Source organism: Medicago truncatula, chromosome 5, assembly GCF_003473485.1.
Source record: "Medicago truncatula cultivar Jemalong A17 chromosome 5, MtrunA17r5.0-ANR, whole genome shotgun sequence".
Classification (NCBI taxonomy): domain Eukaryota; kingdom Viridiplantae; phylum Streptophyta; class Magnoliopsida; order Fabales; family Fabaceae; genus Medicago; species Medicago truncatula.
The window spans coordinates 15,307,926-15,380,014 of record NC_053046.1 but is presented as its reverse complement, the minus strand read 5'-3'; the positions used below and the strand labels follow the sequence as shown (position 1 = coordinate 15,380,014).

The 72,089-nt window shown below is 33.1% G+C and overlaps 4 protein-coding genes across 5 annotated transcripts; 2 read left to right on the top strand and 2 right to left on the bottom strand.

Annotated features, from left to right (window-relative positions):
• The first annotated feature begins 642 nt into the window (after window positions 1–642).
• On the top strand, window positions 643–3,146 carry LOC11407551 (UDP-glycosyltransferase 74B1). The gene is made up of 2 exons (XM_024783965.2): window positions 643–1,323; window positions 2,197–3,146. Exons 1-2 carry the CDS (start codon window positions 682–684, stop codon window positions 2,947–2,949), a joined length of 1,395 nt encoding a protein of 464 aa, XP_024639733.1. The 5' UTR covers window positions 643–681; the 3' UTR covers window positions 2,950–3,146.
• An 8,700-nt stretch (window positions 3,147–11,846) lies between these two features.
• On the bottom strand, window positions 11,847–23,655 carry LOC11408085 (putative disease resistance protein RGA3). The gene is made up of 6 exons (XM_003613298.4): window positions 23,313–23,655; window positions 12,950–16,074; window positions 12,758–12,858; window positions 12,580–12,653; window positions 12,280–12,424; window positions 11,847–12,145 (listed from the first exon to the last, which is right to left on the bottom strand). The coding sequence occupies exons 1-2, from the start codon at window positions 23,616–23,618 to the stop codon at window positions 13,000–13,002; spliced, it is 3,381 nt and encodes a 1,126-aa protein (XP_003613346.2). The 5' UTR covers window positions 23,619–23,655; the 3' UTR covers window positions 11,847–12,145; window positions 12,280–12,424; window positions 12,580–12,653; window positions 12,758–12,858; window positions 12,950–12,999.
• An 11,612-nt stretch (window positions 23,656–35,267) lies between these two features.
• On the bottom strand, window positions 35,268–40,421 carry LOC11426454 (putative disease resistance protein RGA3). Of its 2 annotated transcripts, none has more exons than XM_024783543.2 (3): window positions 37,179–40,421; window positions 36,898–36,982; window positions 35,268–35,910 (listed from the first exon to the last, which is right to left on the bottom strand). In XM_024783543.2, the coding sequence occupies exons 1-2, from the start codon at window positions 38,881–38,883 to the stop codon at window positions 36,963–36,965; spliced, it is 1,725 nt and encodes a 574-aa protein (XP_024639311.1). In that variant the 5' UTR covers window positions 38,884–40,421; the 3' UTR covers window positions 35,268–35,910; window positions 36,898–36,962. Both variants share the same exon structure in this region, with proteins under 2 accessions (XP_024639311.1, XP_024639312.1).
• Window positions 40,422–60,991: 20,570 nt separating this feature from the next.
• LOC11412153 (uncharacterized) lies at window positions 60,992–62,810 on the top strand. The gene is made up of 3 exons (XM_003613289.4): window positions 60,992–61,471; window positions 61,773–61,909; window positions 62,450–62,810. Exons 1-3 carry the CDS (start codon window positions 61,207–61,209, stop codon window positions 62,567–62,569), a joined length of 522 nt encoding a protein of 173 aa, XP_003613337.1. The 5' UTR covers window positions 60,992–61,206; the 3' UTR covers window positions 62,570–62,810.
• The last annotated feature ends 9,279 nt before the right edge of the window (window positions 62,811–72,089 follow it).

Sequence of the window (72,089 nt, the reverse complement as noted above, 5' to 3'; positions counted from 1 at the left end):
ATATCTATTAGGTATTTGTATTTCAATCGAGGAGAAACTTTTTCGCGGTCTTATAAGACCCGGTGTCTCACTTAAAAGCGTCAATCTTAAGCGGTACCCACACTCTTTTAATATTAAAAAATTGAAATTTAATGATATAAAATTATTGATAAATGATTAGTGGATCCCATTTAAGAAATTTGTGTGAGATGCTGCGTTGGAAAAACGAAGTACTTATTAGATATTACTGTTAAAAATTATCAATGAGTAATGCGTACAAGTGTGACCCATTTAAATGTTCAAAAATAGATGTCTAATTGTAGATGCTCTAAGCCTATTTCTCCATGGACATGATCATGGCTCAAAACATTACACATACCATGATATCAACTCTAATAATGACGTCACTACAATGTCGTCACTTGTCACGTCATTGCTTATGCCATCAACTCTTTTGGTCAAATCTAAAACTATTTTGTGTCCTATTTTGTTCCCTTGCATATTATAACCTATATAATAATATTATTTTGTGTCCTATTTAGTTTATTTGACCTTCATTGATTAAAAAAAACTTATTATATGCATTTGACCAAACTCCTTATCCAACCATTATTTATATATAACCTATATAAATGGGACACTTGAGAATAACTCATTGCAACCAAAAAATAAACACACAAAGAAAACCGAAAAAGAGAAAACATGGTGGAACATAGTGACAACAACAACGTTCATGTGTTAGTGATCCCATATCCAGCACAAGGACACATTAGTCCACTAATCCAATTCTCAAAACGATTGGTTTCAAAAGGCATCAAAACAACATTTGCAACAACACATTACACTGTTCAATCCATAACCGCACCAAACGTATCCGTCGAACCAATCTCTGATGGGTTCGACGAATCCGGTTTTACACAAGCCAACAATGTTGAACTCTTTCTCACTTCATTCAAAACCAATGGTTCCAATTCACTCTCAAACATCATTCAAAAATACCAAAAAACTTCAACACCAATCACATGCATTGTCTATGATTCTTTTCTACCTTGGGCACTTGATGTTGCTAAACAACATGGTATTTATGGTGCTGCTTTTTTCACTAATTCAGCTGCTGTTTGTAACATTTTTTGTCGTATACATCATGGTTTGATTGAAATTCCTGTTGATGAATTGCCTTTGGTTGTACCTGATCTTCCTCCATTGAATTCTAGAGATCTTCCAAGTTTTATAAGGTTTCCTGAAAGTTACCCTGCTTATATGGCAATGAAATTGAGTCAATTCTCAAATTTGGATCAAGCTGATTGGATGTTTGTCAATACATTTGAAGCTTTAGAAGGAGAGGTACAAATTCTTAGCATTTTATTATTCATTTCCTATACATGACTAAAATATTCGCTCGCGTAAAATAGTTGAATCAACTAAAATTAATGTATTTGGGCATCAACTTTTATGGACTTATTTTTCTCTTATAATTTAGAACGATGAGAAAATAAATTAATTTTATTTGGTTTGATTATTTTTTCTCCACAATATTCATGACTATTTATTACTTAGTCTTACGTATATACAAAAGTAAAGTCAAATGTATTTTACCAAAAAAGTGAAATGTGTTTAAAAACAGAACGAGTATTTTATTTTATATATTTCTCTTTCTATATCTACAATAAATAGTTAAAATTTTATTAATTTGAAAACAAAAAATAAATAGAAATATATTTTTTTTGACAAAAAAGGACACTTATAAAAGAAGAGAAAATAATAGTCAACTATTGTTTTCTTGTTCCAAAAAAAAATGAAACTACTGTTTTCTTAGTTTTTTTTTTTGACATCAAGTATTTTTTTGGACATCAATTATTATTTTTTTGGTTGAGTTGTGAGACAATGTTCTTTATTTTTATTTTAGTTTTTATACTACTACAATTATGCAATGAAATCAGATCTTACATGTTTGGGTGTGATTTTTTATTTTTTTTGGTACAAAAAAGAGGGCAGAGCCCAATTTTATTTTTATTTTTTATATATATATATATAGAAAAATACTAATAAGTATCACGACCCTTTATTATAATATTAAAATTTGTGACGTTTATGGATAATGTGATTTTAATTCAATTCCCTCTTTTTTGGAATTTTGTTTTTGTTTTTCTAATTAATAATGAGTTTTAGTGGAGGATGAATTTATGATCATTAACAATTTTCTTTTTGTATTGAAAGGTTGTGAAAGGGCTAACTGAGCTTTTTCCAGCTAAAATGATTGGTCCAATGGTTCCTTCTGCTTACTTAGATGGAAGAATCAAAGGAGACAAAGGGTATGGAGCAAACTTATGGAAGCCATTAAGTGAATATTGCATTAATTGGTTAAATTCAAAGCCATCACAATCAGTGGTGTATATCTCCTTTGGAAGCATGGTTTCTTTAACATCAGAACAAATAGAAGAGCTGGCTTTGGGATTAAAAGAAAGTGAAGTAAATTTCTTATGGGTTTTAAGAGAGTTAGAGCAAGGCAAGTTACCAAAGGGGTACAAAGATTTTATCAAAGAAAAGGGTATAATTGTAACATGGTGTAACCAACTTGAATTATTGGCACATGATGCTGTTGGATGTTTTGTGACACATTGTGGTTGGAATTCAACACTTGAGAGTCTAAGTCTTGGTGTTCCTGTTGTGTGTTTGCCACAATGGGCTGATCAATTGCCAGATGCAAAGTTTTTAGAGGAAATTTGGGAAGTTGGTGTGAGGCCAAAAGAGGATGAAAATGGTGTTGTGAAGAGAGAAGAATTTATGTTGAGTTTGAAGGTTGTGATGGAAAGTGAAAGAAGTGAAGTGATTAGAAGGAATGCTAGTGAATGGAAGAAGTTGGCTAGGGATGCTGTTTCTGAACGAGGTAGCTCTAATAAAAATATTGACGAGTTTGTGGATCATTTGATGAACACAAATAAAAAAGGAAATGATTTGAGTGGTTACTAGAGTGGTCATTTTCTTCCATGAATAATAGTGAATTTGGTTAGATTGAATTATAAAGATTTATGTGGTTGTATGATGTTATTTGTTCCTTTGAATCATCTTAGACATGGTAAAATTCTTCAATAATATTTGTAGCGAAACTGAAATGTGACATTGCCAACCACATAAAATGTTAGAATTTGGAAACCATTTGACCGTAAGTTTAATATATTTCTTTTTTAACTTATATGTTCACGTATTTCTTTCACACTTTTAATTTGAAAATTTGAAGATATATCAATATCTGTTGAGATTTGGCTTCAAATTTGTGGTCTGAAAGAACAGAGAAATCGTGACACGAATTTGGTATCGTGACACGATTTTGTGATGCCGTGAGCTGGTTTGCAGGGTGCCAAATCGTGACACGATTTTCAAACTTGCTGGTTAAGTTTTCAGGATAAGGTTGGTCGTACGTATCAATCGTGACACGATTTGGAAATCGTGGCACGATTTTATCAGTAGAAGACTAGTATTTAAGTGTTCTTGTGCAGATTTTGGAGGAGAGCTTGAAGAGAGAGAAACTTGGATTACAAAGAAGGAAACTTTAGGGTTGAGTGTCTTTGTAGTGAGGATCTCTTGGGTTGGGAAACATCGTAAACACCTTGGGTAGTGAGATTTCACCATTGGAAGGATCAAAAGCTTCCTTTTGTGTCTTCTCTTTTAGGGTTCATTATTGTGAGAGTGGGAAACACAAATGGGTAGAAATTAGGTCTTGTTCTTGTGTAAGCTTGCAAGCTATTTTTCTTGTAACTCTTTGTAACACTTTCATCATAGTGGATTGGAGAGCTGCTCTCTCCCCCAGATTAGATCATATTGGACCGAACTGGGTCAACAATCTTTTGGTGTGTTTGTTTCTTCTTTCATTGCTTATCTTTATTGTTTTGGTTATACTTGTGGTGTTGCTCTACACTAGACTAGGTCTGTTTTTGTTGTTGTTGCTTGGAGACACTTTACACATTGATTACCACTTCCTTTTGCTCCACACATCTTTGTTTACATTGGTGTGAGTTTTATCCGAATTCACAACAATATCGATAAATAATATTTCACTCGTCCCAAAATATCTGACATATTTAACCAATTCACACATATTAAAAAGTAATATTAGTGTTATGATAGATCCATGTCTTCAGGATAAACAAGGAAGGTGGATGCATTCACCCAAAAATCAAGGTTTGTATGATATGCATGTTAATTAGTTAATGTTGGCGGGTGAGAGCGTATGAGATACTAATAAAATTCATCTATTATTAGTTAACGTTGGTGGGAGAGAGCGTATGATATACCAATAAAATTCATCTCTTATTCTCAGAGGAGATTGTGATTGACACTTTGTCTGCTGAACCTTTAACTCAGTGCAAGAAGATAAGTTGATTAGAGATGAGGACCATATAATCTAATCTAACCTATGTCTTGGTGTTCCTGTGGTGTGTTTGCTACAATGGGCTGACCAATTGCTAGATGCAAAGTTTTTAGAGGAAGTTTAGGAAGTTGGTGTGAGGCCAAAAAAGGATGAAAATGGTGTTGTGAAGAGAGAAGAATTCACGTTGAGTTTGAAAGTTGTGATGGAAGGTGAAAGAAGTGAAGTGATTAGAAGGAATACTAGTGAATATTGAAAGAAGTTGGCTAGGGATGTTGTTTCTGAAGGAGGTAGTTCTGATAAGAATATTGACGAGATTGTGGATCATTTGATGAACCCTAATAAGAAGGGAAATGAAATGAGTGGTTACTAGAGTGGTAATTTTCATCCATGAATAATAGTGAATTTTGTTAGATTGAATTATGAAGATTTATGTGATTGTATGATGTAATTTTTTTCCTTTGAATCATGTTAGACATGGTAAAATTCTTCAATAATATTTGTAGTGAAACTGAATGTGACATTGCCAACCACATAAAATGTTAGAATTTGGAAACCATGTGACCTTATGTTTAATATATTTCTTTTTTAATTTATATGTTCACATATTTCTTTCTCACTTTTAATTTGAAAATTTGAAGATAATCAATATCGATAAATAATATTTCACTCGTCCCAAAATATCCGACATATTTGATCAATTCACACATATTAAAAAGTAATATTAGTGTTATGATAGATCCATGTCTTTAGGGTAAACAAGGAAGGTGGATGCATTCACCCAAAAACAAAGGTTTGTATGATATGCATGTTAATTAGTTAATGTTGGTGGGAGAGAGCGTATGATATCCTAATAAAATTCATCAATTATTCTCAGAGGAGACTGCGATTGATACTCTGTGTTCTCCATGCTTAATTTATTGCAAGAAGATAAGTTTATTATGGATGAGGACTAGAATTATTGTTACTCAGTTAAATTTGGGTATAATCTAATCTAACCTAAGTTTTGGTGTTCCTTTGGTGTGTTTGCCACAATGGGATGATCCATTTCCAAATGCAAATTTTTGTGGTTGTTTGGGATGTTGTGTGAGGCCAGAAAAAGGATGAAAATGTTGTTGTGAAGAGAGAAGGATTTATGTTGAGTTTGAAGGTTGTGATGGAAGGTGAAAGAAGTGATGTAACGCCCTAGTTATTTATTTAATTAATTTGAATTATGTGGAGTATATGTATTATTATATATGATGTTTGATGATTTATGCGGAATATATATATGCATATATTTGTATATATGTGATTTTTGGATGTTTTATGTGGTACATTATTTTATTATATGATTTATTTAATAATAATTAAAATAAGTATGAAATAGTAATTATTTTGAGGTTTGGGGAATTAATAGTAGTTAATGGAAATTATGGGGGGGGGGGGGGGGGGGGGGGGGGGGGGTTAAGTATAATTTAAGGGAGTTACATTTTGGTGGGAGGTTAATACAGAGAAGTTAGAATTAGTTTTACGTAGAAGCAGTTTTTGGGAGAAAACAAGAGAGAACCAAGGAGGAACCAAGAGTGGACTTTTGCTGCACATTTCTTCTGCAATTTTAAGGTAAGGGTGAGGTTTACTTCAAGAGTGTAGTTATTAAATTCTGATTTTGTATTTAACAGGTTTTGATGAGGAATTGGGAATTTGGGGTTTTATGATAGAATGATGATTTTGAAGTTGTAAGCATGTTTTTGATGTTAGAATTGGGTTCTGGTTGCATAGAACACTTAATTATGTATCTGTAAACTGATTTGGGGAGTGATTGGAAGGAAAATGGGATTTTTGGGAAAAACCAGTTTTCTGCCCGTACAGAAGTTCATCGCTCGCCTCGCGAGTAGCTGTGCTCGCCATGGCGAGTGAGCAACTTCATAGCTCGCCTCGCGAGCAGTCCAACTCGCCATGGCGAGTAGCCCATAATAAAACTTGATTTTTGAAAAGTTGTTATAAGATGTTTTGGGGATGGTTTAAGGTACCTAGATGATTTTAATGATGAATGGTGAAAGTTTTAGGTTAAAAAGATGAGTAGGGAACTTAGAATTTGGATTTGAGTGAGAAAATGGCATTTTTTCCGAGAGCTCCTGATTTTCACTCGCCTTGAGTTCGCCTTGAACTCGCCACGGCGAGCTACTGTTTTGTGAACTCGCCATGGCGAGCAGATGTGCTCGCGAGGCGAGTTGCACTGTTTCTGAGTGTTAACTTGCTTGCATGATTAGTAGTGGTTGATGTCGTTGTATTTGGGCATGGTTATATATAATTATGCATTATTTTGGTTGTTTGAATTGCTGGATCGATGATTATTGATGATGGTTGAAATGTATGTTATTTATTGAATCATACATATTATTATAGTGGAGTCACATGGAGTTGCATTGCATGGTCAGTTGTATGTAGATATACACAAGTAGGTCCGTTGCATATGCATAAAACAGCGGTGAGGGCTTCGGTCCTGGAGTACTAGTTGCTCAACAGCGGTGAGGGCTTCGGTCCTGATGAATGCTTTAACCATTCAAAAGCGGTGAGGGCTTCGGTCCTGATTGGTACCACATGCATGATGCATTTCATTAAGAAGTCTAAGATGGTGTCTTAGCAGTGGTCATGTCATTTGCATGAGTCTTGGTTGTTGTTTCAGTTATTATCTGATTGATGAGGTTGATGTTGAACATACATTTATATATATGTATTCATTATGATCATGGTGTGTTGTTGATGTTGTTGTGCCTTGTGAATAAATATGGATATTTGCAAGTTGATATATTTGAAGTCATAGGGTGTTAGATTCATTTGATGATTTTAATATCTATATTTATTGTTGTGAATCTCACCCCTTCTGCTTGAAAACGTTGCCCTTCCTATGGGTAACTTGCAGGTGATCCTGAGTAGTAGGTGGTGGCTCAAAGTCGTGTTTAGGGCTCTGATACATGGGATGGGATTTATCATTTTTGTTATTGTTGCTTTTCCTTTCCATGTATCAAATTTTGGAACTTGTGGTGTGGAGCCTTTTTGTTGTCTTTGAACTATGATGTTGAATTATGTTAAGGGCTTTAATGCCATAGACTATTGTTGGATGTTCATGAGATTATGGATTTTGAAAACTATTCCGCTGCTATGTTTTCATAAATAATAAGTTGCTTGATTAAATAGTTTTATTTTCTATTTAAGAAATTTTGAAATGACGTGTAGCATGCCCGTTGTGGAACTACTCTGATGTTTAATTGCTATTTAATTGCTTTTGGGTAACGGGGTGTTACAAGTGAAGTGATAAGAAATAATGCTAGTGAATGGAAGAAGTTGGCTAGGGATGTTGTTTCTGAAAGAGGTAGTTTTGATAAGAATATTGACGAATGTCTACTCCACCTATAACTCAGTGCAAGAAGATAAGTTGATTTGGGATGAAAACCAGAATTATTGTTACTCGGTTAAATTTGAGTATAATCTAATCTAACCTATGTCTTGGTGTTCCTGTGGTGTGTTTGAAACAATGGGCTAATCAATTGCCAGATGCAATGTTTTTAGAGGAAGTTTGGGAAGTTGGTGTGAGGCCAAAAGGATGAAAATGGTGTTGTGAAGAGAGAATAATTTATGTTGAATTTGAAGGTTGTGATGGAAGGTGAAAGAAGTGAAGTGATTAGAAGGAATTCTAGTGAATGAAAGAAGTTGGTTAGGGATGTTGTTTGTGAAACAGATAGTTTTTATAAGAATATTGACGAGTTTGTGGATCATTTGATGAACACAAATAAGAAGGGAAATGATTTGAGTGGTTACTAGAGTGGTCATTTTTTATCCATGAATAATAGTGAATTTGTTTGGATTGAATTATGAAGATTTATGCAATTATATGATGTTATTTGTCTCTTGTTAGACATGGTAGAATACTTCAATATCTTTTGTAGCAAAATTGAAATTTGCCAACCATTAAATATTAGAATTTGGAAACCATTTGACCTTATGTTTAAGTTATTTCTTTTTTGATTTATATGTTTACGTATTTCTTTTAAACTTTTAATTTTGGAAAATTGAAGATATATCAATATCAATAAATAATATTTCACTTGTCCCAAAATAACTAACATATTTTCACACATATTAGAAAGTAAACAGGGATGATGCATGCGTTCGCCCAAAAACTAAGATGAGTTGATGAGGGATGATGACCAAAATTATTGTTACTCGGTTAAAGTTAGGTATAATCTAATCTATCTAATCTAATCTAATCAGGAATGAGTTGTTGTCTAATGACAAATTCTACATTTTGTCATTTAAAAAAAAATCATATTTAATTTTTCTCATTAAAAAAAAATTAAATTGTAGTAAATTTTTTTATAATGTTTTAAATATGTCTAAAAAGACATTTTGACTTTAAAGGGGGATGTTGAACTTACAATTATACGAGTAAGGAATGACAATGCGGACCGTTCCACTCTATTTAAAATGGATGATCAACTTTGAATGCACACTGTGAGTTTCCATTTTTAGGTCCAAAATCAGAATGTTCTTTCATATTACAACTTTTCATTTTTAATGGTTGATGATGCTTTTTGCAGAGAGTCCTCCTCTATCAATGGCTGGAGGACAGCCTGAAATCATGAGAGAAACTATCAGAGAATCCGTATGTACCTAGTTACTGCTGTGCTGCGGATTCATTTAAGTTACTATTATTGAGTGAATAGTCAAATTCGTCCTTGAATTTGCAAGGATCGGACAAAATCGTCCCCCAATTTATCGAAATGGCTATTTTGTTCCTGAATTTAACAGACGTCCATCAAAATGGTCCCTTCGTCCAAATGCTCTGAATTTAACAGACGTCCATCAACAAGAAAGCCATGTGTACAAGGACCATTTTGATGGAAACGCACAAATTTCCTTTTTAACTTTTCACTTTCAATTTTTTTAGTTTTTCCAATTTTACCTCTCTTTTACCCATTCATTTACATCCTACATTTCATTCAGACACTTCAAACAAGTCCCTCTCTCAAACTCACCCCTTCATCTTTTTAAATCCTTCATCTTCTTCAAATCTAGAAAAGTTCTTCTACTCACAAATTTGAATCTAAAAGAATTCTTCGAAACAGAATATTGAAAATCTACACAATTAACAGTTCAAATCAAACGAAAGAGACCAAATTCAAATCAAACACTAGAATTGGAGTTTATTCACACAACAAACCAAACAATTGGAAGAAGATGCATTTTTCAATTCAAATGAAACAGAAGAAGAATTGTATTGTTTTAAAAGATCAATCGAAAGGTTCCAACTTCAAATCAAACCCAGCGACTGAAAGAAGTATTTTTCTTTTGAATTCATCTTGAAAATCAATTTTTGAGAGTTGTTATTGAATTGAGAGTTGATGAGTGGGTTTGATTGAGAGAGATTGAGAATGAGATGAGTTTCAGTGAGAGAGAAAGAGACCGGGTTGGAAAGATGGACAGAGGAATTGTGAGAGATGATTATGAAGATGATTTATGGTTTTTTTTGTTTTTGGTTTTTTTTGTTGTATGAATATTACAGAGGAATTGTGTAATATTTAAGAACATGGAATGTATGACTTATGACTTGTCAATACCCGATAGTTGTCTTGTTAATGCCCCCCAGAAAATGCAGAAAATGTTGTTGTTGAAATGCTGAAAATGTTGTGTTAGGAAATGCAAAAAATGTTGTTGCAAATGAAGTAGTTCCTGGACAAGTATGACTCTTAAATTTTAAGGATCGAGTTGCTAGTAAGTGTAACAAATTACGGACTGATTTGATTGAATATGTTATAATTTAGGGACTGATTTGATTGAAAATGTAATTGCAGGGTGTTACTACAAGGAGGTACGACATTAGAGGACCAATTATTTCAAATGAGAGCCTAAGCAAGCACCAGTGAGGGGTCCTGCATCAGCACATCCAACTGCTCCTGACGTTATTAGAGTACCATATCCAAGTTATAGTCCATCCGGTTCGACTCAACCTAAATTCATGGAGTTTATCCCAACCTCCGGATTTCCAAAAAAGTGATGCTTAATGGAAACATATTTAAAATATGCTTTTGAAAATGTAATATTTAGACTTGTTTGAATTATGTCTCATAGTTGGGTTTCTTTTTGTCTATGTAGTATTTAAGATTTATGACTTATGACTTGTTAATACACCATAATTAAGTTGACTTAAAGACTTATGATTTATTTGATGGTATTTTCAAGGATGAAGTTGCTTATGACTTATATAATAGACATGGAAAAGCTACTTGCGGGGTGATTGATATTCATTTAGGTACGCTCGCTTCTTTTCTGAACTTTCCATTATCATTGCGGCAAAACGGATAGGATTTTCAAAAAGAATTTTTAGTCGATTGTTAACAAATTAATTAATTGTTTTGATCCATTCATTGCCATCTAAATTCAAATCCATGCATTTTATCACCCCTTACATTTTCCTCTTCCCCTCGTTTAAAAAATGGATGCTTCAACGACCATACTTATGGTTACCAATTTGATGGAATTTCATTTAAACATCTTTTTCATTGATTTCATTGTGATATAGTTGGTGGATTCCGTCCTGATATGCTTGATTTTGCAGGGCACAAAAGGTACTGCAAATATGAAGTTGTATACTGAAAATGAGGTGTTTGAATTCCTGTGCTTTCCTTTGCTTGCACCACATGAAAGAAATATCTAATTTCGAGGTACACCACACTCTTGTGATATTGGAAAGGGGTCTCTTGCTAGATTTTTGTGTGCGCAGTTATCCCCGCCTCGTAAGCTAAAGAAGGATTAGCAAGCTAATAGAGATAAAGATGTTGGGTGTTCTAGAGTAAAGGGAATAAAAATGTCTTAGAATTGTGAATAGTAGAAAGGGTGAAGGATTGTAGAGGGTGCTACTTCATATTTTTTTAAGAAGTTAAAATGAAATGAATTAACAAAATTTCCCAGTCAATCTTGCACAAGAAGCTTAGAAAAGCCTAATAGAAAATGTAATGGTTAATAGGTTCAAAAGTTCACAAAATAAAAGTCGGATCACGTGTGATAGGTAAAAGCAAAATTTGGGTGAGTCTTTAACTACCAAAGCGATTAAAGCTTTATTTTTGGATGAAGATGCCGACGAGATTCTTCCTTTTATTTGAAAATTCTAGAATTTCTTTCGTGTCAAATGATCCAAACGCAAAAAAGGTAAATTAAATGAAGAGCGGAACAAATTTTCTTTGGGTAAAGTAACTTTTCTATCCGGTAAGAAATAGTATGTAACATGTAATTTAATATTTTTCATTTTCATCTTTATCTCATTTAAAAAATTGACTTTTTCTATGACCATTTTTTTTTTTACCAATTTGATGGAATATTGGGTGTGTGTATATATTTCATTTTCACCCCTAAGTTCTGACTACATCTTTAAATAAAGTGATATTTACCATGTTTTACTTGAAAATTTTCTTAATATATTTATATTCCTTCAAGGTACTCTTGTGAGCCAACAGTGAATGAATATCTGAAAAGTAATCAACTCACCTGAGAAGAACAGTCTTTCAAAAATACATTCAAAATTCAAAGAAAAATAATACAAACATTTCACAAGTTTACTTCACTCATTTCATAATTATATATATGACAGGATCCTGTATAAAATTTGTAGGGTCATCTCTATCCACAGCAAGAACAATTCTACTTCCTCCCTTCAATGGACTCACAATATAGAAATCTTTCTATTCATTTGTAAAATAAGCTTCCCTGGCTCACTTGTCCGACTTTGTCCTCGGATATATTTTTACAAATTTTGCAGGTGTTCTGTATTCATTAAAATGGAAAATGAGAATGTATAAATGACAAAATATCAATGTTAAAGATATAAAATAAATTACCAGGGAATCTCACATTTTCTCATGAAATCAAAATCCATGTTATTAGAAGAAGAACTTTACCTTCCAAAATCCTCAGGGAAATATTGGATATGAAAATCATTTGGTTTGACAAGCTCAGCATAACAAACCCCAACCAGTCCTGCATTTGAGTTATCATACAAATTTGTGCCTCCAAAATAGGCCAACCTCAATCAAGATCCTCCTTCTGAAAAATCATAATTTTATAGTATGTTAAGCAATCAATGGCTCACATAGTCAGACAATTATATGTCCTTCTCACATGACTTTTATTATAGAAGTTTATAATGATAATTGAAATGCAATCACAGGAGATAAAAAACCATTATGCAGAAAAGTTACCCGTGTATTTTTCTATCATGTTCTCCATATGAATAATTTGATGCAGCAAGAAGCTCTCTCAAGCAAGGAAGTACCTAGATTATAACATAGTTGCATGATCACAGTTTTAAGTATATGTACATTTATTGTTGGAGGGTTCCAAGAGACAATCGCCAAAGTGTATTAAATCAATTATTACCTTCTCCAATGTAGATTTTTATCAGAGGATATATTTAGGCCAATATATTGCAACTTGGCCTTGCATAGCTCTCTATCTCAGAGGGAGAACCGGTTAAAGACCTGGTAACCAAAAACCATACTGAGAAATTGTTTTCCATAAACAAAAAATATCAAATAATTTTTTTTTTTTGAATTGCTTAATATAATATACCTGTTAATATTTAGTGATCTACATGTGCAAAACTTGTAAGATGTTGCAAGTCATAATGAAGACCATAGAAAACCTGCATCGCCATCAAAATACCCACCACCATGTCCACCGTACATTACTTCCTCGTTTTGTATGTCAATATACTCAACATGAGCTATTTTCGGCCAATCCTTGCCTATTTCCTTCTGGCATCGCTTCTCTAACTCAGGGCAACTATATATACTCAATTTTTCCAAACCACTAAGGTGTTGGATGTTTGTTGGAAGAGAAGCCAATTTGGGACACATATAAATCATTAATTCACGAAGCAAGGTAAGATTTTCAAAGCCTTCAGGAAATGATTCTAGGTTCGGAAGATCAGACAAAGTTAATGATCGCAGAGTAGTCATATGTTGTAAAGCCTTGTGAAAACCTTCCACTTCTGAACAACTGCCAATAGCCAATGTCTTAAGACAAGTCAGATACTGAAAACCTAATGACATGTTGAACTTATGGCACCCCAAAATATCTAACACCTTGAGAGAGTGTAGTTCTTGCAGTACTTCATTTGATAATGAATTGATGTTTCTGCAATTATCAATATACAATTCTTCGAGAGCATGAAGGTGAATCAATTGAGCTGGGACTATCTTGAGTTCAGAGTGATGATGAAATCCCAATGTCTTTACAGAAGAAGCCATGTTTTGTAGGACCCCTTCTGAAAAGTAAATCAAATCTTCATTATTTGAGAAATGTAGGGATTCAAGATTACCTAATTTATGAATTGAACTTGGTAATTCTTGATTGTATTTCCCATTTATATACAAACCACTGAGAGATGGAAGCCATGGCAATCCCAATAAATTAGGACATTCAGTGATTTCAAGTGCTTTAAGGCTTGGGAACATATTTTTGGTTTCTTCCCTTGATAGCTTTATCAGGCTTGGCAACTTCTCCAAGAAAAGAGATTTTAGAGCCATTAAACCTTCTCCATCATAAGATACCTCAAATAGGTAGGTAATATGGATCATATTTGATATTCTTAGATACTTTAGAGAAGGTAGTCTCTGCAGCTCAGGAAAGTTTAAACAATTCTTGCAATCCACAAGCTCTAAAGAACTTAAATCTTTGAGAGAAGGGCTAGAAATCCATTGTGGAAAACGTGCCCCTGTATATCCTCCTACACCAAAAGAATGTAGTTGTTGGGTATAAGGTTGAAGCGCTTCTAGAATCTGCTCAATATTTTCTTCAAGTTGAGAGGCTTCATTTCTTTCCCATGACAGCCACAATTGGTTCAATTTCTTCCTTGACATATTGGCTTTTTTGGCATCTGTTACACTTTTTACTCTCTCTAGGTTCTTGATGTGTAACTCACCTTTAAGGTTAAGTTGTCCCAATTCTTCCAATTTAAATCCTTTTTCATTGCCAACAATGTATTTGCTTAAAGTCTTTAGGGAAGTTAACTTCCCTATATGAGGGGGCAAGCTTGTCAGTGAGTCACAATCAATCAAGGACAGCTGTCGCAGAGCTTTTAAGCGTGTCAAACTATCAGGCAGCTTTTGTAGAAAATAACAATGGTCTAGATTCAAGACTTCCAAATTGCAAAGCTTGCAAATTGATTTTGGAAGAGTATCAAAGTGACCTCCAGAAATATCTAAGTATCTTAGATATTTTAGACGGCCAATTGAAGTAGACAAATTGTTTAGTCCATTCATCAAAAGTACCCGTAAAGAATAACACTCCAATACCTGAGGTGAAAGTTGTCCCGCGTCAAACACATCAAAATTCCACTCCATGTAGGTCTTCAATGAATTGACATGGTGTAGATGGAGTGAATCGGTTTCCTCAAATGATTTTGGCTTGTAAACTAAGAGGTGGCGGATGCTCTCAGACATAGTAGGCAAGTCATTGTAATCTGTAATGCAACAGACCTCTCTTGCAACTGACTCAGCAAGATCATGAACAAAATCATGCATCTTGAATACTGCAGATTGACCAAATTCACCTGTCTCGGTATGTTGGAAAAGTGATCTCCAATATAATTCATTACACACCTCATGACCAACATCTTCTGCTTCCAACATTTGATTAGAAGAAATAAAACCATTACAAATCCAAAGCTCAATTATCATCTTCTTGCTTATAGTTTCACCTTTGGGAAATAATGCACAGAAGGAAAAACATTGTCTCAATTTTATTGGCAAATTGAAGTAGCTTAATCTCAAGGCAGGCATGACAGAATTTTCGCCTTGTAAACTCCAAAGTTTGCTTTTCTTGACATAGAGCCACTCTTTTTCTTCTCTTTTAAAACGCAAGAGACTTCCTAGTGCAATTGCTGCCAAAGGAACTCCTCCACACTTATTTACTATCTCCTTGCCTATGACCACAAGCTCTTCCTGTTCTACTTCATTTGGTCCAAAAGCTCGTTGTTTAAACAATTTCCAACAATCTTTGTCAGATAGCCTTGATAAATCATGAAGAGGCATTGTTCCCATGATTTGTCCTACCTTTGCAAGACGGGTAGTGACCAAAACTGAAGAACCCTTTCCTCCACAAACCAATAGAGATTTCAAATCATACCATTTCTCTTGTTTATCATTCCACACATCATCCAAAATTAGCAAATATCTTTTTGTACGAAGTACCTTTTGAAGTTTTATTTGTAGTGTCTCTAGATCCAAATCCTTACAAGACTTCTTAGTTGCTGTTTCTAGGATGGATTTGACGATTCTCTTCAAATTGAACTCTTCGGAAACATACACCCAAATTCTTAGCTCAAAGTGGTTGACTATACTCTCATGATTGAAAATTAGTTTGGCGAGTACTGTTTTACCTAGTCCACCGAGACCTACTATTGGATAAACTGATAAGTTCTCTAGTTTTGCTGCATCACCAATCAAAAAGTCTACAATTTTATCCTTATCCTCGTCTCTTCCATGAACTAAAGTTTGATTAATGATTGAGGTGGTTTGGCGCCATTCTAGGACTCCACCTCTTCTCTCTCTAACCATCTCCGTCAAATGAAATCCACTCTTTTCGAAAGCGATTTGATCTAACCTCTCTCTTATCCTCCTCATTTTTTTAGCAAGTTTGTAACGAAAAGCAACATGCTTGGGATGAAAAGAGGAAAATAAAAAGCTTTGTACCTGTTGAAGTTGTGAGATTTTAGATAAAAAGAAGAGAGAAAATAATAAAAACCTTAATATTATTGATACAGACTAAATAGTAGATTGATATACGGATAACATAGACTCAATCATAAGTCAAGAGCAAATCATAATAAACATAAATAATATAATAAATAATCTTAAACGATACTCTAAAAATTTATATTGATCTTAAAAAATAACTTAAGATACTCTAATATAATATAATATAATATATAAAATATATTATAACATATTTTATAACATTCTAACACTCCTCCTCAAATTAAATCTTACTATGCTTTAAGGATGTTACAGATGTATCCTTTAAAAGAGAAGATCACAGCAAACCAACTAGAATCAAAACCAAAATTAACTTTCTCAAATTGTATGCAAACGAAACTGCATCAATATTGAGTTAGATGTTGTCACTCACATGAAAACACCAACTTAAGTGTGGAACGGGCCACAAAGTTTTTGGAAATTGGTGTCAACCACTAAACATTGACAATGGCCGGGGACAAGTTATGTGGGACTACCCGAGACTACTGACGACGTGCTGAAACCGATGACTAAAGAGCCTTCCATAAAGAAGAAAAAAGCACATTATGACAATCTTGACTTGGACAAATGATCAACAAACAATTTAAAGTTGACTGTGAGACTTTACCACATACCAGACATAACTGATGATGCTAATGAAAAACCTCAAATAAAAAGATGCATGATACTGGACCAGAAAGAAACAGGCTTTAACAAGATATCAATAGAGGACCAAAAAATGTGAACAACAATTGCAAAGTGCTCTGAATGCACAAAAAATAACTAGCAACAGACAAGGATGTGAACGGTTGTCAAAATCGGGAATGACAAAATCGAAAATGATATATTATGAAGTAGAAGAAAAAGTGAATTCTCATTGATTTAATCATTTTTACAATCATATATATAGCTAAATGAAGGCATACAGAAACTATGATAGAATGGCAATAGCATATAGTAACTAATCAGTAAGCTAAACTGACTAACTTGCTCTGCAAGTTATCTCCTTCACTCTTATTATGTAATAGCCCCCCACAAGATGGTGGTTGATAGATATCTATCAAGCCCAGCTTGGATAACAGAATACCAAAGGGTTGAGGGAGGAGAGGTTTAGTGAAGAAATCTGCCAACCAATCTTGAGATGAGACAGGAAGAAGTTTGAGAATGCCAGCATGAAGCTTCTCTCTCACTATGTGACAATCAATGTCCAAGTGCTTGGTTCTTTCATGAAAAACTGGATTAGCAGCTATGTGAAGTGCACTTTGGTTGTCACAAAATAAAACTGGAAGCTTAGGACACTGAATGTGTAAATCTTTGAGTAGGTAAAGAAGCCATTGAAGTTCACATGTAGCTGAAGCCAATTCTCTATACTCTGCCTCAAAAGAAGATCTAGAAACAGTCATCTTCTTCTTGGTTCTCCATGAAATCAGAGAATTGCCAAGAAAGAAGCATTGGCCACTGATTGATCTTCTAGTGTCAATACACCCAGCCCAATTAGCATCAAAGAAGCCTTGCAATTGTAATGAAGAGCTTCTTGGAAAGTGAACACCCTTGCCAGGACATCCCTTGAGATACTTAAGAACTCTCAAAGCAGCTTGATGATGGATTTGAGTTGGTTTAGAGAGGAACTGAGTGAGCTGCTGAGTAATGAATGTGATATCAGGCCTTGTAGTGTTTTAGGTAGAGTAACCTGCCAACTAATCTTCTGTAAGAAGAGATGTCATCATAAAGAGGTGATGAGTCATTATGAAGCTTGATGGATGGGTCAGAAGGTGTGGAAACAGGTTTTGAACTGATTGAGCCTGAATCAGATGATAAATCTAAGCAGTATTTTCTTTGGCAAAATGAGTCCAAGCTTAGAATGAGCAACCTCAATACCAAGGAAGTATTTGAGTTGGCCTAAATCTTTAATCTTGAAGGAAGCATGCAGGATGGATTTGATATGTTCAAATTCAATTAAAGAATTACCATCTAGTATGATATCATCCACATACACCAACAAGATAGTGAATGATGAATCAATTTTCTTGATGAATAATGAATGATTAGAAGTTGCTCGAATATAATGTTGCTGAAGCAATACAAAGGTTAACTTCTCATACCATTTTCTGCTAGCTTGTTTGAGGTCATATAGAGATTTCATCAACTTACAAAATTGATTTGGTTTAGATGATGAAACACCTGGTGGAAGAGTCATGTATACATCCTCTTGCAGATCACCATGAAGGAAAGCATTGTTCACATCAAGTTGATGTAAGTTCCAATGATTAAGAGATGCAAAAGCAAGAACCAATCTCACTGTAGTCATTTTGACCACAGGTGAATATGTATCAAAGAAATCAAGTCCTTCAATCTGGTTGTAACCTTTAGCTACAAGTCCAGCTTTGTATCTTTCAATTGATCCATCTGCATGATGCTTCACTTTGTATATCCATCTACAACCAATAGGTTTCACATGATCTGGCATATCAACTAATTTCCATGAACCAGTTGACTCAAGAGCAGAAAGCTCAGCTTGCATAGCTTGTTTCCAACATTCCAATTTGTTTGCCTCAGTGAAAGATATGGGTTCAGGGTTGGAGTGTAAAGAGAGAACAAAAGAAGAACGTTGGTTAGACAATTTATTATGAGAAACATAGTTTGAAATAGGGTGAGAAGAGGTATGAATATTATTGCATACATAATTTTGAAGATAAGAAGGAGGAATGGAAGATCTAGTTGAATGTCTAATGGGAAAAGATACAATGGGAGAAGGTGAATGATTATTAGGTGGAGACACAGGAGGAGGGTCATCAATGATAGTTGGAGGGACATGAATAATGTCAGAAGAGATGGAATGAGTTGTGTCAGAGGCAGATGAAAAATAATCCCATTGGGAAGTGATAGAATCTGGATTGCGAGGGTAACGGAGAATATGTTCATGAAAAATGACATGTCTAGATACAAAGATATCTCTAGAATGCATATCTAAAAGAGTAAATCCTTTGTATCCTGATTTGTAACCTATAAATATGGCTTTTCTAGCTCTGGAATGCAACTTAGTTCTATGAGCTTGTAAAGATGAAGCATAACACAAGCAACCAAACACTTTGAAGGGGGGAATATCATGTAATTTATTTTAGAAAACCTCAAAGGGGGATTGATTTTGAAGTAAGAGTGGTGATTCTATCAATGAGAAAAACTGCATGAAGAATGGCATAAGACCAATATGAAGATGGTAATTTGGATTGAAAAAGGAGTGCTCTGCCAACATTAAGGATATGTTGATATCTTCTTTCAACTGTAGCATTTTGTTGGGGAGTTTCAACACAATATTTTTTATGTATTATACCATGAGATACATAAAATCAGAAAGCATGAACTCAGGACCATTATCAGATCTGACAAATTTGGGAGTGACATGAAATTAGTTTTGAATCATTTTAATAAAGGATTGAACATGATGAGCAACTTCAGCTTTAGATTTCAGTAAAATGATCCACAAAAATCTACTATGGTCATCAACTATGGTTAAGAAATATTTATGACCATGTATGGAGAAACAGATAAAGGACCCCATATATCAAGATGTATAAGTTCAAAATTGAAAGATGCATGAGATAAATTGGAAGTAAAGGGAATGTGTTTTTGTTTGGCAAAATGACAAATGTCACAAGTTGCTTTATTATCATTGGTAATAGAAGAGTACAAAGATGACATTTTATCCATTCTTTGATGAGATAAATGTCCCTAAAATGCCATAAGGCTTTAACATGAATAGAATGACTTGAATTACAAGTAATAGAAGGAAAAGAAGTACATGGTACATTTATTGTGGTAGAAATAGAATTGATAGAAGTTAAGTTTGAACTATGAAACTTGTATAAGCCATCTTGTTGACTAGCCAAACCAATCATCTTCAATGATGTTTTTTCCTGTATAAGGCATTGATTAGCAGAGAAATGAAAAACACAAGACAAAGCCTGACACAATTTAGCTATTGAAATAAGATTCAATTTGAAAGTTGGTGAATATAACACATTGGTAAGGTAAAACCGAGGACTAAAAGTGACTGTGCCAGCTTGATCAAGAATAACAGATATGAACCATTTGGTAAAGTAACATAAACAAGTTTAATGGGATAAATGGAATCAAAATGAGACAAAGTGGTACAAATATGTTCATTAACACCTGAATCAAGGAGCCAAAGAGAATTAGAAGGTAAATAGCAGGAATTGACACTGAATATACCTGCAGAAGAAGTGGAAGCAGTGTAACCAGAAGTGATTTGCGGGGAAGAACTTATGTGGTTGGTAGTGGGGCCAGAAGAAGGGTTGGGAACTGAGGAAACCAAATTTGCTTGTTTAAGAAATAATACAAGTTGATCAATCTTATCCTGAGCCAAACCAATACCACCAGATACATTGCTTGCATCAGAAGATTCAGCTGAAGTGGCATTAGCTTGTGAATTAGGTTTAATAGCAATACTCAATTATGTGATTGTATCTATTGCAGATGGTGAAAAATCTAGGAGAAGGCTTGTTGAATGAGCCTCTACCACGACCTTGAGGCCTTCTAGCATATGATACATTCACAAGAATAGAACCCTCTTCAAGGGAAGGAAGAGAATGAGCATACACATTTTTGCTCTCTTCCTGAATAACTAATGAGAAAACCTTGTTCAGAGAAGGTAAGAGATCAAGTAGAAGAACTTGATTTTTCACAACTGAAAACTGATCATTAAGGCCAGTGAGGAATTGGATTATTTGATCTTCAACTTTATACTCTTTGTTAGCTCTCATTGGAGCACATCTACATTGAATAGGACAAGTACAATTGGGAAGAGGACGGTGAGAATGAAGTTCTTCCCATAAAGCTTTCAACTCAGTGAAATACTCCAAAACAAATATTGAACCTTGTTTGAGATTGTTAATGGAGGAACGTAAATTTTCAATTCTAATACGATCAACTTTTGAAAAACGCTCCTTAAGATCTTGCCAAACCTCAAACACAATATCATGAAAAACAACGGTTTGTGCAATAGAATCAGAAACAGAGGCTATAAGCCAAGATTGCACAAGATGATTGCACGTCTCCCATGCAGTTTTGTTAAGATCATCATCATCTGGACTGGAACAGGGAGAGATCCATTGATGAAAGGAAGATTTTTCTTAGCACCTAGAGCACGTTGCATTGATCTGCTCCATGCAAGATAATTTGAACTGTTGAATTTGGGGGAAATCAACAAAGAGTGAGGACCTTCACTCGGATGAACATAGAAATGAGATTCTGTGTCTTGACTAGCTTGTTGATTGCGAACCATGATGAACAAGAGAAAAATCCAGAAATTGAAGTAAACGCGGATCAACAAATCACACAATTGGTGATGAAGAAGAAGAATCTCAACAATAAATTGAGAACAAGAAGAATCAAGTGAAACGAAGACGAATCACAAGAAAACAACGAAGAAAACGAAGAAATGAAGAAGCTTGAGCTTCAAGCTTTGATGGCGGAAACGGTTAGAAACGGATCGCAACAAACTCTCCCAAAGAGAGAAACTGATACCATATTATGAAGTAGAAGAAAAAGTGAATTCTCATTGATTTAATCATTGTTTACAATCATATATATAGCTAAATGAAGGCATACAATAACTATGATAGAATGACAATATCATATAGTAACTAATCACTAAGCTAAACTAACTAACTTGTTCTGCAAGTTATCTCCTTCACTCTTATTATGTAATATCATAAAATCACAATCGAAACCGAAGGATTTTAGTCGACTACTTTTGTAGAATCGATATAAGATAGCAAAATCGAAACTCGTAAAATCGCAATCAAAATCGATGGATTCTATCAAAACAAAAATAACGATAAATATATGTTATCAATTGCACACACTCATAAATGACTCAAAGTTTAAAGTCCACAAATTACTTGTACATAAATGACTCAAGATCGAGATGCCAAATATTCTTTCGTAGTCATAATAATGTTAAACAACCTAGCTAGAAAAAATGCTTAAAGACAAATCCTAGATATCTACAAAATACTTGATCATAAGTGACTATTAAGTTTCAATGCAAAAGACAATATGTCTAAAAAATACTTAAAAGCAAAGCCTAGATAAAATCATAAATCACGAAGAATTCTTCAATTATATGGATTATCCCCCGTCATATCAACACGTTCGTCTTCATCAATCTCTTACGGTGAATAGAACATGTGGTGTGAAAGAATAAAAAGAACTTGGTCTTCTATGTATTTATAGAACCAAGTCACGGGTAAGAATCAGGTTAAAATTGACCCGTATCATAAAAATGGAGAGAATCTTTCAAAATCTTTTTAAATCCTGAAATTTTACATGAATTTCATGATTTTGTGCGATTTTGATGCTATTTTACTATAATATTTTGACTTTTTTTTGTAATCATACTATGAATTTGAATCATTAAAGATGAGTAGGTCACAAAATTCTAGATATTAAATTTAACTCTGGGATTTTAACAACCATGTGTGAAACAATGATTATATTTCTAATGTTTTGGAAACTCTTTAAACTTTTAATAAGTTCTTATCTTTATTCGATGTAAGACTCAATTATAAATAAAAAAACAAATCATATATAAGAATAAATAATATAAAATATAATCATAAGAGATACTCTAAAATTTTAAATTGATACTATATTTTTTGTTTTGTTTTGGAAAGACCAATTTGTTAAAACAACAAACTAGGGTAGAGATTTCTCTAAGCGGGAGACACTAGGGTTGAGATTGTTTTGATATTTCACCTTGAACAAAACACTGTTAGGATTGAGTCTCTTGGCGGCCACATGAAGAGATTGAGACTTTGAGTAGAATTAGGTTTGAAGAATGATTCTTGTAACCCTTTGATATCTCTTTTGTAAAGTTACTCATCATTATAGTGGAACGAAGGGCTGCTCTCTTCCCAGACTAGGTCAGTATTGGACTGAACTGGGTAAACAAATTTCGTGTGTTTTCTCTTTCTTTCTCTCGATGTTTTCTATCTTTTGCTTGTGTTTATAATTTTCATCCACGTTGTTTTGATTGCTTGATTATTTTGCTCCACACATCAAGTATTTTATTGGTGTGTTTTTAACGAATTCACAACACAATTGATACTCAAAAATAGCTAAATCTAATACAATATAACATAAAAGATATTTCATAATATCTGAGTACCAGATACCTTGTGTGATAGTCCAAACTTGGATGCTTTGTACTCCATTTCCAATGCTTCAGTAGCACACTCGTCCAAGATGTCATCAAGGATGTAAGCAGCATCTTTGAGATTTAGCAGCCAAACCTTAATAGCACTACCACGTTCATTGTTAGTGAATTGTTGCTCTTCAGCATCTTCAAGTGTAGCCTTGATTGTTTTCAGAGAGCTGTCCAGCCTCTTCAGGTCTTGATCGAAACCAAGAAACAGGCCAAGCTCCTTTCGAATGAGTATGCTCAAATTATCAAGCACAACTTCAACGACAGCCTCAGCCATTTCTTAAGCTCTGAATTGTATAATGAGTATGTTTGTGAAGTTGTACTGTATTGTATGATGCGAGATAATTCACAAGGACAAGTTCTATGTATCCTTTTATATTTTGAACAAAAGTTGGCAATCAATATAATATAAGCAAATACTATTCGAACAATTTGTGAAGCAAGCCATGGTTTCTCAACTATTAAGGAAGGGATCACTAGTGCAACATTAATATTCTAGTTGGGTATATATGCTAAAGATGGTTTCCACACATTAAGGGTTTCGATTTAACAATTAGTTAGCGGAAAGGAAGCACTATAATCATATTCTCCCACTTTTCTTTTCATTATAATAAGGGTTCCCACTTCTTTAAGAAATAGTTACCGTAAGGAAGCACCACAATGATATTCTCCCGCTTTATTTTGTATATCTTTTCTTTTTAATATAGTATATCTCTTCACATTTTCCACTTCTTTTTCTAATATTATTATTAAAGGATCACCAATTATGGTTCTGTTTGGTAAAAATAGCGGATAGCTGATAAGCTAGCTGATAGCTTTTAGCTGATAAGCTAACTGAAGTGTTTGGTAAAAATAGCGGTTCAACTAGTTGATAAATATAAAATGACATAAAGGGTATTCTTAATTCATAATAAAAATTATATCATTAATTTAAGTATTTGTAATTTTGTAAACTAATTTTTCTTTAAAAAAATACTTTAAATTTATTAATTTAATACATCCTATGTATTATAAATTAAATTAAATTTTATTCACTAAAATTTTATCTTATATTTATTATCATTTAAGTGTTTCTACTTTATAAAGAAAATAACATTTACCTCAAAAACAAAAAAAAAGGTAGCACTAATAGAGTAATACTAATAACAGAGAATAAAGAAAATAATACTTACCTCAGAAAAATAAAAAATAAAAGTAACACTAATAGAATAATAGTATTTTGTTTCGTAAAAAAAAAAACGAAGGTATATATTTTTTCAAAAAAAAAAAAAAGGCCAGCTGATATATATACAAAAATTGAAATAAAGGGATAATAGTTTTTATTACGTAGCTTATTATAAAAATTATAATGGATAAAAATAAAATTTAAATGAAATAATAAGGGTAAAATTGGAAGAAAAAGTGAGAAGCTATAAGCTATAAGCTCAAACGCTATTTGGAATAGCTTCTGAAAAATAGTTTATAAGCTCGTGAAATAAGCTATAAGCTCATGGTGAAAAAGTGTTACCAACCAAAACTAAACTTGTCAAACGAACTTATAAGCTATAAACTAAAAGTTAAAAACTCTTTTTTTGGGTTTCCCAGACAGACCCATATACCAGGAACGCCAGGAGAGGATTTCGAAAATTGTTTAACAACTCCACTCTTAAAAAAAGATTACTAGTTATGCAGCAAACCTTATGCATAGAAACTATGTAAATGATGATGGACTTATCTATGGAACAGTTGGTATTATGATTTCATCCAGGCCATTAATTTCGCGGTGCTTTAAGAGTTTTACTTCTTTCTTTTCACAATTTGAAGCATGGAAGCTAGACATTGATGGGTAAAACAATTTGCACTACCAGGCTATTAATTCGCTAATGAGAGAAATTAAAATGATGTTGCTCAAGTTTCTTCTTAAACCATTTTTAATAAAAAGAAAATTAGAAATGGAAATCCAAAAATCCAAAGGGAAAGAGACAATTTTAGTTTAGTTTTTGGTTTAAATGTGTCATTGGTCCCTGCACTTTCATCAGATTTTGGCATTGGTCCTTGCACTTTTTTTTGTTTGGCATTGGTCCCTGCACTTTGTAAAAATATTGGTATTGGTCCTTCTGTTAACTTTCTGTTAAAAAAAAAAAAACACAAAACCAACGGAGTGCCGCGTGGTGTAACACCTCGTTTTCCCAATATAAAAATTTCTTAAAACATTTATCAGAGTAAGCATCATAAACAACGGGATATCACATATAACATAATCCAAAACAGTTAAATAATAATTTAACCAAATAACTTAAACATTGCAGTGGAAATTATATCATAATCCATAAAACGTTTCGTCACGCAGGCCCCATCAAAATATTTCAAATCATAATCCATAATATTATAAAAATAACATATTAGTCACGTAAGAGAATGAAGCATGCATAACATAAAACCCCATCCCGTTACGTATCAGAGCGACCTAGACGACACAGTGAGGCAAGGCCACTCACAACAGCAAACTGCACACTAAGCACGATCACCTGCAAGTTACCCATACGAAGGGCAACATTTTCAAGCAAAAGGGGTGAGATTTCATAGCAAAATAATATTAATCAATGTAATTCGAATCATAAATTAACATTAACATCATATTCAATCTTAAACAACTTTGCATATTTGATAAACAATTATCACGTAATCACATGTTCAATCATCATCAACAACATAGCATCTTAGACACGACAATGCGACAATGCTCTTAGACTCCTTATATGCATGTGGTACCAATCGTCATCATAAGTATTAATATACTTTAAACGTGCGGAGGACAAAGCTCCTAATAAATCGTGCGGAGGACAAAGCTCCTAATAATCGTGGTGAGGACTAAGCTCAATGAATGCTAATGCATGGACTCTTATCAACAATTCACTGTAATCATCATATCAATATGCATCCAATAATTTGGAGCTAAACGTCATCTTATTCATCATATATAGACATTATGCACTTAGTTAAATAACAGCAGCAGCATAGTCAAGTCACACAACAACAGGATGATATCATTATATCAATTGCAATTCAATAGCATCATAATATTTCATTCATATCTTACATAATGTATAATACATTAATTCATGCTCAATTAATATCAACATATCTTAAACGGCTTTACAGACTGCATTAAACGTCATCATTAGGTCTCATTACCATAAAGGGATTCACTCTTGATCAAAACGTGCGACACAGATCGCACAAACACTCAATGCACTCTAATCTGGAAGTGCTCGCGAGGCGAGAGTATCTACTCGCCATGGCGAGTTCAAGCCAACTCCCCAACTAATGTTGTTATGGGTTCAATCTTGTCCTACATTCATTCCTAATCATTACTAGGTATGTTCAGGCACTCAAAGGCACTCAAGGTCCAACTAAAAAGTCGAAATTGCAAAATCTTACATGCTCTCTGCCTTAGCTCGCTATGGCGAGTAAGGTTGTTCGCCGTGGCGAGCTGTACCAAAGGACTCGCGAGGCGAAAGGGAAGCGCTCGCGTGGCGAGCGATGAAGTTCATCACTCGCCGTGGCGAGGATCATTGCTCGGGAGGCGAGCGATGAATGTCGCTACGGGCAGAATGCAGTTTCTACACGAAATTCATCATCTAACAAGGTTTTAAGTCTAATTTCACATCCAGAATTCATCCTAAACATATTCTAATGTTATAGGACGGTTTCTACATCAATCTAACATCATTATACCGTTTGATCATCAATTTTTAGGTTTTTGACCTAATTCCAAAACTTTTCTAAATCAATCCTAACATTGTCAATTAATCATCAGAAATACAACAACTAACATTATTGAATTATTAGTCTCACCCTTACCTTAATGTGTAGAAATCGTAGCCCTCCAAGGTCTCTCTTGCTCTTCTCTTGGTTTTCTCCCTTTTTCTCCAAAAACGTACGTACAACAATGTTTTTCTAAAACTAGGTCTATCTCTTTTATATCTCCTCTTAATTACTTATCTTATCTCACTTTCTCCCCCAAAACTATCTAAAATATCAAAACAGCCCTCAACTAAATATTTTTATATTTCTTATCAAATCTTATTTTATTTAACAATAAAATAAGTCTCATAATCTTATCAAATCATCAAAACACGTCAAATCTTTCAAATCAACTTAACTCTTCTAAATTCAACAAAACTCACATATATATTATAAAAATATAATATAATGGCATAAACTTGATTAAATAATTAATTAAACGAAAGTGGGCGTTACACGTGGCCCAATCATTTCACGCCACGTGGCACCAATATCAATATTTTTACAAAGTGCAGGGACCAATACCAATATTTTTACAAAGTGCAGGGACCAATACCAATAGTTTTGTGTTTTTTTTAACAGAAAGTTAATATAGAGACCAATACCAATATTTTTACAAAGTGCAGGAACAAATTTCAAACAAAAAAAAGTGTAGGGACCAATACCAAAATCTGATAAAAGTGCAAGGACTAAATACATATTTAAACCTTAGTTTTTTTTATGTCATCTCTTCTACAGTGATCACCTCATAAATGTTGCCGAACATCGAGGCTATACAATATTTAATATCTAGATTTTAGTACTCCTTTTATATCAAAATAATTTTCTCTTTCTTATTTTTTCTTCGTCTCAAAATCATTCTCACTTTTTTTTTTTTTTTAAGAATAAAAAATGGAATATATTAACATAACCAGAGTCGTCTCCTTAGTATATGGCGTGCAAAAAAGATCACTCAAATGTACAGTCTAACAATCAAATAAATACAAAAATACAGATTAGCCGATACTCAAACATTTCAACTAGTTCGACCACCATCTCTGACAACCATACACAAAAGTATATTTATTAGCCTTCAACCACCGGTAAGAATGATACTTAACTTTAACCATAAGCTCTGAAATGGATGTGTGTGAATTATGAAATAACCTGTTGTTTCTTTCATTCCATATTAACCAGATGCACAAAAGGCAAAGAAGCTGAAGGAAAGATCGACAAGCCTTCAAACCTCCTAAGTAGTGAGAAAACTAAGAAAATGAGCAGAAACACTTTGAGAATCTACTCCAGATACACCTATATGATATCCAAGACCGAACCATATGCCAAAGGGAGCCAAAAGTGTTGCAGTGAAGAAACAAATGGGGGGCTGTTTTGACATGCCCACATGCCATCGCACAAAAGGAAGCATCAGAGGAGAAATCACCAGGCTAGAATAGAAACCTTCAAGGGTACCTGGTTATGCCAAATAAGTTCGTCCGTAATACCCACCGAAGTAGATGCCTGAGATGTGAGAAGCTGATAACCTGTACGCACTGAATAACCCCCGTCAATGTCGGGGTGCATTGCTTTGTGTCTCTCTCTCTCTCTCTCTCTCTCTCTCTACATTATTCGCTGCATTAGACTCTGAACTTTGTTCTTGAATATGAACTTTATCAAACTCTGAACATTGGACTTAATTTAAAAAGAAGAAAAAGAAAACACAATTCAACCCCCATTTCTTGTGTTTTTCTCACCTTCAAATCATTCTCACTTTAAAATTTAAATGCAACATTTATTATTATTTTTAATTATTATACCCTTATTTATTAAATTAATCAAACTTAACTACTACTCTAAATACAATTAATAAAAGTATTTTAGTAAATGATACTAATTTTACCATTGAAATTAATACAATTAATCATTTCCTTAAATATCGTGCACAAAACTTAACCTGTTTTTAGAAATCTTGGTTTGGCCGAACATAACCCCACATCTTGGATTGCCCCCACTTATAAATACATTGTCAAACCATCTCTTATGCAATGTGGGACTCTTTAACATACTCCATAACACTTAGGACTGAGCATCTGGAGCGTGGACATAAATAGTGGATGACTCGATAACGGGAAAATTATAGCAGGTAGTCCAACAGATCTTGCAGGAGGCTCTGGCATCATCTTATAAATCGTGGTTAGGCCTAACACAACCCCATAAAACTGACTTGTGAGGTGATGATTGCCCCCACTTATAGACACATTGTCAGTTAATCTCTTATCGAATTGTGGGACTCTTAAACAATGGTTGAGTCTAACACAACCCTAGAAAATCGGCTTGTGAGGTGAGGATTGCCCCCACTTATAAACACATTATCAGACCATCTCATATCCGATGTGAAACTCTTTAACACACCCCATCACGCTCATGATTGAACATCTGAAGCGTGGACCTAAAAGGTGGGTAGTCTGATAACAGAATCCTGATAGTAGGTGACCGAATGTATCTTGAATGAGGTTCTGATAACATATTAAGAAACAAGGAAAAAAATAGAAAAGTGAATTCTCATTATTAAATCAAGTGTTACAACCAGTGTATATATACATACATTAGGATGTTCACATCAGGTGTCAAACTTTATATTGACATTAAATCCTAACCTTCCACCTTTAACTCGGTGCAAGAAGTTGAGTTGATCAGGATGTGGACTATAATTATTGTTACTCGGTTAAATATAGGTATAATATAATCTAATCTAATCAAATCAGAAATGAGTTGTTGTCTAATGACAAATTCTACATAAACGAGGGTGTAAGAAGTTCGGCGTGTCACTGACTACAAAAATCTATGTGGAGACTACATCGTGGATGTATTCCAACTTGTTACAAAAGCATTTATAGTGGCGTTCCCAGTTTCCCATTGTTTGAAGGTTACACCAAAGATGATCTTCATATTTTTTTTCATCTGCAATCAAACCCACGACAATATAAACAATTAATCCTAAAAAAATATACTCAATCAAAACCACGACATTATATTTTTTTTCATCTTAAGTTTTTTAACAATTTTTTACAAACATGTTTAGAACATTATAAAAAATTAATCCGCAAAAATTAAACTCAATTTAACATCTAAGTCTAGATTTTAGTTATTTTTATTAGACATGGCAACAAAACCCGTCCTCACCAGACCCGACCACCCCACTACGAATTTTACGGGGAAAAGCTGATTTAAGTGGGTGCGGGTGCGGGTGTGGGGGAAATCTGAATTTTTAGTACGGGGGCAGGGGATGCTTACACCCGCCCCGCACCCACCCCCGCTCCGCACCCGATTTTTGAAATTTACTTTATTAAATTTTATAATTTTATTTCCATAAGCATCAACCTATTTTAATATATTATTACTCTTTAGAAACATATTTATTATAATTATTTTGCTATTTTGAAAAGAGTTTATTAGATCTTTAATTATTAATATAATTATTGTTTTTTGTTATGAAAAAGTATGCATTTTTTGAATATTTTATAAAAAATAGAGTTTTCACGGATAGGGATGGGGCCGGGGCCGGGAGACCCGTCCTCATTAGGGGCGAGGTTGGGTGTTCAATTTTTACCTCCAATATGGTTTGGCGATGGGGGCAGGGTCGAGTGCATGGAAACGGGGGCGGGGATGAGGATGCTTAAACCCGCCCCCGATCCACCCCATTGCCATGTCTAATTCTTATGTTGAACTTTTGACGTTTAAACAGGTACATATTTAATTTATCTCATATTAAAAAAATTAAATTTAAATAAATAATTTTTTTATAATATTTTAAATAGAGAAGAGATCCATTAACACCAATAGTAAGTCTAAAGACTTACTCCAATTCATTTTTTTTAAAGAACTTACTCTAAATCTTGACCCTTCATTTTAATAATAATTGATAATCACCCATGAATGAACTCTGTTAGTTTCTAATTTTATGGTAAAAAATCAGAATGTTCTTTCGCATTACAACTTTTCAACTTTATTGGTTGATGATACTTTTTGCAGAGAATTCTCCTCTATCAATGGCTGGAGGACAGCTTGAAATCAGCACAGAAACTATCAGAGGACCTATCTGTACTGAAGTTGGATCCTCAAGTTGAAGGTATCGATGAATATCTAGTGTCATCTAACTGTGTTCAGTTATAGATTATAGATTGGAGAAAATTTAACGTAAATGGCATAGAAGCACATATGATGCATTTATGAAGTGTTGTTTATTTTAAAGCTCATACTCTAATTTGTTAGCCTTGTTGAAACTCATCTATGCATTTATGAAGTGCTATTTCAGTGATTGAGAAGCTGTCATTTCAAATTGAAAGTGCCGACCAGATATAAAAAACCTCCCATCAATTGGAAAATCAATGAATTCTGTGACCGGACATTCTGTCTTGGGATTGAGAAACTGTTTTCTGCTTACACTGCTTCATCTACTAGAAGTTTTGCAGAAAGTTGGGGAGGATGTTTTGCCAGGGGTGAGCACTACAAAATTTTGGCAAAACTGAGTTTTGATATAAGTTTCCTATCTTGCAATGAAAGTTTGTTAAGAATCTGTTATATGAAATATGTGAACATTATTTAGGACACAATAATATAGAAATGATGATGAATGATTCAAGCTTTATTAAGAAATCTCCAATCTCAAATTTCTTCCATTTGTCTTGTTTTGAAATCATACTTCACAATTTTTGCAATTTACTTTATGTTACTCTTTGGGATCTCTAAATTCTAGAATCTCCTGTGTCATATATTTTGCAATTTTTGCAGTTAAATATAAATATATGACTATATTGCTTGAATGATGATGTAATGAGATCTTAACAAAATACCTAGCTTCTCTCTGCAGGTTATGAATATCGATCACTTAAGGGTGGCAGTTCTCCCAAATATGTTCAGAGACCACGATTGTTAATAGAAAACTACTAAGTTGTGTGGTTGGTTTCGTCTTGGCTTTGAAATTCCATGACAGTTTTGCTTATACATCTTCTGTAATTTATATTGCTATCCTTTTGGAATACATTCTACTGGATTATATTTTTTTCATATAAATAAATTCATTTCCTGCGGATTACCTGCTGGGGATCCAACTTTTCTGCGGATTCTAACATCATAACGAAATCACGAAGATATTACATGGGAATCTAAATCCTAGGCAAAATCCGCAGGAAATTGTTTCCTGCGGAATTTTCATTAAAATCCGTAGGCGATTCCACAGGAAAATTGGGAGTTTCTTGTAAACTATGCGACCCTTATAGAGAGTCAATACAACGTTTCAGAAAATTAAATTTTGTTTCGTCGATACTGTTAGTTAAATGATGAAAAAAGTTTTTCCAAAAGTAAAACACATTTAACTATTGATTCAGATTTTAGCGACGGTTAAGATTTTTCGAATCCGCTTTATCTCGTTATTGGGATTAATGCAAACAATTATCAATTATAAAAGGAATGGTCTTATTCTAGTTTGGTGGGATCACAATCTAGATGTCATGTTGCTCTTCATTCACCGTAAAGGTCATACACAGGGGTGGGGTCAGAAATTAAACAACGGAGGACCATGTTTAAAAGGTATACTTTAGTTAAACAAAAATAATAATTTCAAATGTACTACAAATATGATAAATTTAAGCTACATTTAAAGTTAATATTGGGAGAAGAGTGAAAATTTAGATTTACTTCTTGATTTATTTTATGAAAGTTACTCTTTTCAATTTTAAAATTTCTCATTTTCACAACGGTCGTTGGCCAAGCGACATTTAATTATCGTTCGCCTCTCCAACAGTAGTTAAGTGTCGTTCAAAACTTTTTAGATTGAGTGAATCACTTTTTAAATCGATTTAATCAATTTAAAAATTCTCCTAAATAACAGTTAACTACCGCTGCGAGTATTTTGGTATTTTCTGATGGTTGGGAGAAAAAATAAAAGTGAAAAGAGTAGATTTCTTATTTTATTCTATTGTTGCTTTTATAATTGACATAGTTAAAGGGCTCTTTTTGTCATAGAAGACAAATGCCCAATGTTGATATAAATATACGACTCCAACTTAAGTGCTATGATGGGGGATATCACATCGACAATACTAGTGAAATAGCAACATATAATAGCATAATACTAGCAGTATAAATTTTTAAGAAAAACATTGAGAGGTTTGTCACTCCTCTAGAGTTCCGTATATGGTTGGATATAGTTATTAAGACGAGAACTTACACTCTCATAGATAATTGAAACATAAGCAGAGTTGATATTCCTAAATTTTCATCTAAAGGAATCACTTTTGCGTATGAATCTTAGAATTTGACGACATACCCTTGCCTATGAACAAGCTGATATTTCCATATATTATGAACTCCTAATATTTTATTTGATCTCCTGCTTTTGTATTTCTCTTCATAAATGCTACTTTAGCTTAAATTTTCATCTTCCTGCAAAAAATCGGTCAAAACCACTATCCACACCACCATGCAATACTTCGATCTTAACTATTATCTACCATGAACTGAAATTAATCAATATTTATTTTCGAATTAATAACATTGTGAGGACATGAAAAATAACAATATGGACTACGAGAGTCAATTCTCTATCTGGAATTACACACATGTAACTTAGTCATCAAGGAAACTGTTAATAGATGCTGGATTCACTCACTAGATAGACATTGGATTGAGCTGTGTTATTTGTACATCTAAAAGTGGACAATTAATGGAACAACCTTTAACTTTATGAGGAGCACAGAAATCAAAATCAAGCAAAATATCATTAAAAGTAGCAAATAAGTTGTTGGTTGTACAATTTGGTTGTTCACATATCATTCCTCTATTGGATTTGGCATTTCAACCTGTTACAAGTTTCTTTTACAATCATGTCAACTATTTATGGTGGTTGATCAATTTTTCGTCTAGCGATGTTTCGCTACATAACCACAGAAAGCATCCCTGAGCAGAGTATGCATGGTAATGGAAATGGAAAGTATGACAGTACACACAATGCAGCTGCAAAGTATGTTACAACAATCAGAATGACATACAAAAACAAGGAAAACAGCAGAGTCGTGAAAAAAGTAATTAACAAATGTTCATCTCTTATATATTATATTCATCGAATTTTTTTTTTTTATGAAATAGGGAAAATTTTCCTAATTGATATCATACAATACAGTGGCGTATGGATCCACCAGAAAATTTAAAAGTTATAAAATACAAATAGTATAGACAAAATTCACAGTTGGCATTTGGCAAGGATAATCAAAAAACTTCATCCAATTCTAAGATCACCGAGTTCATATAAATACTTTGAACATGAAAAGCATTGTCAATGTGTGGTATATTACATTGAACAGAAGATTGTGAATTAATTTTCCAACTCGGTTTGGTTATTAACAAAATATAGATCAAGGCTAAATAAAGTAGTAATAGTAAGATATGTTAAAATGGTAACGTAAAATTGGATGTAAGTATGAAACTTTATTTATAAAAATTAATGTACCTGTGAAAGATCTAAAATCAATTTGCAGAAGAATATCCTCCTCCTCCTCCTCCTCCTCTGATTATGTGCACTACCCAGTTCTGTATTTCAGTATCCTGCACATGAGCTATTTTTTGCCAATCATCACCTGTTTCTTTTTGACAGCATTTCCCTAACTCAGTGCACCCGTAATTTTTCAAACTTTTAAGACGAGTAAGGCGTTGAATGCTCATTGGAAGACAGCTCAACTTCGTGCAGCAATTATGTTTATTATTTACTTTTTTCTTCTATCAGTTCTTAAAATTTATTTTATGCATTGTAAAGGGAATGACTCTCCAATTTTAATACAAGCATATGAATTTGGTCCTCGATAGGACATTATTCTGGAGCTCTAGTTATGGTGCTAAACTGTTTTACTATCACAGCCATGGAGATGCTGCCATTTAAAATTTGAAGTGCTGAAACGACTAAATAATCTCTGGTCAATTGGAAAATCAGTGAATGGTTCAAGTTGTTAATCCTAGGGATTTTGAAAATTTTCAGTGATTCATCTTTTTGAGAACCTCCAATATGACACTGATCATTCTGTAAATGATCTTTCTAACTATATATTACTTTTTTGATTCATGTATACTGCGCTTAGGTGTCCATATATCTTCACAAATGGGAAAGAAAAAATATAAATAAAGAAATCTTCAATTCACTATCAAAAGGTTTCTCAACTTGGCACCATCATGAGCTTTAATCCGCCAATCTTCGGAAAAAGTCTCTGACTTCTTTTGCTAAGGACTTTCATGTCTTCCTCACATAGAAGCTCCATCAAATCTTATACCAGTGATGGACCCAAAGGAATCATGTTTCTTGATGAAGAAATTAGGAAAATCAAATAGGGTCCTGTATCATCTGTCTGCCACAAATTTTACAATTCACGTTGTGTCAGCTACAGAAACTTTGGAAGAAACGGTCTTCACTTGCTGAAAATTCCATGTTCACTTTCCATGGCTGCTTTTCCTTTCCAGTAGAGTCTGTTATCACATGAGTTATAGCTTTCATATGAATGTTGTTACAGTGGATTTTCTGACCCTTGACAAAGGCGGAATTAATTGATGTAACAGGTTCTGAATGAACCCTCACCACTAGAAACTCTCGATTTCCTGCGGAATCAAGTGATAAATCCGCAGGTTATCGATCACAATATTCCAAGATTCTCATGAATTTTTCCTCGCATAGATTGAATTTGTGGTTTCACGTCTGCAAATCAAGAGGTGGTTGAAGGAATGATGGCCAGTAGAAGTGCTTGCAGAGGTGTACCTTCTCTTTTCTGACAAGAAACAAAAAATAAATATCAGTTAGAACAATGTAAATCAAATATTATACAATAAATCTAAACTAGGCCTATGTAAACACAAAAGTTAGAAAGACAGAAGGAGTGTCTCAGACAGCGAAAGGAAAGAAGAGATTGAACATTTTGCCACCTAAATGTTAGAATCTTTGTGTACTTATTGTCACGAGAAGATTATCAGTAATGGATGAGGATACAAAGAAGGATGCAAATCGCAAGAGTTTCAGTCAAAAAGGACACATTAAACTGCAACACCCTTCGGTAAGAAACTTGTTAGCATATTATATCCTTAAACAAACTATACATTCAAGTACACATTAAACTGCTTGTCAAAAAGGATAATTTGAAGTCAATAAATTTGGTATTCAAAACATATCTTCTAAAGCATCAGTGGGTAATGCAATAGAAGCAGATATTGGAAATTCCATGAGAAGTCCAACCAGAACAGATGAAAGTAAGTCTATCTACAAAATGTTTGACTCTAAAATCCTGCTACACACATGAGGAAAGCAAAATTGCCGAAAACTGTTGAACTCTTGAAAAAAATTCCTGCATATCAGGGAATCCAATTGAACACGAGGATATCAGGGAAAGGCCATTAAGGAAACAACAATTATCAAGCAAATAATAATTTGAAAGGAACTCTGCCAATGCCATTTTCATAAGCATTCATAACAACATGAAGAAAACTATTTTTTTTTTTTCGTGTGTCAACTCTCAGGGGGAAGTAGGCCATCGTAGGTAAGTATGGTCTGACCAAGAATTGTTCCACCCGAATTCGGATTCTCCCAAACGATTCATACTTTGGTGGAACCCATTAACAACGTGAGCCCATTTATTTTGTTGAAGAAAACTAGGTTTGTATCCAACCAAAAGCCCCAATTTGTTCAAGATGTAGGTAGTATTCAACCAAAGAATTTAAAATACCGAATCTCTAAAAAGAATAGAAAACAACAAGCACTTTACCTTGCATTAGATCTGAACAAATAAACTACATACGCAAGGGAAATGAAACTCAAATCTTAATCCCATCAATACGTAAAACAGGAACCTGTAAAAAAAGGATAACACAAAAATGAAACTTAATGGCACCCAGAATCAATAAAATCCTTTACAAAATGCTCAATACAATACGAGAAAAGAAGAAGAAAAGAAGAACGTTAAAAAGAGCCATAATTATAGGTGTACAATATAATAAATCAAAGTGTCAAAATGTATTAAGAAGGGGCGAGAGATCCAAAACATACCTCGAAGATATTGAATGTGAGATATTTTTGGCCAATCCTCACCTGTTTCCCTTTTACACCGTTTCTCCAGCTCATGACAATCACAAATATCCAAACTTTTCAGAGCAGTAAGGCTTTGAATGCTTGCCGGAAGACAAATCAACTTCGGACATTTATAAATTTCTAGTCCTTGCAGCGAACTAAGGTTTCCTAAAGAGTCTGATAAGGATATCAGGTTTGGAAGATTCCCCAATATTAATGATTGAAGCGAACAAAGGTTTCCTAAAGAGTCTGGTAAGGTTGTCAGGTTTGGAAGATTCCCCAATGTTAACCATTGAAGGGCAGTCACATGTTGTAAAGTCTCACCCAAAACTTCTATTTCTGAGCAACAGATAATCATCAATTTCTTAAGAGAAGTGAGGTTTCTTAGAATCCCATCTGGAAAACATTTTAGCTCTTTAATACCTTCAAATTCAAGGGATTCAAGACTACTAAGTTTATGAATTGAACTTAGTAAATCATGGTTGCATTTCCCTTCTATAATCATAACTTTGAGAGATGGAAGGCAAGGCAAGCCCAACAAATTAGGACATCTTCTTATTTCAAGATTAAAAAGTTGCTGGAACATATTTTCACCGTCCTCCCTTGATAACCTTGTCAGCTTTGGTAGATCGAACAATTCTAGAACTTCTAGAGAAGGTAGTTTTCCCAATTGTGGGAGGTGCAAACAGCTTTTGCAATTTTTGAGACGTAACTTTCCTAAGTGTATTAAAGAAGGACTAGACATCCATTCTGGGAAATAGGAACCTGTATATCCGTCCACACACAATCTTTGAAGCTGTTGGGTATATGGTTGAAGCACTTCAAGAATCTGCTCCACATTTTCTTGCAATTGGGATTCTTCATACCACTCCAACCACAAATTATTCACGTGCTTACTCAACATGTTGGCTTCTTTAGCCTCTTCTACACTTTTCACTCTCTCAAGGTGTTTGATGTAAAGCTCTCCTTTAAGATTTAATTGTCCTAATTCTGCCAAAAGGAACCCTCTTTTCCTTCCAACTACATACATGCTCAAAGTCTTCAAGGAAGTCAACTTCCCTATTTGATGAGGTAAACTTGATAGCTCGCGGCAGTTTTTTAAGGATAGATGTTGTAGAGCTTTCAAGTGTATCAAATTATTAGGCAATTTTTGTAAGCTAAAACAATAGTCTAATTTTAAAATTTGTAAATTCCACAACTTACATATGGATTTTGGAAGAGTTTCAAATTGACCATGAGAAAGATCCAAATACCTTAAACTCTTCAAATGACCAATTGAAGATGACACTTTAGGTAAAGTCACCTTGAGCACATGTAAAGAACGAAAATTGGATATATTGGATTGAGCAAAATCAAATGAACTTGTGTAGCAGGTCCTCGGTGATTTGATGTTACGCATGAAAATTGAAACTGCACTTTCAGGAATATTCTCGGCAAATGAGAGATGGCGGATTCTTTCTAATGTACTAGGCATGTCATCGATTTTTGTAAAGAAACACACCTCTTCTGAAATTGACTGAGCGAGATCATGAACAAGATCGTGCATCTTGAAACTTATAATTTCGCCAAATACATCTCTCTCAAAATCTTGAAAAAAGGATCTCCAATATATTTCATTCCACACATCATTCGCGATATCTTCCTCGTCCAACATTTCATTGGAAGAAATAAAGTCATTAGCCATCCAAAGCTGAATTAGTAACTGCTTACTTATTCTTTCATCTTTGGGAAATAATGCACAGAAGGCAAAACATTGTCTCAGTTTAACTGGCAAATTCAAGTAAACTTAATCTCAATGCAGGCATGACATTTTCTTCATCTTGTAAATTCCATATTTTGCTTTCCTTGATATAGCGCCACTCCTTTTCCTCTCTTTTAAAGCGCAAGAGACTTCCTAGTGCTTTTGCTGCAAGAGGTACTCCCCCACATTTCCTTAGTATCTCCTTTCCTATGACCACTAGCTCTTCCCGTTCTACCTCATTTGTTCCAAAAGCATTTTGTTTAAACAATTCCCAACAATCTTCGTCAGATAGCTTCGATATATCATGTGGAGGTATTGTTCGCATGATTTCTGCTACCTTCAAAAGACGAGTAGTGACCAAAATTGAAGAACCCTTTCCTCTACAAGCCAAAACAGATCTCAATTTTTGCCAATTCTCTTGTTTAACGTCCCATACATCGTCCAATACAAGCAAAAATCTTTTTCCTTGAAGCAGGTCTTGAAGTCTTGTTTGTAGTGTCTCTAGATCCAAAATACCACATGACTTCTTAGATGTCGCTTCGATTATCGTTTTAGTCATTCTCTTCAAACTAAAATCTTCTGAAACACAAACCCAAATTCTCGGCTCAAAGTGTTTGACCACCCTCTCGTGATTGAAGATAAGTTGGGCAAGTGTTGTTTTTCCAAGTCCACCTATACCAACAATTGGATAAACACACAAATCCTCAAGACCAGAAGCTTCACCAACCAAAAAATCTACAATTTTATCCATATCTTTATCTCTTCCATAGACTTGAGGTTGAGAAATGATTGAGGTTGTTTGGCGCCAATTAGGGACTCCGCTTCTCTTCTCTCTGACTATCTCGGTCAAATGAAATTTGATTCTTTCTGCAGCTATTTCATCTAACCTCTCTCGTATGTTCTTCATTTTCTTAGCAATTTTGTAACGGAAAGCAACTTGCTTTGGATGAAGAGAACATAAACAAGAGCTATGTAGCTTATGACGTAGTCCACCCTTGGATCCTTTGTACTCCAACTCTAGTGCTTTGGTGGCACACTCTTCCAAGATATCATCGAGGACGTAAGCAGCATCTTTAAGCTTAAGTAGCCAATCCTTGATAGCTTTGCCATGAACAGGATCAGTGAATTGCTTCTCCTCAGCATCTTCAAGCGTAGCCTTGATTGTAGTGAGCAAGCTTGAAAGACTTTTAAAGTCATTTTCGAAACCAAGAAATAGGCCAAGCTCCTTCTGAACGAGTGAGTTGAAATTGTCAAGGAGAAGTTCAAGCACAGCTTCAGCCATCTTCAAAATGATAGTATCAAGAAGAGGTTTGTTTGTATGACTGAGAAATGTAGTATGGTAGTATGAAGCACGAAGATTAACAACAAGGATTGGTATATGGTAGAGAAAGTTTTGGAGTTTCACTTGAGGTTTATACTTTTTTTTTCTTTATGGAAGTTTTGTAGAAAACACTAAATGAAAATGATAATTCAGAAGCACAACCAAGTTTTACGTCCTTTTATATTATGAAAAAAGGTTGACAACCAATATAATTGAAGGGTATATATGCTAAAGATGGAATCCACACATTAAGGGTTTTCTTTTCTATGGAAAAGTTAGATTCCTCCACTTGAATTATAGGCCTTGCCTTATGTTTTCTTTTTGTTATGCTCGATTCCAACTAAGATGGTTAGAAATGTATTGTGTATGGTAGTATAAACCAAGAAGATTAACAATAAAGATTGGTGTATGGTTGAAAAAGTTTAGCGTCAAGTCAACAATGGTCCCACCACTAACAAAACACTTCACTGTAAGATATGAAGCTATCTGACATCTAACATCAATACTCCTTGAATCGTTATTTTTTAATCTTAACTATTAAGGAAGGGATCGCTTGTGAAACAATGTTTTAGTTAAAGATGGATTCCACACATTAAATGATGGACTTCTTGTCAAAAAAAAAAAAAACAAGAAGAAATTGACTTATCTATGGAAATGTTTTGGATTATATTTACATTTAAACAAAGTAACTCTTCCATCCGGTAAAAAATAGTAGCATGTTTCTGATAAGAATATTCACGAGTTTGTGGATCATTTGATGAACACAAATAAGAAAGGGAAATGATTTGAGGGGTTTTAGAGTGGTCATTTTCATCCATGAATAATAGTAAATTTGGTTAGATTGAATTATGAAGATTTATGTAATTTTTTGATGTTATTTGTCCCTTCGAATCTTGTTAGACATGGTAGAATTGTTCAATAATATTTGTAGCGAAATTGAAATGAGACATTGCCAACTCCATAAATTGTTTGAATTTGGAAACCATTTGACCTTATTTTTAATTTTTATGTTCATGTATTTCTTTCAAACTTTTAATTTGAAAAATTGAAGATATATCAATATCGATAAATAATATTTCATTCGTCCCAAAATTGATGTGGAGACTATCTCAAGGGTGTATTCCAACTTGTTGCAAAAGCATGTATAGCGGCGTACCCAGTTTCCCATTGTGTGAAGGTGACACCAAATATGATCATCATTTTTTTTTTCATCTGCAATCAAACCCACGACGTTATAAAAAATTCTGTAAAAATTAAACTCAATCAACCTTGCGACATTATATTATTTTCATAAGTTTTTTAACAATTTTTTACAAACATATTTAGAACATTATGAAAAATTAATCCCAAAAATTAAACTCAATTTAATTTCTAAGTCTAGATTTTAGTCATTTTTATCTTGAACTTTTGACGTTTAAAAAAATCATATTTAATTTATCTCATTAAAAAACTTTAAATTTTAGTATATGATTTTGTTTTTATTGTGTTTTAAATACGTATACAAAGACAACTTTACATGAAGGATGTTGAACCTACGATCTTACGAGTAGGGATGGCAATGCGGACAGCCCCACTCTATTTAGACCCGCCTAGCTATTAGCCTGAAAAAATGGGATGGGTGGACCAACTTGAGGTGGTAGATTCAAAGAAAAATCCCACCCTATCAAGAGGCGGACTGACATGCCGACCATTCTAACATTATGTTTTCACTTTATACTCTCTTAATTGTTATTTTCAATGAGTTTCTATTTTATTTTCTTAATCAATAACCATGGTTAGCAATACCTTGTTTAATAGATATACACTACTAGAAACTCTCGATTTGGCTGCGGATTTTCCTGCGGAGTCAAGTGATAAATCCGCAGAAAACAGGTTTTCTGCCAATTTCGCCAAGTATTTGCACTCCCAGGTAATACCTTCGTGGGTAATTATTTCCTGAGGATTTCTGAAACCGCAAGAAACTGTCCTATGGAAATTTCGTTGGGAAAAGCGAATAATATCCGCAGAAAATGTTTGGTCAGGTAATGCCGCAGCAGAGCTATTTCCGCAGGTAATTCCTCAGGAAACTGAACCAACCCGCAGAAAATCCCCAGGAAATTTAATGGTTCATCAGAGCAGTCTGTTTCATCAGTACAATTATTTGATTATTTTCTATTAATAAATGCCAACAGCCATATTAAAAGTCATTTTTAATTATTTAGCCATATTAAAAGTCATTTTTAATTATTTATTTGATATAGAAGTTTATTAGAAACTATCTCGAGTCAAATTTGGCACATAGCATATGCGTTTTTTTTAAAAACATGTAAAGAGGTAAAAAAAATCCAAAAATAGCATACGCTAAAAAAAATGGCAATAAAAACTTGTTCTTTGTAACAAAAACACTAGTCATAAAATACATCAAGTCTCCATCATTATGAAGCTGCAAAATATGCATAATAAACATTTCAACAAACACTATAATATGACAAAATACTCTTGCAAGATCTAAAAACACTTCATTTGTATTAAAACTGCCACAAAAGGGCATCGGAACTACTTGCGATCTTGAAACAGAATCAACACTCATACAATGGCATTGGCAGCACTTGCAATCCTAGGCCAAATATCATGCTTTGGTTCTTCAATATCCATCATTGATAGGTTGTCTGAAGTTATTAATGCTGTTGATCCTATGGATTTTACAAATTTTGATAGAAGTTATTCAGTAGTTAATGAAAAATTGAAATTAAATTGCGAAACTGAGACTACTGAAACAGAAGTTCTTGCACATGGATTTTACTAGCCCTCAGTGATCTTTTTGACAACCTCCAATATGACACAGATCTTTCTGTATAGGATTTTTGTAAGTATATATTTAAGTATTTTCTGCTAAATAGTCAAAGAAGAAGAAAAGCAGCATGGCTTTTTCAGAAATGGAAAGGAAACAAAAGAAGCTATTGCTTGTTTTGAACTTAAAATATCACTTCATTTTAATTTTTGATTCATGTCTACTGCTTAGGTGTTCATATATATCCACAAATGGAAAACAAATAGTATACATAAAGCAAACTTTAATTCACTTGAAGGATTTTAGTTCTGAAATTTGGTAGAATTCTTGCTGGTCGCAGATTTAACAATTTGCGTTGTGTCATCTACAGAAGCTTGGAGAGAAACAATCTTTCCATGCTACAAATTCAATGTTCACTTTCCTGCATCCAACAACCTTCGCTGCTCTTCCTTACCAACAGAGTCTTTTATCTATCAGGTAGAATTAAATGATACAACAGGATCTGAATGAACCCTTGGCATGTGACTCATTATGACCAGTAGAAGTGCTTGCAGAGGTGTACCTTCTCCTTTCTAACAACAAACAGAAAATAGATATCAGTTTGAACGATCTAAATCAAATATTATACAACAAATATTCGAGATATATGTTAGATACTAGTTAGTTAGTGAAGTAGTAGTATATATAGTTGTAACAACCCCATTAGTGGGATAACTTCCTCATTTTGTAATATCACAAAATCTAAACTAGGAACGCAGAGATTAAACATTCGGCCACTAAATGCTAAAATTTGTACTTATTGTTATGAAAAAAACGATCAGTAATCAACACGATTTAGATCGCAAGAGTTTCAGTCAGTTAGCACATCAACTGTGCACTTTGAAATAATAACATAAATTTAGTTTCTTATGCTAAGGAATGTGCGCAGGAGAATGGCTAGTTATTCATTAAGCATAAACACACAGACTTATATTATGTTTTATAAAACTTGAATGTTTTTAAAAATTATTTACAAGATCATTTTGAATTTGACTTTCTCAAATCCATGTCCTACTAATCAGTTAAAAACATTATCACAGATTTCAAGTTATGAGAGTAAATTTGTTTTTCAACTCCGTATATAAACATCATAAATGAGAACATGTTCCAAGTCATAGTCACACAAAAAGTTTCAGGCCTAACGTAACATTACAAAAGTTTTATCAACTTTGTACATTGGCATTATTAATAGTGAATAGAGAGCAGGAGGTCCTAAAACTGAAGGTCAAGATTATAGCTCAAGTGAAGTATTTTTCGTCTTTAAGCTGAAGCTTTAGTTTTACCTTTCATCTCTCCCTTTCGTCTCTTCTCTAATGTCTTGTTTCGTTCAACTATGACATACAACCTTCAACAAACTGCAGCACCCTGCTGTAAGATACTTGTTAGAATATTATAGCCTTAAACAAACTAAACATTCAAGTACCCATTAAACTATATGTCAAAAAGGACAATTTGATGTCAATAAAATTGGTATTTCAAACATATATATATTCTAAAGTTATCTATTACCTCTATGCTATAGAGGCTAATATTAGGGATTCCATGAGAAATCCAACCAGAACAGATGAAAAGAATTCCATCTCCAAAATGGTTGAACTCATGAAAACTTTCCTCTGCATATTACAATATTTGTATCAGGGAATTGAATACAAGGATATCAGGTAAAAGCCATTAAGGAAGCAACAACAGTTATCTTGCAAATATTAATTTGAAAGGAACATTGCCAATAACATTTCCATGAGAAAATTAGTTTTTTTTTTGTGTCTTAACCTTTAGGTTCCCAGTGAAAGGGTCCCTGGTAATTTGATGTTCGGCCATGATGTAAGTTCTAACGGAAAGGGGCCCTGGTAATTTGAAGATCAACCATGATGTAAGTATAGCTTAGCCCATAAATCGAACTTGAGTTCTCTCAAACAATCCGTTCTTTGGTGGAGCTTATTAATAACTTGGGCCCAATTATTCGATTGAAGAAAACTAGGTTTGTATCCGAGCAAATGCCCCAAATTGTTGGTAGTATTCAGCCGAAGAATTTAAACTACCGAATTTTTAAACCAAATAATGCTTTGAGTAATGAATGAGAAAAATACAAAACAACAAGCACTTAATAAACCTAGTTACATCCTAAAAAACTGATTACACCCTAACAAGAAAAAAATAACCCTGTTTTTACAGTAAATTATTAACACTCACCTTTCTTCCACAATTTCCTCTCGCTGAACCTCTCACCCATGTGATTCTCAATGTATTCTTGATAAGTGATGGCGATGATTTTCTCTGCAACAAGACCTAGCCTACAAAGGGCCTCTATGAATTTTCCTTGGTATCAGGCCACAAAATTGTACCCAAGTTGTTCACCAACTTGAAATAATTAACAAAACAAGTTTAATTAACACAGAATATTTCAATTTCAGCCATGAGAGCACACAAGGATTAATGAATTGCAGGTTTCAGAGATTAACATATGAACTAAGTTCTAACTGAGATTGGTAGGCATTACGCAGTAACGTAGAATTTTAAATAAGGATAATTTTGGTTTATGATTAAATTTTAAACGCATTTGAGTGTAACTAAATATTTTTGGGTGTTGGTAGAAAAAATCTAAAATGAAAGATGTACAATATGATAAGAAAGAGCAAGAGATCAAAAACATACATGTAAGATTTTGAATGTGAGATATTTTTGGCCAATCCTCACATGTTTCCCTTTTACACCATTTCTCCAACTCAGGACAATTATGAATATACAAACTTTTCAGATCGGTAAGGCTTTGAATGCTCGCCGGAAGACAAATCAACTTCGGACAACGCAAAATTCTTAATTCTTGAAGTGAAATAAGGTTTCCTAAAGAGTCTGGTAAGGATGTCAGGTTTGGAAGATCAATCAAACTTAACTCTTGAAGGGCAGTCACATGTTGTAAATCCTCACCCAAACCTTCTATTACTGAGCAATCATCAAATATAGATGCTCAAAGTCCTCAATGAAGTCATCTTCCCTATATTGGGAGGTAAACTTGATAAGCTGAGGCAGCCAAACAAATATAGATGTTGTAGAGCTTTCAAGTGTATCAAATTATTAGGCAATTGTTGGAGGCTCCAGCAGTCATTCAACGATAGATGTTGTAGAGCTTTCAAGCGTATCAAATTATTAGGCAAATTTTGGAGTTTTCTACAATGGTCTAATTTCAAAACTTGTAAATTCCACAACTTACATATGGATTTTGGAAGAGTTTCAAATTTACCATCAGAAAGATCCAAGTACCTTAAACTCTTCAAATGACCAATTGAAGATGACAGTTTAGGTAAGGTCACCTTAAGCACATGTAAAGAACGAAAATTGAATACATTGGATAGAGCAAAATCATAAGCTCTTGTGTAGAAGGTCCTCGATGATTTGATGTTACGCATCCAAATTGAAACTAAACTTGCTGGAATATTCATTTCAATTGAGAGATGGCGTATTCTTTCTAATGTACTAGGCCTGTCATTGATTTTCATAATGCAACACACCTCTTCTGAAATTGACCGAGCGAGATCATGAACAAGATCGTGCATCTTGAAACTTATAATTTCACCAAATACATCTCTCTCAAAATCTTGAAAAAATGATCTCCAATACAGTTCATTCCACACCTCATTACGATATCTTCCACTAGAGCTATCAAAACGGGCGTCCCGGCCCGTTTAGGGCCGGGCTTTAGCGGCCTGGGCCAAAAAGCCCGGTTGAAAAACAGGCTTGAAATATACTATCTGAGCCCGGCCCTACACGGGCTGCGGGCTAAACGGACCGGCCCGTATTAAAAATAAGATTTGAGGTGAAGATAACATTAATTCACGGTATTTGGAGATATATTTTAGTAGAATTTTTTTTTATAAGAAGATGATGAAGATTCATAGGAAGAAGATGAAGATGATGAACACAAAGGACCAAAGTGATATTTAAGAGAGATAAAGGACCTAAACGGGGAAAAATAAAGACAAAGGACCAAAGTGTTACAAATAAATAAGATAAATGACCCATAATGTAATATTGCCTTAATTATATTTAGGTGTTCAATCTTAATTAATTTACACTACAGGACTGGCTTAGAACAATTAAAATTTCACATCAAATTTCTTTCATCTGAATGTCCTTAAATTTATCAGTTATATTCATAAAATTTATTCCTCCCATTTTGATTGTTCAATTTTGTCGTTCCCAACTGCCGCATTTTTCAATTTTCGTAAGAATCGTCATGATTTCAAATATCGTGAGAATTGTCGTTATTTCCAGTACAACATCAGGTATGATGACTTGATTTTTCTTTTTGATTTGATTTTTCTTGGTTGTGAGGTAGTTAATTATAACAATTGAGTAAATCATCCGTTGTACTTTGAGGGCTACTAGCAGCTGTTGCCGCTGTGATGTTGTGGGAGTTTGCTAGCATTTTTTTGGTTGCTGCTGAAATGGTTATGCGATGAGGCTTTTGTTCTTTTATTTGGACTTAAAGATTTTATTAGGTTGGCTGCTTAAATAAAAAAAATAAGTCACGATACCTGACGCGGTTCTAGAAACAACGACAATTCTCACGACAATTGAAAACTGTGGCAATTTGGAACGACAAAATTGAACAATCAAAATGGGAAGAAGAATGAAAAAGAAACAAAAGTTGATCAATATGGAAGAATAAAAAAGAAGAAATTTGAAAGAATGAGATGTTTTTGTTCTCACGTTCGGGTTTCTGAAATGGAAGAAATTTAATTTTATGAATGTAAATGATGAATTTAAGGACATCCAGATGAAAGAAATTTGATGTAAAATTTTATTTGTTATAAGTTTGTAGTGTAAATTAATTAAGATTTAACACCTTAATAAAAAAAAAAAAATTCATTTGTTGTTTCAAAAAAAATAAAATTAAAAGTTACCTTATGATTAAGATTAACTCTCCTTAAAAAAAAAAAAAATTAAGATTAACTCTTTTATTTTTAGAAAAAATCTACTCATTTCACATTATGCTCGTTGTGGAGTTTATGCGCTACAAACTCTTATGTCATGTATATATTTATCAATGACAAATATTTATCTAATATTTTCTCTAAAAAAAATTGTCTCATACTTTCCCTCAAAAAATAAATAATGTTTGTCTCTATTTTTTCCTAATATTTATCAGTGTAAATGATATAAATTCAAATCAAACCCCCTTGAGTCTACATTAATCATACATGACAACGATATATATTATTATATTGATAAAATGCCGAAAATTCTTTCCTAAGAAAATGTTGAAAATTCTTTAATAAGAGTGAAAATATGAAAAAGATACTTAGTAAATAGAGAGTTGAAAATAGAAAAATATAGAGAAATTGAAAGTGAGATATTAGATTAGAAGAGAGATAATTAGAATTTCAAATTGAAAGAAGAGAAAAAAAAAATTGGAAGAGAAAATAAAGTAATAAAAAAAAGTTTAATTGGACACTTATCCCTTAATTAATATCTGTGTTTTATTTTGGTCTCATAACTAAATCGTTCATATTGATCCCTTATTTATACATCCGACAGTCAATTTGGTCTTTTTTGATTAATTTTAACCATAAATTTTTAAGGTGAATCAACGTTGGAAGTGGTCCACTATAGACATTCTTAAAATCGAATTCCCCATAAAGGAATGGACACCACCTGAATCCAGAAGAGTCTGTTATCACATGAGTTATAGCTGGCATATGAATTGTTGTTCGATTTTTTGACACTTGACAAAGGCGGAATTAATTGTTGTAACAGGTTCTTAATGAACCCTCATTAGCATTGGACTCATTATTCCTTGGTTTATCTATCATAGTATTCCAAGATTTCTCATTATTCTTTCTTTCTGTAGATTGAATTTGCGGTACCCAAGATATTATGAGATCAAAAGTAAGATGAAAGTGAGAGAAAACCGAATATATAGAATGACTTGATCTAGTTACAAGTAAGCTATTTTTAGAATTAGCTTTCTACAGGGTTAACTTGTCTAGCAAGTTACCGGTTATAACAAACTATAGCTAACAAGATTTTAGTGTAATAGTGGCTCTATGAAGATGATGAGCTGGGATTTGGTTGAGCTTGTATCCTCTATTACCCCCTCAGAAGATGAAGATTGGTAAATGTTAACCAAATTCAGCTTGGACAAATGAAAAGACTGGAAAATGGCTTAGGTAAGAGAGATCTGGTGAAACAATCCACTCATTGTTCTTGAGAAGTCACATGAAGAAGTCTCAAAACACCAGCTTGGACCTTATCACGCACTATGTGACAATCTATTTCCAAATGTTTGGTACTTTCGTGAAAAACTGAGTTAGCAGCAATGTGAAGGACGCTTGCAAACAGGGCTGGCTAACTAAAGTTTGAGAGAAACACACTGTTTTTTATTTTAAAATTACACTTTTCACTTCTCAAATTCTCTTCTTTTCAACTTCCTTTAACCCAATGGCAGTTAACTATTGTTGCGTTCTGGTTTACACCACAATAGCAACAACACCTCACACACTACTCCAAAACACAAACCAACCTCTTTCCATTTGTTTGACAAGTCATTTTCTTAGATAAGATGGTTGTGATTTTTTATAATGTATTTGTGGCATTTAACTGTTCTTAAAGATATGATGTTTTTCCACTGTATGCAACGACTAAGACATGCAAGTTTAGTCCATGCTACTTGATATATGTATGTAAAATAATAGAAAATCATAGATGATAATTCATAGTTTTATTTCATCTTTGTTCATATCGAAAAATTATAGTATATAAACACAATTAAGGAAGCCTTAAATGACATTCTCTTCGAGGATGTTGTATCATTATAATGTGTAGAATTTATTTAATTCATAGAAGTTTATAAAAATGTTGGCATTGAAATGTCTTATACTTAATGTAATGATTTGTCAGTCTATTTGAAAACTCAAAAGAATGGAGAGAACATAAATATAATCGGTATTATACTTTATGTTACACACAATGTGTCGGATTTTGAGTTACAATTTTTCATTTAAGCAAAACCACAACATAAGATATGCTATGAATAGAAAAATCAGTACTAGTTCAAGACGTATGATACTCTCTTAAGAACATGTATATATATTTAGATGCACCACCTTCCAATGAAACACCACAATTGTGACATTGATACATTTTTTAGCAAGAAAAGTTGATATTGATACATTTTTTTATGAGGATTAATATGTACTACATATTATTCATCAAATCAATTCCCAAGATAAAGAAAGGCGATGAAGAGACAAAAGTGTGTCACCCATGTTTGACATAAATTGACACCCAAACAAGGATTTGTTCTGTTAATGAATATAATTATCCAATTATGAGATTAGAAATGTTCTCAAAATATGTTACAAACCCATATTTGATTTGATTAGAACAAATTGAAGTGGGTGACAATATGACCACCACACCAAATGGTCATGTCTATTTCTCACCTCTCTTTAAACTATTCTTAGCATCACTTTATTTCTGCCTAACCAATAATTCTAATCAATTTTTACTGTCTTGCTCTTGCCTATCTCTTTCTAAGTGAAGCTAACATCCTATGAAGAATTGACACATATACACAATAATTATATATTGACGCCGATAATATAATTTAAAAATAAATAAGTTAATTGTGTGCAATCACATGTATTGGCGTGGTGCTAATATCTAACTCTAACCAGATGTAGTATACCAAACACACATTCGATCAAAAGTTTTAGGACGACAAAAAAATTATTAAAAAAAACCAAAATGAAGGAGCAATTGTCTACAGATACAGTGTAAAGTGTCTCATTTGGTGTTCATATATATATGAAGAAGCAAACAAACGGTTAAAATCATCATCACTAGAGAAAAGTGATAAAAGAAAAGTGATAAATCTTTTGCCACTCGTGCATGAATTTGTGTCGATTAGAAATCAAATGGGAAACACCACTTTATGCTAAAGTGCTTGCATTTTTGTCTTGTTGATGGTTTGAAATGTTGTTCTGATCCATTATTTATGTTAATCATAGCTTCATTTGTATGTAAATATTATTATTATAACGAAACTTTTGAGACCATGCACCAACCAAGTATATCACATCAAACGTGTGGTTGGTTATGGAATATGTATGATGTTTGTTCATGACACCAAACAATGGTTCTTTGCACATGGTCATACGTACAGATTCGATACATCGATCCATGCATTTCCAAAATGATTGAGATTTGAATTAGTTTTTCCAAGTTGCTAAAAACTATTCAGTATAAATAGGAAGCTATATTTACTGAATTCTAACTCTATCATCGATAAAAAGAAATTTACACTTGGTTGCATTTTAAATATTTTATTTCTAAATGAAAAATGTTCGATGGATATCCCATATGGATTTATACATCTTGAGAGAAAAAAGATAATTGAAGAGTAGTGTGATAGGTGTGATCGATAAATCGGTGATGAGAGAGGGAGTGGTTATGATGCATAAGGAAATCCTTATGCACCGTGCATAAATCCCAACATGATTGCTTCCTACACTCCCAAAGTGAGCCAAAACCATTTTTGTTCAAAATAAAAGAAATCTGATGGTTGTGATGTGTTTATGCACGGTGCATAAGGAAATAACTTATGCACCATAACTTTTGCCGATGAGACATGCGATAAAATGGGATATTAAAGAACATTGGGGAATATAGAGTGTCCAAATACTATTATTGATATGCAAGTGTAAGATTTAGGTTGCAAGATAATAATTTTGGGCCAAAACCTAACTTGTCATCCAATAACTATGGAGACGTTGTGCATATATAGACTTTGAGGATGTTGTGTGATGCTTACATATGAGAGAATGTAGTGTAAATTAAAAACCATTCATTCCCTTTTCATTCGAGGGTCCCATAGACATTATAAAAAAATTTGGTGCACATGATAGGAAGACATGATATGATAAAACTATCATATCCTGATGCCTCTCAAAACAAAGAAGAAGGCGGTTAACAATTTTTTAATGTTTTTATTTTTTTAAGAAATGGAATTAGCTCACTCAAATTGACACTGGAGAGAATCGAACATCAGTCCTTGAGGAGGAGCACACTCATAGACTCTACTATTAAGTTTAACTCTCTTGGGGTCCAAAATCCGAACATTGGTCAGACAAACCCTAATTTAAAAATAAGACAAGTTAGGTTGTCTTTTTTTCAAAACTTCACAAGTAGAAATTTTGTTCTTAAATTTGAGTACTCTATTTAGCACATAACAAACAATTAATAAAAGTTTCCTCACCAACGAGATACAGTACTAAAATTAATCATATGATTTAAACAACTAGCTCGGTAAAGGTTCAAAAAAATTTCTTTTCAGTTTCACTGTTCATTTCAGGATAATAAGATGTAGTTGTTTCATGAATAAATTTGTACTCTAGATAAAACTCAATGAAAATGTGAGGATTATGGGCTTCTATCACCCCAAAAATATTGATTTTCTTATTGAAATGATTTTCAATTCCATTAGTGGTATCGTATTTTCCAACATGAATAAATTGTGTACAAGTCTTTCATTAAATTTGAGTGAACTCAGTCTTGTGCACTAAAAAACTTAAGATTCAGATTTTTATTTTATTTTGGAGCATGCATCACGTCCTAGAGAATAATTTTCTTTTCAAACATGAATTACAACTTCATATCTCCAATGTTAACGACTTTAATGGTGTTATAATATTCTGACAATACTTTTTTATTTTTAGTAGTGGCATATGTTTTGAACATAGATTAATCATAACAAACATGACGTGAGTCGCTAATGTTTATCCACCATTCACTTAATTCACCAACTAAATTGATTTAACTAGTCATATTAGTAAATTTATTTTTAGTTAGCTTAGTCAACGGAGCAGCAATTTACTTCTTCATATACTTGTGGGACATATGACTTTTTTTCTCACAATTATATTAAAAATAAATTATGAACCAATGTCATTTCATGATGGTGGATGCTAATTTTCATTTAGAACCATTTTAGGGTTCCTATTATGTTGGCAATTAGAGTTACTTATTTGCAGTGTGGTTCTAATTTTTGAAAATTAATTTCAAACAGATTTAAAGTCGCATATATGTGAGTTTTTTAGTATTGTTGTTATAACAACAAACAGTTCTTCATGTTTAGTATAGAGATGTATTTCTATAGATTTTTTTATCCTTCTTGTATTTAGGGACAATAAAATTCGAGTTAGTAATTTCTTCGGTAGACATGGCAAAACGAAACGTCTTAAAATTGTTGGTTTTGGATTTCCAAATTTTACTTTGAAATAGAATATATACGGAAGTTGTTACTTGGTTGAGTCACGACTAGAACGCTCTCTTTAAGTCGTTTTGTGGCACTGCCCAAAATTGTGTGAGGCAGAATATCAACCACGCCGCCTCCAGGATAATGCAAGTCCACATGTAAATGTGCGGTTAACTACTGCACTATAGAAAACCTTTCGAAATTTACACCTCCAATATGCTACTAAGACCAATCTTTAATACTAGAATCACTCTAATATGGTACCTTGACCACTCTGTTATGGTGTTATGACCACTAAAATATGGTGTTATCACCATTCTAACATTTAAGTTCTTCAAAATATCAATATGGTACTACGACCACTCAAATATGGTGACACCACCCATCTGACTTTAATCTTCTCCAAAGGTAGAAAAATATCAAATGAACATTTATATACTGTTAAGATCATTCTTGATTCCGACGAGACATTATTATTCCAAAAAGGAACTATGATCTTACAAGTACTCTTTATTTTGAAGGGACATAAATTATCAAATGGACCATGCTCCAAAAGGACGTTATACCGAATAGAATCTTAAGAACACTTTTACTTCTGAAGGGACAGAAAAAGGAGATGAGGAGAAGAATAACTTGTTAACACAAGCTGGAGGGAGAAGAGAGAGAGTTCTCGACAACTGAATAGAACTTTTTGATGTAATTTTTTAACTAAGTGGAATCCTCTATTTATATAGAGGTTTGTAACTAGTTTAGCTAAAATTGTGGCTGCAATTACTCTAATGGATAAGTTCAAAATGAAACTTAACCACTAATCAGTTCAACATAAGATAAAAAAGAAACAAACCCACAAAAGTAGATGAAACAAACTCAGGGTATGTTTTGATTGAGCTTAAAAGAGCTTATGCGAATAATTAAGCTTTTATGTTAATTCATAAGATCTTACTAACAAAAATTGTATATTCATAAGTTGTTTTTTAGTAAACTACCTTAACAAACTTATCAATAATACATTAATACTTATTTATTTGCATAAGCTGTTTTGCATAAGCTCTAAAATAAGTCAATCCAAACAGACCCTCATTGTATATAAATGAAGGAAAGATAGGAAATTCACTTGAATTCTTATTCTTATCACAACCAACGTAAGTTAAATTTATGGGAAGTGATATCCATGAATTTAAAAATAAAATAAAATATCATAATTTAAACACTACTAATGTATGTTGAATTTTATGTGAGACCCCCACTCTTTTTCTTTTTTTCAATTCACATCACACTCTCTTAATGATATCGGGAACTTTTTAGATTAATAATATGAACCTTAAACCCACTTGGGTTGACGTGGTAATATTGATTTGGGGCTTGAGAATGTGTTTCTCCTCACGGTTTCATATTCATTCTCTCCGGTGCAATTTGAGTGTGTTAATTTAACTTCTTAAAAAAATAATATGAACATTATTAATTAAAAGATTGTGATGTATGAAGAACATGTGTCCCCCCGAAATTTCATAATTTTTAAACGTTCCCTTTATATTTACATGATCACATGTGTTGATGACCTTATTCTAAAAAAAAAAAACTTGTTCATGATAACATGCCTCGTTTGAGAGTTTCTCTCGAGCTGTTAACCCAAAGTTTGACCCCTTTACTATGACAAAAGATATGAGTCATTTGGTGCTAGCTCCAATCCACAAAGTCTCCAAACTTTGAAACATAGAAAATCTCCATTGTTGGCGCTGAAATTGATTGTCTTCTTTTGGTTTCCCCACTAGATTTGCAAATATCATGGAGATGTGATATAGGTTATGGACCATTAAAGTGTCCTATTAGCCATGAATCCTATCCCCATTCCCATCTCTATTTTGTACATACTATAGGTACTAGACATTTAGGTCATACCCGAACAGCCTAACCACATGCTCTTTTGTTATAATAATGATGATATGATATGATGATAAAAAAGTAAATAAAAAATAAATGTTATCTAAGAAATTTAGATGTTCATATTCATTGAAATAAACAACATAAAAATTTGAAACTATACATATAGGAAACCGTTGAATCTTCAATCTCTTGGTCTCAAGATGAAACTTGGACTTCAGATGCCTCCACTATGCTCTTAAACAATGGCCTCGCGAGCATGTCGTATTTTCGGGCAATACGATGCCCATTGATACAATCTTCAAAAGATTTCGCCGACGAGCTTTGTATTTTTCCAGGGGAGACAAGGAAGTTGGTTCAAGTTGTAAATTCAAGCAATTCCGACAGGCAAGTCAGACGGCGTGTTAATTTCTCCGCTAATATATACATAATAACGTGGATCAGATGTATGACGTGTTTGAATTGACACTAAAATTAACATAATCATTGCGATTTTGATAAAAGCTACATTTTAGAGTTTCATTTAAATCACATTGTATCAAACCCGCCTTAATCCAAACATACGAATAAACAATGTTTAGGAAATTAACCTTGTAAATTAACCTTGCGGTATATCATAGTGTCTTACTCCCTTTTTAAAATTTGAACCAATAAAAAATTAATAAAATAGAAAGAAGCTAAGCATGATTTGGAGACACTCTATGTACAATATATATCTCATATTATTCACAATCATATTCTTTGTAGGTCCCCAAAGCTTTTAATTAAAGACATTAACATAGATGTAGTTTCTATTTTTAAAAATGTACTAGACATATATCAGACAGAGGACTGTAAAATTCATGCACTGTTTGGTACTTGCCTGTATCCAAAACCTCATTGCATTTGCTTTCCCTCCACCTTCCTCCAAATAGTTACCAATTTCACCAAGATATCATATTTTTAGATTCATAGTACTCTTTCTAGGGTATTATAAATTAATTTAGATGTACTTTTTGGATTGAATCGTTTTGTTTTTATCATGGGGGGGGAAGAATGTGAAGAAAGCAATATTAATTACTTCATGTCCTTCAAAGCAACAAAAGAACTAATAGTCCCCACCAATATGAGCCTTTATGTGTCTAATGTTTGGTAAGAGGTTTTAAAGAAGAAGAAAAAAAGAAAAGGAGAATGTTTATAAGGTACAAAAGCCATACAAAACATGAATTTGGTACCCCACAAAGTTGCCAATATGTAACATTATTTGAGATTGTATTTTATCAACTACTATATTTAAAACATGTCTAACATTAGAAAAATTTAAAACCATAACTAATTATAATTAATGGAGGCCCTATTGATGGCCACAAAGGGTTAAGAATCTTACTAAAATATTAATTAAGTGTAGTCCCCTATACGAGTCATGTTTGAACAAAGAAATGGTCTTTTTCTTCATTTAATATTTCAGCCAAAATCAACCAACACTCTCACATGGCTTACATAGACTGACATTATACATAAGAGATTTTTTTACACATGTGAATCAAAAGAAGAAATTTTCAAATCTTGGGGCTCTCATACTCATATTTTAGGGAAATTTCAGATTCACAAGAGTCAGTGATTTTCAGAAATATTACCTCTCTTGTCTTAACTTATAGCAAAATATTGTTCATCCCAAGATATAGACAATTTGTTGAGCAAAAAATAGAAAATTGATTATGTCATATCAAATTGTCATTATTTTATTTTTGCCAAGATGAGATAGGAATTGAAGCTGACAACTTAAGGGTCCCTTCTAAAACATGACCCTATAGGGCATGGTTTACACACATGTATTTTGATTAGTTGAAGTTGATATTAAGCAAAGTGTTGTTACCAAACAAGAAATTTATCTAAATTTCAAATCAAAATGAAACAAAGATAAAAGCAGTTTACATAATATGATTTCAAGAGTTATTTATTCTTAAGTTTGTGTTTTCATCACCAAGTGGCTTGGATCATACGAGGAAGTTCTATTTTTATAGGAAAATTGTGGTCAAAACCATCAATTCTTTGTGGTCAAACTACTCAAGATACTTGAAGATAAACACAAAACTTTTACTCCATAAATCTATGAGGATTCTCAAAATCTATCATTAGTTTGAGTGAACTATGTATTTGCTTGTAATTAGCTCCAAACTAATTAATTAAAGATGTTAAAGTTTGCTCCCAATTGCATTTTGATAATGACTCATGCAGCCGTCTGAAAATATTTCTTTAATATCAAAGCTAATACTATTGAGTATTGATAATTACAATATGGTTAACAATGATTTAGTCCAAACCACTTTCAAAAGTACTTAAAGTGAATAAAGCTTAAAGGGCTTAACATCCAAACAAACTTCACTAGCAATAGTTGCACACATATTTTTTTATATTCTATACAATACAAATCACTAATCATATTGATCAATAACATTATCAATAATTTTCCATGGAATAATAGGTCACTTTAAAGCTACTTAAATTGCATTGGACATTGAAGCATTCAAAAGAAGTTGTGCAATGTGGACATTGCTTCTTTATAATATTCCCACGGAAGATAATGGTGCCATTTATGTGATGACCTATGAAACACGGATACGGACGTGGACATCAGACACGACACGGACACTGACACGCCGACACCGCTAATAATTTAAGAAAATTATATGATTCAGTGTAATCATATGTGTTGGTGTTGTGTCGATGTTCGATACGACAAGTGTCCAACACCGGGACACGTCTAAGCCGAGGAGTGTTCGTGCTTAATAGGTCATGACACTAGTCATTCACTGATCTTGCAAAACTTCAACCAAGGAATTAAAGGTTCCATAAAGCTGGAAGTGAAAGTTAATTAGCAAATATCCTAATCCTAATTACTAGAAGTGCCTAATTTCTTGATTTCTAACTTAATTTATAATGCATTTTCTAGGCAACCAAACAAACAAGACATGCAGGTTTCTGTATAGCGGATAAGATGGTGCCATGTCCTTGTCCATTGTCCACTCCAAAGATTCTTATACATTCAAACGCACGCTTTGATTAGAAAAATTATTTTATTAACAATGTTGTATTTATTTGATAAAATTGTAGCCATCTTTGCTAAGGCATGTTTGAATGATATATTAGGAGCGGTGTAAGGTTGATAAAGTCTAATTCACATAGTCGTCTTTTATATAGTTCACTAATTTTGTAGTCTCACTAGTATTTTGATATCTAACAAATATACATATAAGGCCTTTTTCATTGTTTGTTCACCGTGGTGCGTTTGATTTGATGGGACAATACATAATATACGTAAGATTAGAGTTTGAACTTAGACACTCTATATTAAATGTGTAAGCTTTGGCTACTAAATTATTTAAAAACAAAAAAGACATGGGACATCATTTTACCTTATAACCTCGTGCTTGGACATATTCACCCTCTCTTTTGTAAGAGTTATGATACATAGACATCCTTAGGTGACAATACATTCTTTGACACCCACACAAAAATCTGACACGTAGCCACATGGACCCCGCACAAGCACACTCTCTCTTTTCTCTCCTCTTCTCTCTTCCTAATGTATGGGGTGTACAAGGGTGTATGCGAATAAAGGGTGTTTATGTAACATTTTCCCTTTTATAAATGACATAAAATGCATATGTGGAGTTGAAATAATGAAGTGGTTTAGCTCAAATGATCAATGAACCTCTTATCTAAATTTTACATAACTTTACATCAAACTTCAAATTATCATAACCTATTATCTTATGCTTTATTTATGAGTTTGGAGAGAAATGAAGAGTTTTGTTGAAAAGGAATGAGCAAGTAAAAAGAACAGGGAGTTATGGGAGGAGAGAGCTTCGTAAGGCTTAGTTTTTTTTTTTTTTTGTCAAGTAGTCTAGTGGCTAAATTCACACACATTATGTGTAAAGAAGTGGGGAATCTGGGATTCAAACCCCGGCCCTACACAAATTATCCCTTAATAGCTACCAACTGAGCTACACTTACAGAACATGCTTAGTATTCTTTATAATACAAAAACTATATAGTATGGGGAACTCAGAAATTATACGGAAGGAGGATTTTGAGGTTTATATATATATATATATATATATATATATATATATATATATATATATATATATATATATATTTGGTGGCGTGGATTTTGAGGATTTATATGAATTCATCAAATTTGTTATAATTAAAATAAAAAGAAATATTAAATATAAGTATTAATTTATAATTGCTTGAAAAATAATCTTTTAAAAAATGTGCAATATTTTTTAAATTTTTTCTTATTTTCTCACACCCAACCTCTCCATCCCCTCCAAACATGCAAACAAAGCCTTAGAATCTTGATGATGAACAACAAAAATGGGAGACAATGATAATTTTAAAGAATAATGATATTTCTACAATCACTTTAAAATGTTTTTTTGATCAAATATCTATTTTGGTCATTTAAGTTTGGCAAAAATACTGGATCAGTCTTTTAAGTTTTAAATAGGTATTTTAAGTTGTTAATTTAATGCATCTATTTGAAGTTTTTTAGGTTTCTAAAGTTTCAAATAAGTCCTAAAAAGGATAACAATGCATTAAATTCATAACTTAAAGAACATATTTAAAACTTAAAGAATAAACGTATTTTTGTCAAACTTAAAGGACCGTCTTCGTGAACTTGTGCATAATATATGCAAAGTTCATAACTCCCCGGCCATCACCAAAAAATCTTAAAAGACTATAAGAGTTATTTAACCTATTTTTTTAAATAACTTTTTGAACAACATACTTACCTCTTTTTCTAGACAAAAAACAATATAAAATGAAAGTAAAAAACACAAGTACAAGAGAAGGTTTGTTCCAAAAATTATCTCAAAATTTCATTTTTTTTTTTTTTTTCTTTCTTCATTTTAGATCAATTTAGTAGTACTTTTTAACTTAGCTAGTAGCATACGTAAGACCCATTTTGTCTTACCTTTAAATGAATATATAAATGCAATTAAATGCAATGCTTGACTCCGACGACAACTCCGAACACATTCGTCCAATTGTCATCACACCCCAAATTCCTCCACGTGGCAGTTACACCACTTCTAGAGGCCGGTGGTGTCCAACACTGCCTGCCCAATATTAAAATCCTATTAATAACCATAAATAGACCCAATAAATGAAAATGTTAATTTTATACTAAATAATTATTTTTTTAAGGAATTTTATACTAAATAAAATAAAATGTTTTTTTTTGCAAGTCAATGCTCAATTTGTAAAATATTGAAATTGTTCGTCCTCCTGTTAGTTAGTATGGATAATGTATAATATATGTAATGTCTGCGGTTCAAACCCCGAATATCACAAAAAAAATCGAAATTGTTATGATAGACATTCTGATCGGAGTTCGAACTCCGACTATTCAAGTATTATGTGAGTTTCAATTATTATTCATCATCTGATCTATCTATAGAAAAAGATGTTTAATTCAAGTTTTAACATTAGTCTTATTAAATTTAACTGACGGTGTTGAAATGGTTAACAAATTTTGAGTCAAATTATTTTATTTCGTCAATGAGAATCAAAGAGTTAAATAAAGATCGGAGTTCGAACTTCAACTCCTCCATTTATTTGTAATATTTTAATAACTATAGTAATTATCAAAAAAAATCAAAGAGTTGCAAAAACAAATTGAAAAAAGAAAAAGAAGCTTCACAATATTTTTGTCACACCCTTCCCTATGCAATTCTTAAGTTTCATAAATTGACTTGCCAAGCACATATATAATGAATGATATCAAGTTGTTGTGAAGACAAGGTCTAATAATTATTGTTAGAGAACAAAAACAAAGACAACCTCTTTAGAACCTGATTTTACTATATTTGTGGGGTGCTAGTAGGAGCTGTATAGATAGAGACTTTTGCTTACTTCATTTCATCTCCATCTCCTCTCATCTCATCACACACATTCATTCATCTTCCCTTATCTCCCTCTCTCCAATTTTCTTCATCTTTCTTTTCTATGGGAAATTGTCAAGCTGTTGATGCTGCAGTTCTTGTGATCCAACATCCATGTGGGAAGATAGATAGATTGTATTGGCCAGTAACTGCTAGTGAAGTTATGAAAACCAATCCTGGTCACTATGTTTCATTGATTATGCCATTACCTCCTCAACCTCAAGAACAGAATCAAGAACAAAAGACAGTTAGGTTTACTCGTGTTAAGTTGCTTAGGCCTAATGAAACTCTTAATCTTGGTCATGCTTATAGGCTCATCACTAATCAAGGTATATATCTTCCTTTGCATAGTTCTAAATTGTAGTATGCAACAGTAGTTCGGTTTTGCAAGAATGAGTTAGGCCAAATTTCAACGGTTTTAGAAGTCTTTATAATTTGTCCACATTTTATTTTTAATATAAGGTTCACAGCGTAACTGCAACTGCAATTTTAATCGAAATAACTTTGTATTGAATTTTTTTTCTTTTCAGAAGTCAAATTAGTCCGTCGAAATTGTGTATTGAAAAGGGTCATTGGCTATTTTGTTGCTTCATGTTGTTAATTTTTTTTGTGTTATATTTGTGATTTTAGAGGTTATGAAGGTATTGAAAGCAAAGAAGCATGCAAAGAGTATGAAGACAGAGGGAGAAGCAGTGAAGGTAGAAAAGGAAGGTTCAGGTTGTGAGACAAAGAAAGGAGAAGAATCTGACCAAGGAAAGACATATCAGGTATATCTCATATTCTAATATATCTATAGTCCTTTTCTTTCTTTCTTTTTTCAACCCTTCCATGATTAATATTATAGTATGAAGTGATTTTTTAATCTTTCTTAGTAGTGAATCTATTAAAGACTTTTATCTATCTACCAAATCTCACATCACATGGCACATGTTCTATAAGGGCTGAATCTTAGTGGATTTATTTCATATTGATACCAATATGACATGAAATTTCAATTATTGTTTTCCTTGTCAAAGCATTGGCACTTGGTCATAAATTTCAAAGAACATGAAATGATCATAGCCAAATGAATTATATTCCTAAATTTTGAACAATTTTTTTAACATATAAGTACTTATTTATTAGCTATTTTCACTTAACAAAAAGTAATAAAGTCAAACTATTTGAAAATAAATTGAAAACAGCTTATGAACATGTCATAAGCTGTTTTGGTAAGTTCTTCTGAACCGTCTCAAAAGTGTTTATATCAATAGATAAGTTTAACCATGATTTTCAACAATGATGCTAAAGTGCATAATGAATTCCAGGGAGGCAGAGCAGAGAGAAACAAGCAAAGGTCAGGAGGGTCCACAAATCCTGCTGCTGTACAGAGGTCAAAATCCTGGCGCCCCTCTTTACAAAGCATTTCAGAGTCACCAAAAGTGTAATCATGCAAATTTGTGTATGAATAGTGGTTCATAGAACATAGTTTGACTGCCTCTAAAATGTTCGATGTTCCTGTTAAATGGGAATAATGAAAATTTAACTGAGGTTTGAACCAAGATTTCTCTTCAACAACCATGATTCAGTTGGTAACATGTTTGTATAGCACCAACATGAAGAGAAAAGAGAAGTAATGAATGTAAAAATCTTTTAGAAATGAGTTTTGTTATTGATATAGTTACAACATCCACAATTTGACATCTTTCGGATCGAATTTGGATCCTCTCCATTGAAAATTTTCTCATTTTTAATCTCCACCATTAAAACCCACTAACCACTTTTCATTGTAATTTAATACTCATTTTCTCTAATTTAATACTCATTTTCTCTCTCATATTTGATGGTTGAGATTTCATGAAAATTTTCAATGGAGAGAATCCAAATCCTTCCGAATCATGGTTTTAAATTGCAGTTCGCAATCACAATTGTGACTCAACATTAAAAATTTAGAGGTTTCCGTGATAGAATTAATTGCGACCGCATCAGCCCCATTTGTCCGTATTCTACGCAATAAGGTTCACAGTGTAACTACAGTTGCGTAGACACATTCACAATTTAGAACCATGGTTATGAAGCATGGATACGAACATGGACACGACACGGACACTAACACTGACACAACTAATAATTTGAAAAAATCATATAATTCAATGTAATTACAAGTGTCCAACATCAGGACATGCTTAATCCGAGGAGTGTCTGTGTTCCATACATATTACCAAATGAGCAATTCCAACATATAACTATGAAAGTGTGAAAGGAGTGACTTTAATTATAAATAGTCTGCAACTGTAATACGCGTCATATTAAATAAAATGACTATGATTCTTAACCACATCAAGAACTATATTAAAAATGCAACTGCAATTTAAATTTTTTGGTGAGTTTCAAAATTCTCAGTCCTTGTTGTCAACATAATTGAGCCCACAACAGTGACACAATTGTAGCCAGTATATCCTTGAAAGGCTCCATCAAGAATGGCCACACCAGGACCATACTTCAATTGCAAACAATAAAGAAATACTCCCTTCGATCTCAAATATAAAAAAATATTCTTTTTTCCGATTCATTGAATAATCGATAATTTATTTAATAAATCTAAAAAATAAAAAGAATCTTTGTTTATATTTGAGACAAAATATATAAGTCAAAGCTGGTATACTAGATAGATGGATAGATATTCAACTATTTGCTTCTAAGCTCAAGAATCTAACAACAGGTAGCACGTCAAAACAATGTCAGCTTTGGACCAAACATGTCAGAAAAATTGAAATACTTTTATATAGAGATTGTCTAAAAAACTGTGCTGAGTTTGCAGTAATTTGAAAGAAAATAAGTTTTCACAGGGTCAATTATTGCCTCCTGATTGGAAAGAATATAAAAGAGCTTCCCTTTACTGCACAAGGAAATAGTACCTTATCAGACTATAGTGTATCTTCAGCTAAAATTAAGAAAGATTTATTTTAATTAATTCATGTAATATAAAAACCAGTTGATGAACATATACCAAACTGATCAATCATAATAATAAATTATAAGTTGATGTTCTAACTGCAGATTCTTGACCCTCAAACCATGATTATGTAGAATATTTGGGCAGGGTCCATGACTGTATAAGTAGCAAATAAGGACCATGATGGGCCAGTTAAGTCAAAAAACCAACCAGCATGCACATCCTAATATGAACCAGCATGCAAACTGAACTCTAACCAAATTCAAGGGGTCTCTCTGCATAGGGCCCCCCAAATTGTTCAACCTATCGGAACGTAACTTCCGATCGGTGTTTTTAAGATACCAGCAATATATGTAACACCTACATTTCAAGTTGAACGTTGTATGATATCAAACGTTGCCTAACACTCACGACACCGATACGTTGGTGTTTACTCATACAACTTGATTTGAGCCCTACTCAAGGCATACAAAATTGATTTCTAAGGACAAATGGAGCATAGCCAATTGCAGACGATCTAATAGATTTTGGATAGACTCTGATATCTCAATAGATACCGGATAAGAAAATGTAACCACACAATTTATTTCACAGTGCTTCAATAATCTCACACATCCAAAGAACTGTATATCACCACATGACTAGACCTAGACCTATATCATAGAGGCTCTACTAATTGAGACACAAAACAGACAAACCTGGTAAGCCTAACTAGGATATTTTTTGCAATCATTAAGGAAATTTGGTATTAAATTGCATTCTTTCAACTAAGGGCCACAAGTCAAATTTGTAATAAATCCTTGAAAGGCAAAAGGAAGGTCCAATTATAAAATAATGGCACATGCAATAGGGACCGTATTGTGACTTATCAATAAACATTTATGATATTCTTCTTAATTATTTATGTTACTTGATTTCTTTTATGAAAATAATGTAGGCCACAAACATTACTAAACAGAAGTTCCTTTGGTTGTAAGAATATTGGCCACAAAATTATGATATAAGTATATGAGAATGTTCTTAGTTTAATATCTGTGAATTAAATGCTTGGCCTTCAAGTTTCAACTTTAGATTCACACATTGCTCATAGTATTCAACATGATTAAATTCTATCCCCCTCGTCCCACCCACCTTCTTTGACAAAACCATGTTGAACCTTCAGCATTTTGAATTTTCTGAGTTAGATGAAGAAAAGTTTACCTTTTCTGAATAATATGTTGAAGATCACACAGAAACTTGGTCAAACTCAAACCTAAAGCAAAATTCAACAAGAGTTATCCTTGTTTGGATAAACACTTATAACATAACATATGTATTATGTTTAAGTTATTTCATTAACAAAAGATAAAATAGAGTCGAAATGTTTTCAAAAAAGCTATAAGTTGTTTTCATAACCTATTTTAGAGAACGTATAGAAATTAGCTGAAAACAACTTATGAACATATCATAATTTGTTTTCGTAAGTTCTCATATATACAATCTTGCAAGTATCTTTGCAGATAGATAAGCTCAAATAACTCAATTCACACATACCATTGGTAAATTAAAGCATGTTTTCTGTTTACATTGCAATCAGGAAATATCAGTAGAGCTATAAGCATATCTTTTTAAGGACAAGATATTCTTTTATAACTCACGCTATCAAATGGATCCGACAACAACTACAACAATCACGCCTTATCTCACAAACTGAGGCTGGTTTGTAGTCAGGATCGAGTGCTGGTTCGTAGGATTGTACGGTCCTATGTCCCATGGCATCTCAATCGTACTTCGACTTTACTCAGGTTCGTTTTTGCTTTGATTCTCCTTTGTTTCATCTGTTCTTACTCTATTTTCTCTGTTTTGTTTGCTTGTTTCCTCTGCTTTTCCTCTCAACTCTATCAACAACCTACGTGTTACGACCCTCGTGTATACGATCCTACTTAAAAATCCAAACCTGAGTACATCTGCATGGATCAAACGACGTCATAATATTCCATCATTTATCATATCTATCCAATTTATTAATCTCTAGACCTTTCTTATATAGTTTTCTAAGTCTTCCTGTACCTCGAGCGATTTGACTACTAACCTCCGTCTGATCTCCACTCCAAAATCAAATAGTCCTAGAGTTTAGAGTAAATTACTAAAAAACAATAACAAAGTAAATTGTATTAATAAAGGTGTCAGACCAGGTTTTGATAAAAGAGAATTCATTGCAAATTGCAATGTGAATACGATTGAGTCTGCGTCAGCTGCATTTGATCGTGATTCTCCTCAATGTCAAGAACCGTCACATGACTTCCACCAATTTAAAACCTTGGTGCTAAGTGTTCATTATTCATAAAACTTGCGTGTTACATTTTCTTGGAAGGCGCCTCAACACCATCATGAAGATTTGAATAACTAACTTCAAAGAGGGGAATGCAAGACAAGGAAAATTTACATTTACTGATTTGCAGTATATTCATATGCTCATTCAAGTGTTTTCATAATCCGATACCTAGTGCTGCTACATAGTATATTCATTTGGTTTTCATAGGTCTTTTCGCGGGAGAGACTAAAGGGGAATTGCAAAGTGTCATGGATCATTTGGTTTGGTTTTGAGTAAGATCTTGATTTGGATATCTCCCACAAAAAATTTCCACCTCTCCCAATATAATATTTTCTTTTGAACAAACCACTGTTTCATTTCAAAACTACAAAGGGAAGTAGATTAAATAAAAGTACAAGGAACAAGGAGTGTCAAAACTACACATTATGTCACATTGGTCTTATTTTTATTAAGAAAGGATATCTCATTTCATTTCATCCATAATAAGATAGTGAATACAATAAGGTGTATGGTAGAAAATATTGGGACTAGCGTGTAATATAGACGCTCTAGCAAGATTATGAGCGACTCTATTAGATTGTCTCCTAATAAAAGCTAGAGCATGACTAGTATTAGATGAAAGCACAGCCCTACAATTAGCCAATAAACTGTTGTTGAGAACTGCATTCGCAACTACCTGATTGGTTTCGAAAACTACCTGATTGAGGCTTAGGTTAAGAGCAACTTGAATGGCTTCTTGTAGAGCGGTAGTTTCACGTTCGACTGTGGTTTCAATAGAGGGAAAAATCATGGATTGTGCTTGGATAAGATATCCAAGGCTATGAAAGACTCTAACATAGCGATGACGACTAATGCATATGATGACATTGAAATGAATATCACGGCTTTGGTTTACTAAAAAACAATAATCGGTACTTGATATGGTCTTACAGAAGAAAGATTCTTTTACAACTCATGTTATCACAATCATACCTTATCTCACAAACTGAGGTTGGCTTGTAATCAGAATCGAGTGCTGGTTCGTAGGACCGTACGATCCTACGTCCCGCGGCACCTCAATCGTACTTCGACTTTACTCAGGTTTGTTATTGTTCTGTTTTCCTCTGCTCCACTGTTTCATATATTTTTCCTCTATTTTCTGTTTTTTTGCTTGTTTCCTCTGTTATCCCAATATTTTTTTTTTTTTTTTTTACTTCGTTCCTCTGTTTTTCCTCTATCTTCTTTGTTTTTTTTCTCAACTTTGTCTACAACCTATTGATCCTACTTACGAAACATGTTACGACCCTCATTTATACTATCTTTCACCAACCTACCGACCCAACTTAAACACTCGAACTTGACTACATTTGTATGGATCAAACGACGTCATAATATCCTATCATATATCACATCTATCAAATTTATTAATCTCTAAACCCTTTTTATAGTTTTTTAAGTCTTCATCTACCTCGAGCGATTTGACTGCTAACCTCCATCTAATCTCCGCTCGAAAATCACATACTCTTTATAGTAAATTACTAAAGAAAACAATAACAAAGTAAATTTTATTACTCCCTCCGTTTTAAAATGAGTGTCGTTTTAGGTGTTGGCACACAGATTAAAAAATTGAATGAAATAATTATTAGATATAACACTTTTACTAAAATTCCCTTTACTTTATAAGAAAAAGGAAAACTTAAAGTTTCATTGGAAATTGTATGAGAGAAAAGTTTGAGTATTTATTGAGGATAAAGTTGGAAGAAGAAAATTAAAGTTGTATTGGAAATGTAAAGTGACATTCATTTTAAAGCAAACCAGGTTTTAATAAGAGATATTTCATTGCAAATTGCAATGTGAATAGGATATTATGATCGTGATTCTCCTCAATATCAAAAATTGTCACATGACCTTGGTTTAAGACTTTGTTTGGGAATTTGGAGGAGAGGAAAAGTGATGGTTTTGGGGATGGAAAATTGAGATATGTTTCACATTTTTCGAAAGAGCAATTTTTTAGAGAATGCTAGATTAATTTTTATGATTAATATATTTTTAATTTTAAAAATATTATAACAACAAAGATTAAATTTAAAGAATTCATATAAACCTCTAAAACCACGAAAGCTCTCCGCCAACATAATTTTTGGCTTCCCAAAATGAGATGAGAGTTTTGTATTATGAAGATAAGGGGGGTAAATCGAAATTATCTCAAATTACAAGGGGCGAAAGTACCTTAAATTTTGTAATTTGATGTTATGAAGGTCCAAAATAAAAAAAAATCTTCAAATTACAGGGTTGGGATCTAAACAAATTTTTTTACATGGAGGTAAACCAGAAATCGCTAATATTACAGGAGAGTAAACATATATTAACCCTTTTTTTAAAGCTAAAGGGAAGTAGATTAAATAAAAGTACAAGGAAAGAAAATAAGGTCACACAAAAGTTTAATAAATAACTCATAAGGACATTACAAAATAACTCAAAAGGACATTACAGTCAGTGTCAAACTGCAAATAATGTCACCTTGCTCTATGACAAAACCAATGCACAATTTGATCTCAGGTTAAATGAATTTTTGCTTTTTATAAATATCTCAAATTTCGTTTTTAATCATCTTGAAAATTGCAACAAATTTTTCTCATATTTTTCTATCACAATATATTTTTAAGTAAACATATGTGTTTCTTTTCAAATTTTAAATTAATTATTGCAATCATATTGAATACTTTATTGAAATCTCTTTAGTAAAAGTTTAAATTTGTTTAACAAAAAATAAATTAAATATGAATCTTTAAGTTTTTAGGATTTAAAAATTTATATTTTGTTTAAAAAATTCAAAAAATTTGTATGAGAGATCATAAATGATATACATGAGTTGACTTATAAATAGAGATGAAAAGTCGTGACATAAAACATTGAGGACTAAAACTTACCGAAATATTTAGAAGGACTAAAATCAAAATTTAAAATAGTTTTTTAAAGCAAAAATTTAAAATTGTTATAAGGATCAAATTCCTATTTAACTATTTAACCTCCCGTTTGTCTATCCATGTCATAATTTAGTGGTCTAGTATGTTCAAGGGAAGAAAAATAGGAGAGGCAAGAGATTTAAATGGAGTGAAAGGAAAAAGGGTGGGGTGGGTAGCGAAATAGAGATCTGTTTGGTTTAAAAGTGGAGAGGAGTGGTAATAGATTTCAATTAAAATGTGTTTAGTTTAAGTGATTTTAATGAAGTGAAGGAAAAAGGGAGGGGTGGATAGTGAAATAGAGATATGTTTGCTTTAAAAGAGGAGAGGAGAGGTAATAGATTTCAATTAAGGTTTTTTTTCTAGATTACCTTTGAAGAATGGTGGGTAATTTACCCACCAACCAATGAAAATGAGCAATTTGTTGGTGGGGTCAAGATAGTTCATGGATACCACTTAAAAATGTGCTTATGTGGCTAATGTGTATTGGTTGGGGTAAATTACCCACCATTCTTCCATAGGTACTCTAGTTGTCACTTTCAATTAAAGGGTGTTTAGTTTTAAGAGGGAATGGAGTTATGTTCAATTAAAAGTGGGATAATTGCTCTTCTCCCATCTATTTTTGCTCATTACCGTCAAATAATCGAGCATGAATGAACTCATGCAGGTGTATTTTCAAGATGAGTTAATTCACGTATGAGTTAACTAACGTAGGACAGGAATGAGTAAAAACAGATTGGTAAAGAACAATTTTCTAAAAGTGGTCTATTTAACCTCCCTACCTCTCATTTAGTGGATTCAATTGTGTCACATCACATTTTGACCACCCACAATATATTTTTCTCCAAATGGTGCATATTTAAGCTACTCACATGATATTGTAATAGGGTTGGGAATAGGCCAGGCCGGCCTACGGCCTGGCTTGTTTTGGCCTGACCTGGCCTGGACTGTTTAGTAGATAGGCTTAGGCTTAGGCTTTTTAGAAAGTCTGTTTAGTTAAATAGGTCAAGCTTAGGCTTCAAAAAAAGACTGTTAAGCCTAATAGTCCAGCCTATTAATACTTATTTATTAAAAAATATTTTTTTTATATTAAAATAATTGCATATATTAAAAATATAAACATCTTTTTCTCTATCTATTAGTCCCTTAATAGGCTTTTTTGTTATAGGCTTTTATGTAGGCTTTAATCTAGTTGAAATTTACTTGTAGTGAAATAGGCTTTTAAGTAGGCTTTAAGACATGTTTAACCTATTTAGTAGGCCAAATGAACTATTTGATGGCCTTAATGTGAAGTAGGTCTATAAGTAGGCTTTCAGGCCAGTCCGGGCTTTTAACTAGGCCAGGCCAAGCCTAGAAAAACAGTCTATGATAGGCCATAGGCCAAGCTCAAGCTTGTGATTTATTTCGTAGGCCAGGCTCAGACCTATCAAAGTCTGGCCTGGCCTGACCTATTCCCACCTAATTGTAGCTTAATTAATTCCTTTGTTCTTTGATTGCAAGCATAATCAGTTATATATCCACATGAAGCGATAACTTAATTAAGACATATTATGCTCTAATGGCGGGGTTTATAGCCTTAGCCTAAAGAATGGGGGTTTGTTTCCAGCTCCTATATGTATTTTCAGGAGTGCTATATAGAGCGAATTTTTCATAGCGAAAACACCCCGAGCTTTTAAATGATGCACATAGCATGCTTTGAAACTCTCCTCTCCTCCCATATGTTCCCCAACCGAGCTTTTCCCTCCTCCTCCTCGTTAGTGGATTCTTGTTGGTGAAGGCTTTGTATATATGGATTGTTGTAATTTTAATGTATCAAATACTAAGTTAACGTACATACTTTGTTCAGTGGGTGTCTGAGAGCAATCTTTAAATGCCTAAAGAGAATTTTTTTGAAAAGGCATGCCAGACAAAGTATCAATATTGGAATGGGCATTGTCGCGGTGATTTTCGGATATCAAGCTATTGCTTAGCATTGACTCACAAAATTAGGATTCACCACCGACGTTTAATTTTTTCAAGAGAAGAGAAAAAAGTTCGAATAAAACCCACATTTAAAATAAGAGATTTAAGGTTCGGGGGTTAGTTGCGTGAAGGAAATGTATCAGCACCCTAAACGTCTATAGTACTCTATAGAACTTCTTGCGTTTATTTATTTTTGGCTAAAATTTATTATTATTTGCTTACAAAAAAAAAAAAAGATTAGTGTAATGAGGAAATAAGAAAATATTTTTTATTATTTTTTTATGATTTTGAAAGACATAATCTTTTGACTACGTACTCGTGAGGGATCAAAACTATGTAATTCATGGTAAAAAATCGAGTGATTTGTTTGATGTTTTTTTATTAGTTTAGAAAAGGTTTTAAAAATAAAAGCCAAAAGGCAAAGAAAAATTTGTTTGGTGTTTTTTAGTTTTAAGAAAAAAAAAATTAAATATGCTTAAATCGATTAAAGTTTTTTAAAAAACAAAAACGAAACGCACGAGAGTTTCGTAGGGTTAATAGGCTTTTACCCCCTGTAATATATGTCACTTCTGATTTTTTCCCTCTGTAAATTTTTTTCCTCAGATTTCATCCTTGTATAATTTTTTTCTTATAGAATGCCCCCTAGGCATGATGCATCACCTATTTCTGATGACGTGGCGCGTTGACTGTATAATTATTTTTTATTTATATTTTTTAATTAGGTACACGTGGCATTTGTGATTTTTTTTTAAATAAAACTTAAAAAATTATAGAAAAATTTAAAAATTATTAAA

What these genes read in the sequence shown, in the direction of transcription:
- LOC11407551 (XM_024783965.2), top strand. Translation starts at nt 682, where the DNA reads ATGGTGGAACATAGTGACAACAACAACGTTCATGTGTTAGTGATCCCA. An exon ending in TTGAAGCTTTAGAAGGAGAG is followed by an intron (nt 1,324 to 2,196) that starts GTACAAATTCTT and finishes TTGTATTGAAAG; the next exon opens with GTTGTGAAAGGGCTAACTGA.
- LOC11408085 (XM_003613298.4), bottom strand. Translation starts at nt 23,618, where the DNA reads ATGGCTGAGGCTGTCGTTGAAGTTGTGCTTGATAATTTGAGCATACTC. An exon ending in AGTTTGGACTATCACACAAG is followed by an intron (nt 16,075 to 23,312) that starts GTATCTGGTACT and finishes CAACTTCAACAG; the next exon opens with GTACAAAGCTTTTTATTTTC.
- LOC11426454 (XM_024783543.2), bottom strand. Translation starts at nt 38,883, where the DNA reads ATGGCTAATGACTTTATTTCTTCCAATGAAATGTTGGACGAGGAAGAT. An exon ending in TCACATTCAATATCTTCGAG is followed by an intron (nt 36,983 to 37,178) that starts GTATGTTTTGGA and finishes CTTTTTTTACAG; the next exon opens with GTTCCTGTTTTACGTATTGA.
- LOC11412153 (XM_003613289.4), top strand. Translation starts at nt 61,207, where the DNA reads ATGGGAAATTGTCAAGCTGTTGATGCTGCAGTTCTTGTGATCCAACAT. An exon ending in TAGGCTCATCACTAATCAAG is followed by an intron (nt 61,472 to 61,772) that starts GTATATATCTTC and finishes TTGTGATTTTAG; the next exon opens with AGGTTATGAAGGTATTGAAA. An exon ending in ACCAAGGAAAGACATATCAG is followed by an intron (nt 61,910 to 62,449) that starts GTATATCTCATA and finishes AATGAATTCCAG; the next exon opens with GGAGGCAGAGCAGAGAGAAA.